The 69,694-nt window shown below is 38.9% G+C and overlaps 3 protein-coding genes and 3 long non-coding RNA genes across 7 annotated transcripts; all 6 read right to left on the bottom strand.

Moving 5' to 3' along the window:
* Window positions 1-25,580: 25,580 nt before the first annotated feature.
* LOC113097409 (uncharacterized) lies at window positions 25,581-29,100 on the bottom strand. 2 transcript variants are annotated; one of them, XR_003288844.1, is made up of 3 exons: window positions 26,795-29,100; window positions 26,133-26,662; window positions 25,581-26,055 (listed from the first exon to the last, which is right to left on the bottom strand). It is a non-coding gene; the product is annotated as an uncharacterized LOC113097409 (long non-coding RNA). The 2 variants fall into 2 exon arrangements; XR_003288845.1 differs by having other exon boundaries at window positions 26,133-26,657.
* A 405-nt stretch (window positions 29,101-29,505) lies between these two features.
* LOC113097408 (uncharacterized) lies at window positions 29,506-32,524 on the bottom strand. The gene is made up of 5 exons (XM_026262648.1): window positions 31,773-32,524; window positions 31,439-31,668; window positions 31,098-31,316; window positions 30,525-30,913; window positions 29,506-29,511 (listed from the first exon to the last, which is right to left on the bottom strand). The coding sequence occupies exons 1-5, from the start codon at window positions 31,934-31,936 to the stop codon at window positions 29,506-29,508; spliced, it is 1,008 nt and encodes a 335-aa protein (XP_026118433.1). The 5' UTR covers window positions 31,937-32,524.
* A 1,919-nt stretch (window positions 32,525-34,443) lies between these two features.
* On the bottom strand, window positions 34,444-41,835 carry LOC113097406 (uncharacterized). Its single transcript, XM_026262647.1, has 8 exons — window positions 41,796-41,835; window positions 40,823-40,959; window positions 39,831-39,967; window positions 37,144-37,237; window positions 36,721-37,059; window positions 36,250-36,433; window positions 36,038-36,165; window positions 34,444-35,886 (listed from the first exon to the last, which is right to left on the bottom strand). The coding sequence occupies exons 1-8, from the start codon at window positions 41,833-41,835 to the stop codon at window positions 35,569-35,571; spliced, it is 1,377 nt and encodes a 458-aa protein (XP_026118432.1). The 3' UTR covers window positions 34,444-35,568.
* A 6,707-nt stretch (window positions 41,836-48,542) lies between these two features.
* Window positions 48,543-49,942, bottom strand: LOC113097405 (putative nuclease HARBI1). The gene is made up of 3 exons (XM_026262646.1): window positions 49,804-49,942; window positions 49,411-49,734; window positions 48,543-49,316 (listed from the first exon to the last, which is right to left on the bottom strand). The coding sequence occupies exons 2-3, from the start codon at window positions 49,520-49,522 to the stop codon at window positions 48,946-48,948; spliced, it is 483 nt and encodes a 160-aa protein (XP_026118431.1). The 5' UTR covers window positions 49,523-49,734; window positions 49,804-49,942; the 3' UTR covers window positions 48,543-48,945.
* Window positions 49,943-50,118: 176 nt separating this feature from the next.
* On the bottom strand, window positions 50,119-50,698 carry LOC113097411 (uncharacterized). Its single transcript, XR_003288847.1, has 3 exons — window positions 50,561-50,698; window positions 50,446-50,481; window positions 50,119-50,346 (listed from the first exon to the last, which is right to left on the bottom strand). It is a non-coding gene; the product is annotated as an uncharacterized LOC113097411 (long non-coding RNA).
* LOC113097410 (uncharacterized) lies at window positions 50,692-51,157 on the bottom strand. The gene is made up of 4 exons (XR_003288846.1): window positions 51,102-51,157; window positions 50,933-51,019; window positions 50,804-50,845; window positions 50,692-50,735 (listed from the first exon to the last, which is right to left on the bottom strand). It is a non-coding gene; the product is annotated as an uncharacterized LOC113097410 (long non-coding RNA).
* Between the last annotated feature and the right edge of the window lie 18,537 nt (window positions 51,158-69,694).

Genomic DNA, 69,694 nt, shown 5'->3' with positions numbered 1-69,694 from the left:
TGTACGACGTTTGAGGAATATATCTTCCAGATAGTACCGCCGCTCCCTATATGCAGAATACGCAGTCTTCTAGGGCACCAACTCCCAGAGAGGCACCATCCCAGTAAAATAAAACATGCGCCATTCTCCCATCCGCGCTCGCGACCGCTCGGACATTTGCGGATGAATGTTCGTAATTGATGGATGGACATCTATGCCCGGGTAAAAGTCATCAGCAATCCGGCACAGAGAAAAGAAAAATAAAGTAAAAAACAAAACAAAAACAGGCATAAAGTTGGCTTGACATTGGACATTCGAGAGTCTCAAATTTAGGGACCGTCTCTTAAGTTACATGTGATATTGTTATACAATTTTCTAACGTCAGTAGCATTTGAAGAGAATGACTTACAGTCATAAAAACAACTGTAATTGTTCATCTAGGTGACAGCTATAATGCACCATTAAATTGAATGTTTGATATTTATTAAAAACAAACTGTAAGTCATATGTAAATTATGCTACTTTTTCACATGGACTCAAAAGCAAATTTGAAGCTCAATAGCATTTGAGGAGAAAGACTTGCAGTCATAAAACAATTTTAATGTGTTAATTTAGGTGTCAGCTACAATGTACACCTTATACATTTATATATATATTAAAATAAAGTGTTACTAAAGTTATATATATTGTTCTGTGTATGTGATTTCAAAGTCTAGACGGGTCGGATTAACCCTTTAACTGCCATATCCCTTAAAATTTGATTGCCAGAGGGTTACTGTAAATGCTTATGCCCGCTGGGCACAGTTTTCCCGATGCCACCGGGGGTGGCGTTGCACTGACGGCTTGAGCCCGCCATCGCTGCTTGCAGCTATATTTATTATTATTATTCTTCTTCTCCCGAATGAATCGCATTTTTGAGGGCTTTAACATGCTCAAAAAGTCATGAAACTTTGCACACGCGTCAAACCTGGTGAAAATTTTCGTCTGATATAGGATTCAGAAGAGGGTGTGGCAAAATGGCTCGACAGCGCCACCTATGCCAAGAAAATCAACAGCCTTCAAGCTATGTTTCACTTACATGCACGAAAATTGGCACACATATGTAACACACCAATACCTACAAAAAAGACTCTTGGAGCGAAATTCTAAACCCAACAGGAAGTCGGTTATTTTTAATATTATGAGCATATTTTGTGTAATTTTGGTCATTTCCATGTGTTGTATTTTAACGAACTCCTCCTAGAGATTTCTTCAAATCAACACCAAATTTGGTATGCCTAATCTAAAGGCCTTTGCGATGTTAAATTGCGAAGATCTTGAGTTTTCGTTGAAGGGCGTGTCCGTTGCGGCCTGGCGAATTTCGATGATTCGCCATGAAAAATGAAGTTGCTATAACTCACACATACAATGTCCAATCTGCCCCAAACTTCATATGTTTGATGAGACTCCGAACCTGAACAGATTGACATGCCCATATTCAGTTATAGTCATAGCGCCACCTATTGGCAACAGGAAGTGACATATTTTACACTGCGACGAACTACTCCTAGAAATTTTATTACATCAATGTATTTTTTGTGGTCAGTCTAATCTAAAGACCTGTGTGATGTTTAGTTGTGAAGATCTTGAGTTTTTGTTAAAAGGCATGTCCATGGCGCCGTGACGAAGTTCGATGTTTCGTCATGGGAATAAAAGATGTTATAACTCAGGCATAAAGTGTCCGATCTTCCCCAAACTTCACATGTGTGATAAGAGTCCTGGCCTGAACACATCTGAAGGCCAATATTCCATTGGGTGTGGCAAAATGGCTCGATAGCGCCACCTATAAACTTTCAACGGAGTGCATATACACATTCAATGGAGTGCGCCTCGAGCTATTTTTCACGTACATGTACAAAAATCGGTACACACATGTAACACACCAATACCTACAAAAAAGTATCTTGGTACGAAATCCGAATCCCATCAGGAAGTCGGTTATTTAGAATTTTCTTGGCAAAATTGGCGTTGTTTTTGCCATTTTCAGGGGTTGTACTTGAACAAACTACTCCTAGAGATATATTCAGATCAACACCAAACTTGGTCAGTTAAATCTAAAGGCCTTTGCGATGTTAAATTGTGAAGATTTTGAGGTTTCGTTAAAGGGCGTGTCCATGGCGGCCTGAGAAATTTTGATGTTTTGCCATGAAAAAAGGAAGTTGCTTTAACTCAGACATACAATGTCCAATCGGCCCCAAACTTCACATGTTAGATAAGACTTCTGCCCTTAACAGATCTACATGCCCATATTCAGTTATACTCATAGCGCCACCTGCTGGCAACAGGAAGTTACATGTTTTATGCTGCGACAAACTACTCCTAGAATTTTTTTTAGATTCATGTATTTTTTTGTGGTCAGTCTATGAGTTTAAATGCATGTTTCTCACCGTTCACCTATTTACTAAAGCCACTCGCTGCCGGTGAGCCCGTGTGCGAGGGCCCGTTCATCGCTGCTTGCAGCTTTAATTATTATTATTCTTCTTCTTCTTCTTCTTCTTCTTCTCCCGAATGAATCGCATTTTTGAGGGCTTTAACATGCTCAAAAAGTCATGAAACTTTGCACACGCGTCAAACCTGGTGAAAATTTTCGTCTGATATAGGATTCAGAAGAGGGTGTGGCAAAATGGCTCGACAGCGCCACCTATACCAAGAAAATCAACAGCCTTCCAGCTATGTTTCACGTACATGCACGAAAATTGGCACACATATGTAACACACCAATACCTACAAAAAAGACTCTTGGAGCGAAATTCTAAACCCAACAGGAAGTCGGTTATTTTTAATATTATGAGCATATTTTGTGTAATTTTGGTCATTTCCATGTGTTGTATTTTAACGAACTCCTCCTAGAGAGTTCTTCAAATCAACACCAAATTTGGTATGCCTAATCTAAAGGCTTTTGCGATGTTAAATTGCGAAGATCCTGACTTTTCGTTGAAGGGCGTGTCCGTGGCGGCCTGGCGAATTTCGATGATTCGCCATGAAAAATGAAGTTGCTATAAACTCACACATACAATGACCAATCTGCCCCAAACTTCACATGTTTGATGAGACTCCGAACCTGAACAGATTGACATGCCCATATTCAGTTATAGTCATAGCGCCACCTATTGGCAACAGGAAGTGACATATTTTACGCTGCGACGAACTACTCCTAGAAATTTTATGACATCAATGTCTTTTTTGTGGTCAGTCTAATCTAAAGGCCTGTGCGATGTTCAGTTGTGAAGATCTTGAGTTTTCGTTAAAAGGCTTGTTCATGGCGCCGCGACGAAGTTCGATGTCTCGCCATGCGAATAAAAGATGTTATAACTCAGGCATAAGATGTCCGATCTTCCCCAAACTTCACATGTGTGATAAGAGTCCTGGCCTGAACAGATCTTCAGGCCAATATTCCACCGGGTGTGGCAGAATGGCTCTATAGCGCCACCTATACACTTTCAACGGAGTGCGCCTCGAGCTATGTTTCACGTACATGTACAAAAATTGGTACACACATGTAACACTCCAATACCTACAAAAAAGTCTCTTGGTACGAAATCCGGATCCTAACAGGAAGTCGGTTATTTTGAATTTTCCCTTCAAAATTGCTGTTGTTTTTGCCATTTTCAGGGGTTGTACTTTAACGAACTCCTCCTAGAGATTTATTCAGATCAACACCAAACTTGGTCAGTGTAATCTAAAGCCCTTTGCGATAATAAATTGCGAAGGACTTGAGGTTGCGTTAAAGGGCGGGTCCATGGCGGCCTGACAAATTTCGATGTTTCGCCATGAAAAAGGAAGTTGCTGTAACTCAGACATGCAATGTCCAATCTGCCCCAAACTTCACATGTTGGATAAGACTCTTGACCTGAACAGATCTACATGCCAATATTCAGTTATAGTCATAGCGCCACCTATTGGCAACAGGAAGTTACATATTTTACACTGCGACAAACTACTCCTAGAAATTTTATGACATCAATGTCTTTTTTGTGGTCAGTCTAATCTAAAGACCTGTGTGATGTTTAGTTGTGAAGATCTTGAGTTTTTGTTAAAAGGTGTGTCCATGGCGCCGTGATGAAGTTCAATGTCTCGCCATGGGAATAAAAGATGTTATAACTCAGGCATAAAATGTCCGATCTTGCCCAAACTTCACTTGTGTGATAAGGGTCCTGGCCTGGACAGATCTGAAGGCCAATATTCCATCGAGTGTGGCAAAATGGCTCAATAGCGCCACCTATACACTTTCAACGGAGTGCGTATACACTTTAAACGGAGTGCGCCTTGAGCTATGTTTCACGTACATGTACAAAAATCGGTACACATATGTAACACACCAATATCTACGAAAAAGTCTCTTGGTACGAAGTCCGAATCCCAACAGGAAGTCAGTTATTTGGAATATTCTCTGCAAAATTAGTGTTGTTTTGGCCATTTTCAGGGGTTGTACTTTAACGAACTCCTCCTAGATATTTATTCAGATCAACACCAAACTTGGTCAGTGTAATCTAAAGCCTTTTGCGATCTTAAATTGCGAAGATCTTGAGGTTTCGTTAAAGGGCGTGTCCATGGCGGCCTGACAAATTTCATTGTTTCGCCATGAAATAGGATGTTGTTGTAACTCAGGCATAAAATGTCCAATCCTCCCCAAACCTCAGATGTTCGATAAAAGTCCTGCCCTGAACACATCTGAAGGCCAATATTCCATTATAATGATAGCGCCACCTGCTGGCAACAGGAAGATTGGCACATATATGGAATAAACATTGATATATTCTACTTATATTTATGAGTTTAAACGCATATTTCTCACCGTTCACCTATTAACTAAAGCCACTCGCTGCCGGTGAGCCCGGGTGCGAGGGCCCGTTCATCGCTGCTTGCAGCTTTAATTTATTATTATTATTCTTCTTCTTCTTCTTCTCCCGAATGAATCGCATTTTTGAGGGCTTTAACATGCTCAAAAAGTCATGAAACTTTGCACACGCGTCAAACCTGGTGAAAATTTTCGTCTGATATAGGATTCAGAAGAGGGTGTGGCAAAATGGCTCGACAGCGCCACCTATACCAAGAAAATCAACAGCCTTCCAGCTATGTTTCACGTGCATGCACGAAAATTGGCACACATATGTAACACACCAATACCTACAAAAAAGACTCTTGGAGCGAAATTCTAAACCCTACAGGAAGTCGGTTATTTTTAATATTATGAGCATATTTTGTGTAATTTTGGTCATTTCCATGTGTTGTATTTTAACGAACTCCTCCTAGAGAGTTCTTCAAATCAACACCAAATTTGGTATGCCTAATCTAAAGGCCTTTGCGATGTTAAATTGCGAAGATCCTGACTTTTCGTTGAAGGGCGTGTCCGTGGCGGCCTGGCGAATTTCGATGATTCGCCATGAAAAATGAAGTTGCTATAACTCACACATACAATGACCAATCTGCCCCAAACTTCACATGTTTGATGAGACTCCGAACTTGAACAGATTGACATGCCCATATTCAGTTATAGTCATAGCGCCACCTATTGGCAACAGGAAGTGACATATTTTACGCTGCGACGAACTACTCCTAGAAATTTTATGACATCAATGTCTTTTTTGTGGTCAGTCTAATCTAAAGGCCTGTGCGATGTTCAGTTGTGAAGATCTTGAGTTTTCGTTAAAAGGCTTGTTCATGGCGCCGCGACGAAGTTCGATGTATCGCCATGCGAATAAAAGATGTTATAACTCAGGCATAAGATGTCCGATCTTCCCCAAACTTCACATGTGTGATAAGAGTCCTGGCCTGAACAGATCTTCAGGCCAATATTCCACCGGGTGTGGCAGAATGGCTCTATAGCGCCACCTATACACTTTCAACGGAGTGCACCTCGAGCTATGTTTCACGTACATGTACAAAAATTGGTACACACATGTAACACTCCAATACCTACAAAAAAGTCTCTTGGTACGAAATCCGGATCCCAACAGGAAGTCGGTTATTTTGAATTTTCCCTTCAAAATTGCTGTTGTTTTTGCCATTTTCAGGGGTTGTACTTTAACGAACTCCTCCTAGAGATTTATTCAGATCAACACCAAACTTGGTCAGTGTAATCTAAAGCCCTTTGCGATAATAAATTGCGAAGGACTTGAGGTTTCGTTAAAGGGCGGGTCCATGGCGGCCTGACAAATTTCGATGTTTCGCCATGAAAAAGGAAGTTGCTGTAACTCAGACATACAATGTCCAATCTGCCCCAAACTTCACATGTTGGATAAGACTCTTGACCTGAACAGATCTACATGCCAATATTCAGTTATAGTCATAGCGCCACCTATTGGCAACAGGAAGTTACATATTTTACACTGCGACATACTACTCCTAGAAATTTTATGACATCAATGTCTTTTTTGTGGTCAGTCTAATCTTAAGACCTGTGTGATGTTTAGTTGTGAAGATCTTGAGTTTTTGTTAAAAGGTGTGTCCATGGCGCCGTGATGAAGTTCAATGTCTCGCCATGGGAATAAAAGATGTTATAACTCAGGCATAAAATGTCCGATCTTGCCCAAACTTCACTTGTGTGATAAGGGTCCTGGCCTGGACAGATCTGAAGGCCAATATTCCATCGAGTTTGGCAAAATGGCTCAATAGCGCCACCTATACACTTTCAACGGAGTGCGTATACACTTTAAACGGAGTGCGCCTTGAGCTATGTTTCACGTACATGTACAAAAATCGGTACACATATGTAACACACCAATATCTATGAAAAAGTCTCTTGGTACGAAGTCCGAATCCCAACAGGAAGTCAGTTATTTGGAATATTCTCTGCAAAATTAGTGTTGTTTTGGCCATTTTCAGGGGTTGTACTTTAACGAACTCCTCCTAGATATTTATTCAGATCAACACCAAACTTGGTCAGTGTAATCTAAAGCCTTTTGCGATCTTAAATTGCGAAGATCTTGAGGTTTTGTTAAAGGGCGTGTCCATGGCGGCCTGACAAATTTCATTGTTTCGCCATGAAATAGGATGTTGTTGTAACTCAGGCATAAAATGTCCAATCCTCCCCAAACCTCACATGTTCGATAAAAGTCCTGCCCTGAACACATCTGAAGGCCAATATTCCATTATAATGATAGCGCCACCTGCTGGCAACAGGAAGATTGGCACATATATGGAATAAACATTGATATATTCTACTTATATTTATGAGTTTAAACGCATATTTCTCACCGTTCACCTATTAACTAAAGCCACTCGCTGCCGGTGAGCCCGGGTGCGAGGGCCCGTTCATCGCTGCTTGCAGCTTTAATTTACTTTTAGATTCATCTTTGAGAATTTGATGTTTTATATTGATATGATTTGATGTGTTTCAATTGGATATGTAATTGGCAAAATACATATCTACCTGACTGTAAATAAATTGTTACATTTTGATTCTATTCTGTCTTACTCTATAATTATTGACTAGTAGATTACGTTGTATCCTTGTTAGCAACATGAGCACCCGAATGAATGAGTTAATATAAAAATAGAGTTAACTAGAATAATCAAATGTCAGAAGAATATTAATTAAAAAGGCATACAACCAATTTGCATTTCAACCTAAATTCGAGGTCATACTAAAATGGAGTCAGATTAAATAATAAAATGGAGTCAGATTTGAGTTTAACCTAAAATGAATAACTCTACGCGCTGAAAGACAGAACACGCAGGAAACCTTCATCCAGCACCGGATACCTTCCTTGGGCCGAGTGTCTGGACCTTACAAAGTGGTGACCAGCCTCCGTGATCTCCCTACTTAGGCGAGTGACGTCTTTCCAGCGCGAAATTCAGATTGATTCTCACAGAGAATATGAGGTTTGAGCTCCTTCTTCCCTGTCTACAACTGCTGTGGTAAGTTCGTTCCTTTTTCCTATTAGAAGTGTTGAGGGAAAGTTTTTTGCACCTCACATATAGACACATTTTTAGAACGGGTCGACATACCCATTGTTAGACCGGAGACCGTAGAAATCCGGTGGGGGGAGAATTAACTGGGGAAACATGGCTTTTCAGGGACAATACAGCGACAGTGTAGATCAGGAGATCATGGAAATTCAAGCCCTGCAAATAAAAGACACTCTTCTTCGTTTAAACGATAAAGGATTCAACCTTAAATGGAAGAACAATGAAATAATATCCTGGTTTTTGGCAGAGGGCAAAAAATTGACGTCTAAAGCGAAATATAAAAAAATCCCGACTGCCATCATCTACCTTCTTCGCAAAAATGACCTAGAGACAATAGCTGAAAACGAACGCGCGATAACAAGCATAAAAGAAATTGAAAAGGCACGCTCTGAAGAATTGCAAAAGTTAAGAGCACAGGTCGAGGCATTTACTTTCGAAAGACAAGGTTGGGCAAGACAGAGTGAGATGATGACTAGAAAAATCGAAGAACTTCAAAACAAACTCCAAAACGGCAACAATTACATATCAGCTCTTGAAGACTGCTGTGATAATGCAGGCTTCCCAGTGGCTGCAGTTAAGCAAGCGGCACTGGATGAAACCTTTGATTATGATAGAAACAGCGATAGTGATGATGATGATGTTGCCGCATTAGATTCTCAGAGAAACCGAGATCCCGTTCAGAGACACAGAGAACAAAATCAGCGAAGTCCGATTAAAACCAGAGCAAAATCCAGCGAAAAACCCTCCAAATCAGTTAAAATTGCTGTACTCAAAACCATAACAAATACAAATGATGAAATAACCACGATTAGCCGCCCATTAACATGCGAAGAGTGTACAACACACAAACAGATCGTGGGAATGATGCCCAGAAGAGGGCCATTCCAACCCTATTGGGAAACACTGATGCTACAAGCCACAGTGTATAAATTGGAAACTAGGGATGTATGGCAAATCGCACTCTTAACCATTCCTGAAGAGCTCCGATCTAAATTAACCCCTCAAATGAAATCTGGAGACATAATCAAGCGAAACAATAACGAAACTGACGAAAGTATCTTTGAACGATTAAAACAGGCATTGCTAGATATAAGGGGTCCAACGAGCGCGGATTGGAGCAGGATACTACAAATTAAGCAGGAAAGCAATGAACCGTTTGAAACATTCGCTGAACGTCTGTGGACGACATACAAAGAATATTCCGGTCTAGAAAATGCAAGCCGTGATCACGAACCATTGTTACAACTCATAAAGAACAATGCTGGCACTCCAGTCCAAAATGCATTGTTAAACGGAGCAGATTCAGCCGAAAACACATTCAGAGCGATTGTAGATTGGGGTTCAAGGATAGAAAACAGAAGGAAATCAAAGCCCCACAGTATTGCATCTGCACATTGGATGACAGAAGGGAATTATTCTAAAAGCAGTGGGACTGAAAAGCATGTCCACTTCTTGGAGGAGGTGACTTGCTGTGATGAATCTAGAACTTTTAGTTCAGAGGAAGCCTGTGCCACTGCTCAAGATAGTGTGCCGATTTCAGTTCTTAAGGAGATGCAGCACCATAATAGCGCAGAGTCGTGGACCAGAGCGCAAGGTGTAAAGAAAGCATTAGAGATTCATGAAAATCCTCAAACTTCAGGAGAACACAGCAAACAAACCTGTGGCAAAGATAGCAGGTTTTGTTCTTCCTGTCAGAAAATAGGCCATACAGAGGAAAAATGCTGGTCACTGGGAAGGGGTAGACCTCCACCTTATTTTCTGAAAAGTAAGATATCACTTTCTAAAGGAAAAGATCAGGGGTTGACATGTAACAAGTCTACCTCTGGTAACACTATTAGTGAGTTGACTGCATTGATTATGCAAGGCCTTCAGCTACTGACTTCACTTACTAGTGGGTTAGCAGTTTAATAGCAATGAGTTTAATATGGAAACATCCAAATTTCAATAATCCTGCTTGCATTTTCAAATTTATAATTGTGCTGAACATTGTGAGCATAGAAAACACATTATGGTTGTTGGTGCTACTAAATGTACACATAGCTTAGTTTAGTTTATTCTTAAAAAAACACATGACTGCTTTACTGTAAGTGTGTAAACACTTAGGTTTAAGGTTGTAGATGCTACATGCATTCTAGACCATGTGTCTTGTGTAAAATTGGAATAACTTTAATACTGGAATTGCATCGCAATTTCAAGTTGCATGTGTGTCTGTGTTGAATTTGTTTGTCTCCTGAGTGGTACACTCTGCTATTTTCTGTATAGCTGCAGTTAAACCATGTAGAGGAGCATAGAATAGCCATGTGGCCACAGTGTGACATGTGAGAACTTAAACCGTGTGGCAGATTGATTTGCTTCACAGTGCCAAAAGGGAGGAAGTGTGATTTCATTTCAATAGTGTGGCACAAGCGATAGCAAACCAAGTCATCCTTCACTGAGGAGCACCAACTAAAAATTTGATCTGATCAGAGAGAATGGCTAACATTATTTGGAAATGGAAACTCTGATTTTGTTACTAATCTTGCAATAATAAAAACATTTTATGGAAGTATTTTGAGCCAGATCTCACCTCACACTCGCTCTTAGAGGCTATTACCTGTTACAGCAACAGGACCAAATTTACATAACAATTGTAAAACTTCCTTTCCTTTGTTTGGAGCATGACAGCATTTACACAAAGCCACAGTCATATACAGCCACAAAACACCATTTGATCTTTTAATCTTTTAAATTGACTTGAAAAATAATGAGAGGGGGGTGTAAAATACAAGAAGTTTTTATGTGCCACAGAGATCTGCATGTGTGAACAACACCATAAAACAACAATTGTCAAACAGACAACACCAAAACAGGTGAACACATTTCTGCCCACAGATCTGACTGTAATGAGAGCAACAGCAACTAAAGCCATGGACACTGGTCCATTGGAATTCATGATGACATGGGTGATAAAAACACCAATTAATCTAGAAAATGTCCCCAGTAGAACTGGGATCTCTAATGCTCATGACACAGCAGACTGTGAGGGCTAGACTGCAAGAGCAGCATCAGGTGTTACACACTCAGACTGCACTGAAACAGGAGCAGTGATTCACATCTGACCAACCGAACTCCGTTTCATGTGACATCTGGATTAAAACTGCAGTACATGAGGATGAATGTAGTTAAAATAATTCCACATGCCACATGAAACTGATGACAAGTTCAAAATTAACTGTGGTTATCTTTGTATCTGTTTCTGTCTCAGGTTGACCACTGCAATTCTTTGGAGGACAGATACCAGGAGGGTGTCTTGTCCCCTCTGCACCAAGCCAGGACAACAGAATTGTTACATAACCTGAAATGTGGGAGATGAATGTGAAGACACTTGAAGGGGCCATTCACACCTCACAGGAGAACATCACCACACAAATATCTACATGGCCTCCCGGATTAGAACCGGAACTAAATTTTTGCAACACAGATTGCTATAGATTAGACTCCATTCATCTCCCAGACATGACCATAGCACACACATTTCACCCATTGCATCATCACCTCATCTAGACTATCCAGTCTGTACACTACAATCAGAAGACAATGATGGCTTAGATCACAAACGTGGTACTCCACTAAAGATCTATTGTCCATCATCACACTGACAGAACCACATAGCCTCACACACACAGGACAATAGAATTAATTACATTCCCAAAAGATACAACATATCTACTATCTGCAACTGTCTAAAAAAACTCATGGAACAACACTGTAACACACATTTGCACAACAAGTCACAGATTGATGGTGCAAAATTTTTGAACACAGAGGCAAACAAGCCTTTACAATTTAAAATATTGAATCTTTCTGATTGTTATTAGGATGGTTGACAAGCCAGAGGGCCCCTGGTTTCCCAACACATCACTAATGACAATAAGCATTATTAAAATGATCAAATATGAAGTGCCTGCACTCTCTATCAATCAATCATAAAATTTTAAACTTTACCAAACCATCAACTGTGACTTAACCTTTATATCAGATACCCATTCTCTCTCTCTCTCTCACACACACACACACACACACACACACACACACACACATGTTACAAGGAATTTAGGATTTACATTGTAGAAAAATGTTTTAATCGAGTTTCTAAGTCACTTCTTAAAAACCTTACATCTTCTAAAGTGACTTTCAATAGAAAATTCCTGAATTAACAGTGTGATTATTGTATATACCTTCATAATTGTGATTGAATGTTCTTATTTTCATTATATGACTTGTTTATTGTTTGCATACCTCTAAATTAATGCTCAAATTATACTGACCTCTTGCTGCATTTCCTTTGAGACATTCATACCAAAATGTATGTTTACATGGGACCACTTTTAACATCAGATGTACCACTTGCACTAGCTGACATGAATTCATCAGGTTTCTTTTTTGTTTTATTGCTCTTATGTTAACTTATGACTTTTCTTTCTTACTCCATGGGTGATGACATTAGGCTGATCAGAATTCAGTCATTGAATGGCCACTAAGATGGCCACACAAATCAGTGTGTAAGCAAGGAGAACACCTTCACCTACTGAAGTCTGCTTAAAAAAAACTACACCGCTGGAGGTGAGAGGATTCACGAAGATGGGTCAGACTACCGTCCTAGAGAAGATGCCATAAGGAGCAGAGGTTTCTCCACAAAGGAATGACACGTAAACTGAACAAGTCGTAAAGGCTCAGATTGACCCACTGAACTGTGCTCACATGCTGAGCTCAACCACAGGTAGAAACCCTGGAGACATTCATCCACCTGCCAAACTCAAGCGACACACACATGCTGAGACAGAGTGTTCTGCAGATGAATACAGCCCTCAGAAGGTTTCTAAAGCTGCTTACATCACAAAGACAATTTTGAGATAACATCTCGAAGATAAACAATCATCTAACGGTGACCCCATTGGATTCATCTGAATGTGACCCATTGGGGGTCAAACGGAGGAACTGTAAGGACGAAAGAACCTGAGATACTTTGATTTCCTGAGAAACAGACAATACAAACATACACGGGCATCTTCGAGACACCCCACAGAGTGGAGGAGCAGGAGACCTCCTTCCCTTCTGGCCATTTGTTTCATTTTAAATCCCTTCACCCATTCTTCCTTCTACTCAGTCTGCTCAAAATGATTACATGAAAATGTCAATGCAAGTGAACTAACATTCATGTCTAGTATCATTGGAAATGTCTCAGTGCAACTGGTACAATGGTCTCACTCTCACAAAAGTAGATTAGAAGATAATACAGATCTGAAGAGTCAAGAGATATCTTGATTACTGTGATGGGAGTGTCCTTTCCTGGGGCCCTCCATGTAAATTACCCCCTGTTCCCATTGAGTTGTAACACCACCCAGGCTTGGGACCTGAGGTAATGCAAATTCCAATTGTTAGTTTCTGTCTTCATCTCGGGGGATGTTTGTCTTGGTCTGAGGTATTTAAAGGATTGCAGCAAAAGGATCAGGGCGATTTCTGTAGCCAGAAAGCCCGTAATGTGTTGTGTGTCTCTTCACTTCATACTATGTATTTTCTAAGGTCAGGTATGCATATTTTACTTTTAGATTCATCTTTGAGAATTTGATGTTTTATATTGATATGATTTGATGTGTTTCAATTGGATATGTAATTGGCAAAATACATATCTACCTGACTGTAAATAAATTGTTACATTTTGATTCTATTCTGTCTTACTCTATAATTATTGACTAGTAGATTACGTTGTATCCTTGTTAGCAACATGAGCACCCGAATGAATGAGTTAATATAAAAATAGAGTTAACTAGAATAATCAAATGTCAGAAGAATATTAATTAAAAAGGCATACAACCAATTTGCATTTCAACCTAAATTCGAGGTCATACTAAAATGGAGTCAGATTAAATAATAAAATGGAGTCAGATTTGAGTTTAACCTAAAATGAATAACTCTACGCGCTGAAAGACAGAACACGCAGGAAACCTTCATCCAGCACCGGATACCTTCCTTGGGCCGAGTGCCTGGACCTTACATTGACTTGTCCATGGTAAAACCTTAATGGTATTACAGTAAAAACATTATAAAGTTATAGCACCCCCCCCCCCCAACACACACACACACACACAGCTGCGTATAAAGAGACATACTCACTAAGACTTGCAGTCATTTCTAGTTCTTCTACCTGGACTTCCTCACTCACTGGGTTCACGGAAGCTGCAGAAGCAAATATTTTGGGTTATCTATTCTATCATCCTCTTGAAGTATCATACATTTTAGTTTGTAATAGTGCCCCCAAAAATCCACCATACGTCTGTCAAATAGGGTTAACATAACACCATATTTCCGCCCACTGACATTTTGTTAATAATCATTATTATTTAACCATGATAACAGTGAAGTACACAACAAACCTGATGCATGTGTTGGTGATTTTTGACGTTTGTGACGTCGCTTTGTGACCACTTGATTTGTGGCTGCTCTCTTTCTCCTTTTTTTTTTTTTTTTTTTTGGAGGAACGGAAGGGTTTCCCATTGCAGCCTACATGACAATAACAGCAACATCTTCAGATACAATATCAAGATTGTAAAGCTATACTTTTCATTGGATTACTCAAAAAACAGCAATAGCAAATTTCATACAACTGTGAGTAAGCTAATAACAATTGGTCTCACCTGGGCCTCAAGGAGTAGCGCATGACTGATTTCTGCAGCCATGTGGCCCCTGACCTCAACGGGATCCGCAAGTAGCATCGGATTTCTGGACATGGCTGGACAATTGACACACAACACAGATACACAAAATACAGTGTGTGTGTGTGAGTGAATGAGGGTGAGTGTGTGTGTGTGTGAGAGAGAGTGAGAGAGAGAAAGAATCAGTTAGAGAGAGAGAGAGAGAGAGAGAGAGAGAACGAGACAAGAGAGAGTGAGAGAGAATGGCTCTTAAAAGTGCCTTTGTGTTTTTTTAAAGCTATCTTTGAAATAATCTGTAACAAAGACAAAAAACCCATTAGAATGATTTTTAGAATGAACATTTATACATTTATCAACAAAAATCTGTTAATAGTGAATTTTTTTTTTATAGTGGTTACTAGTTATATATTATCAAAACAATGCAGGGAATATAGATCCACTTAGCACCATGAATCTAATCGTCCGACCAAACCAACATATCGCTCAATAAGCATTCTTGTTTAAAGTTAAAGTATACTTTATTATCCCCGATTTGTACAATTGGTTTGGTAAAAGTGGAGCACATTGAAGACACATAGGCAAATAAAGCCCCACCCCACCCCACACCCCCCACACAAAACCATTTAGGAATTAATAGTTCATTTAAAAAAAGCAATACAAGAAAAACAGTTACAATAGTGGACAATCCAATTCATTAGCTACCTTTTGTGTTTCATTAAAAAGTCTAATAGCAGATGGGACAAATGACACGCTAAACCTTTTCGAGTTTGCGAATGAGACTAATATTATATTTAAAAAAAAAAAAAGAAAAAAAAAATTGAAACATGGCTTGACACCCTTTCAGAACCTCCGATTTAAAGTTTCTTAAAGACGCGCGCAATCAGAGCTACAGCTCCAGATAACATTAGACAACTCTGATACAACGTTACATAATTGCAAGAGCATAACAGACTCAAACTAATTTTCATGATGCAACCAACACTAATGTAAAGAAATAGTTAGGTAATGAGCAACTTCGTTTGGTGCTTCGAAGAAATGAACGATACAAATTATACAGCCAGAGATACATACCGACCTGTACAATGTGATACTCGCAATGATTACAAAAAGGCGCAATTCTGAGGTGTAACCTGCAGAGGATATGACGTCTCGCCGCGATGGCAACATTATCTTCCTAATATTATTGTAATTTTTTTTTTTATCTCTGGATTTGTTGGCAAGGTGTTGTTTGGGGCGGCATATAAAATTATTTTGAGTTTTGGTACGCCTATTCAGGTGAAGAAATTTATTTTGACAAAGGGAGACATGATATCAGTTTAATAATAACATTTAATATTGTAACCCAAGTGCTGTAAACTAGGCTTACTTGTTGTATTCATTTTGTGATGAGGTAGATAATGTGCACAGTTAGGCCTATTAAACTAAAAATACTTAAATAAATTTTCATTGGACACTTGGATTCAGACACCATTCTGGCTGGGTTTTCTGATACATAAGTCCTCAAATCATTCCACAGCTATTAATAGCATGTCCCTGGCCCATTCCGTTCCCTCATGGTAAAAATTCCACTATTGTCTATTAAAACTTCGTCACATCATATTGACCACGGTTTGCTTTTGAACTGCCCACACAGTTTCTGAACATGTTTCATTCATACAACATGAATACATGTTTGGTTAGTTGTGAGGGGTCTCAAAGTGAAAAATGAGCATCCAATCATGTTTGTTTTACTTTATGATGATATGTGTAAGTGAGATTTGCTTTACCAATTAAAATTTTCTTTACATGGTAAGTCCAACAAGTCATGAAACACACCCTCTGTGGAAGAAAAGATATACTTTATTCTCTAATTCAACAAAGGTTAAAGAAATCTCTCTTTGACAGGGATCCACTCACATTTAGAAAACGTGACATAATTCAATACATGGGGGTATTGAGGTAGCAGCTGACTGAGCAGTGTTCAGGATGCCTATTGCAGAGGGGATGAATTCGTATACGTTATATCGTCAACCTGACGGTAGTAGCTGGAAGGAGTGATGGAGGGGGTGAGAGGGGTCCTCTGTGATTAGGTTGGCTTTCCTGATCACTATACAGTTCTGATAGAGGGAGTTTGGAGGAGTCAGATAGTATAGCAATCTGATTTACTATGCAGGAGAGTCTTGTTTTGTGTTTGATGATGAGTTGGTTGTGTAAGGGGGTAATATTGAAGGTGATAACTGATGAGGGAGTTGTAAACCAAAGCTCGTCCTTCCTGAACTGAAAACTTCTGAGATTCCTGAGCAGGTGAAGTCGTTGCGACAGGTACCTGCACCTGTTCCACTGGCTGACCTTTGATACTGAGTGGCTGGAAAGGGGATGATGTCTTGTCTCTGCATCCACAGCATAGCTCCTAGTCTTTGTAATGTTGAGCTTCAAGGAGAGCTTAACAAATGGCCAGATCAAAATGGCCGTAGGTGCCATAACATATCTTTGCATTAAATTACTAAAACTCCATGAAAACCAACCTGGGAGGCTACTTGACACATACACACACACTTCACTTTGAATTATCAACTCCAGGACTCAGTCTAGACTTAGTCTAGAGGAGTACAAAGCAGGGACTGGATGGGGTCATGTGCTATGGTCTTTGCGGTAATGGCAGTGTCAACAAGGGATGGTAAATTGGGAGTGGGGAGGGCAATTATTTTTTGAGCACATTTATTTTTTTGTGAGCTTTTTTCTATTGTTATTGACTAACCTTGTGAGGATTGGAGTGATGTGCTCTCTTTATTAGCCTGACGTTGTCATACTCAAAATTCTACTCAGATTATGAGTCTGATACTGCTCCATTGGGATGTGAATATGGGGTTTGTTTCAACTGATACAGGGGGTGAATCCTGTAGGAATTCAGACCCAAACCATCCTTCTTCTCCCCAATTGTCTCAACATTCTTTTCTAGTGTTAAAGCTATGGCACTCTCAATATATTCCACAACAGACGCGAGGCCGAAATCTAATGTCTAGATTCTAGCGTTTCTGTTAGGGAGTTCTTTGATGATTGAAATACTTTGTAATTAACTTCATTTACAAAGACATCGTACCATACTGAAAGGTAATATTTTGTAATTTTTAGCTCTGCACAAAACCGTTCAATAGTTTTTGTGTTCTGAACTGCTCTGGTTCACGCATAGTTGCTCCACAATGGAGCAATGCCAGACCAAACTTCCCGACCTCAAATGTTGTGGGTGGGGCTAAGTTTGGCTTGCTCCCAGCCTACTCTTCAATTGGATTGAATTCATTGCAGTTGTCTGATGGACTTCTTTGGGAGGCCAGTGAGCACAGTGGCCTAGGCGTAGTCAAGCTTGGAGGATAATAACATGGATGAGCTTTCGAGCTTCACAACAGGGAGCATCACTCATCTTATGTGTCTAGATAATATCACCTTTACACAATGGCTGAGGCAGCCTAATTTGTGATGCAATAGTGTCATAAAAGGGGGTTAGACATGAACTCTTTTGTCAGCCATCTGATGTGTGCCACCATCTCTCCCCTGCACACAAATCACCTTGCAGTTTTTTTTCGATTGCTAAACAACAGTGAGCACAACTGGAATCACGTGTGCAAAACTCTAAATACAGTCTGCACAGCAGCAGTTCATGTGGACCAAACTCTGGTTTGTTTTTCATTGCTTGAACAGTTTTCAAAACTCTACACACTTATCCCATGACTTTAACCACAACCTGCACAACACTGTGGATTTACAGCATTTTGTTCAAATGCTAACACACTGCTGTCAAAACTGTGAACCACACAAAACAGAAGAGATTTCAATCACTGCTGATTGCAATTTCAGGATTAGCCCTGAAAATTATTTGTTCAAATTACAGTATGTACTTTTAGTTTCTACCTTTTTTCCTCTTTACTGTAATTCTGTAAATTACTACAGACTATTGAAGCAAACTGCTAATTTTCATTTACCTTTGTTGTGTTCTAAAGATTAAAAAATCATGTGAAAGAATGTCACTATTTTCTTTGAATAAAATATTACTTTGTGTGAAGTCATTGAAATTGTTCAAAGAGTAAAGATGAAAAGTGAGTATTTTCTGTATTGGTGTTTGATGCAAGTGTTTTTCCTCTCAGTGTGTTCGGAGTGACAGTGTGTGTTCTCTCAGTGAGGGTTGTGTGTAATGTTTGGCTGCACTGAGCCTGTTTTGAGCCATGTGTTAAGAGTTGTGTTGCTTGGAATGAGTTTTGCAAGTTTATTTATGTGAAAACATATGGCACTATTTCATTGATCACTCGACAGTCTATTTCTCATTCAATTTTTAGTCTTATAAACTACAAATGGTAATATTTCCTTGGTCACTTACCAGTCTATTTCTCATTCAACTTCTAGTCTAATATTCAGTTTAACTGGTGATGATCGGCCTGAATACATTTGAAATAGAAGTGTATTTATGTGAAAACATCCTAATTTCAAGTTTTTCAAAATATACTAAAATATGTTTTTATTAAACATTTTATGTATATAAACACTATATATTTATTATATATTTATTACATATACTTTTTTATTTATACACACAATATATGAATGTTTACATTATTTTTATTACATGTAATATATATTTGTGTGTGTGTGTGAGTGTGTGTGTGTAATGACACCTTAATTCAGTTTCAAATATTTATTGAACTTTTTGTTTTGCAGACAAAAGTCAAAATCAAAACTGCCTTAAAGTTCTGTACAAAAAAAAAATATATATAAAAAGTATAATAGGAAACATGCATTATATAAGAAAAATAAAATAAATAAACATGTTCAGAAAGATTCAGAGAAAACTGACATTAATCTTAACTATAACTATTTACAAAAAAAAAAGAAAAAAAAAGAAAAGAAAAATTGGAACAGGCTATCAACACAAATAAAAAGATAACCTTACTTTTTATCTTAGAAATAAAAGGAGTAGAACAATTAGCATAAAATATAAAAACAAACAATTTAAATAGCTAAATAAATTATTTACTGGGATTTTTTTTTTATCTCTCCAGTCTCTTTTTTGCCCGCTGCACCAGCTTTTTAGACGCTATTTCCTGTGGTGATTTAAGTGGGGAGATCTTCACCATCAGTCTACGTCTTAGGACCATCTTCATTAATGTGCTTCTTTCCTTATAGAAATAATAAGAAAGGCAAAGTTTTAGTGAACATGTCTACTTGTCACAAACAGTTAAACTAATTCATGGGAAATTGTACTTACTGAAGCAGATTTCCCAGACTTCTGGCCTTCTTCGGCATCGGGAGGGCTGTTGGAGAGCATTGGGCTGGTGGATGAGGACATTTCCTCAGCTGGCATCTTGTGGGGTTTTGTCACCTTTCTTTTCTTGGCACCTTGCTGCCTTGGACTATCAGCTTCCTCAGCTTCCTCACCCACCACAGCTGTATCAAAGAGGCGACGGTGTTCTGCTGCCTGCTTTGCATTAAGGTTGAGGGCATAAAACCAGCTGTGTCAGCTGTGGTGGTGGTGTGGCACATGAACTGTGCCACTTTGTGCCTATCTTCCGGGCAGTGAGTGTTCTTTGCCTTTTTGGAGAGAGAACAGCAAAGAGTTAAAATAAAACACACCAGAAACTCATAAAGCAGGAACAAGTACAGGAATTCTTACATGGGTGGCGATGGCAGTCCTCACATCAGTAAATGTGGGTGTGCCTGGTAACCCCATGCTCGCCCACGCATCCTAAAAATACTTGTTCAAGTCTTTGCAGGAGGTGGCCTTTGAGGTAAAGAAGAAGTAGTTTGCAACTCGTCCCCCTACCAAGTTGGACCGGAGAGAAAGGAATTCCTCAAGCCACCCATACTCCTCCTGGTCCAGGGCCAGCTGGGCCGCGCCAAAGGCCTGGCTGGTCTTGTGGGCTGATATCTTTAGAAACAGTGAGAAGTGGCATAAGCTGAGTTTTATTTTAAAGAAAACCATGTGGACAATGAGAGACAGAGAGAGAGAGAGAGAATCACTCACATTTATGACAAAGTGGCCTTCGGTAGCTGTTGCACGGGCATCCTCCACCTCTTTCATTGTTAAATTTTGGAACACCTCTCCACGGTGACCATAAATGCTGGCCCAGTAAGCGGTGAGGTGTCCATAAAAAGACCATTGGTCCTTTTTCTCAGGAGTAGTCTTCAGACGATCTGCACAGAAAAAAAAGAGATGCATAAAGGATCACATTGATTATCAAATAATGAGAGGAGAGAGGATTGAAAAACTTACCCAGAATCTCAGGAATCATTTTTTTGGCAGATTCCCGGCAAGCTCGCAGTGTGGCTTTAGGGATCAGACGGGCCTCCTTGGCTTGTTTTACAGCCAGCTCGTGGACTGCCACGTTGCGCTTTACTGGGCGCATCAAGTTCTGGATTTCCCTCCTAATCTCAATGAAAGCCACACGGGAGAGCCGGCATGTGGGCGGCGGGGTCTCATTAAGACATTTGAGGAACTGTGCCACATTTTTTAAGTAATGGTGCACAGTTGGCTCTCCAATGTTGCATTTCCTTAAAAAAGACAGCCAGGACCGGACCTTGGCCCTGTTGTCCAGAAACATCAAGCTGGCTAGATTGGTCTGGCCAGCTGACATATATGAAATAAAAACTTTTATCCTAAAAATCTTTGAGGACACATTATTTACTAATTTCGGATTGGGGTTGACACCCTCCCAGTGGGCCCGGGACTCCTCAATGAGCTGATCTGCAAAAAGAAAGCACAAGAGAAGGACCAGGTGAGTCAGGTCCATAGCACAGAGGTAAACACTAACAAACATTATTATTATATTAAATTAAATTAAAAATATAATAAATTATATATTTATATATATATATATATATATATATATATAATTATAACTATATATATATAAAACTATAATTTTCTAGTCTAATAAACTACAAATGGTACTATTTCCTTGGTTCACTTACCAGTCTATTTCTAATTCAACTTCTAGTCTAATAATCTAGAAATAGGAGATTTATTAATGAAAGTTATTGTATGGCGTTACCAAAGTGACAAGTGTCATACTCACTTAGGGCTGGCACGTGGTCCGGAAATGGGTATGGCGCATCGGAGGAGCGTGCATCCTTTGAAGGCCCGGCGACCTCCTCCTCGGGTCCTGTGGCCGGCTCTGCCTCAGGCCTGGTGGCTGGCTCTTCATCTAGTCTGTCAAACTGTGGCTCTGAGCACTCCTCCTCCCCAGGGCTGTTGAGGGCCAATAACAGACTTTGCTCCCAGAAGCAATGGATAGGAGAAGCTTGCGCTCCTTCACATTCCGCACCTTGTGCAAGACACGAAGGTGTTGGCTTAGCTGATTATGGCCACGAAAGCACAAGGGACAGTTGTCCAAAGCCATATCTGCTTTTGTTAAAACACTAAAGATCTGGTTAGCAAGAGGATGAATGCCAGGGACACTGCCCATGCATTTGTTACTTGGTCACTCACCAGTCTATTTCTCATTCCACTTTTAGTCTAACAAACTATATATTACCTTGGTCCCTTACCAGTATATTTCCCATTCATTTTCTAGTCTAATAAACTACACATAGGACTATTTCCTTGTTTCACTTACTAGCTAATTTTTCATTCCATATCTAGCCTCATGAACTACAATTTTTACTATTTCCTTGGTTCACCAATAAATAAATGTTTTTTTTATTATATGTAATATATATTTATGATACGTTTCACTTTAAATATATATGCATTATATTATATGCGTGTGTGTTAGTACAGAGTAAGTACAATTTACTAATATGTTAAGTAATGAAACATATAGACCAATTTTCAAATATTTATCCTGGGGTCCCCTGCTTCGCTGAGATATTAGCAAGAAAGTATAACGATCCACCTCCCTCGTACCTACTCATCAAAGCCGCAAGACCCCTGGGAGCCGCATATACGGGCCAAGCTGTAACTCCACCAAAACGGGATTTTGGTTAATTTCACCACAAGTGGTGCATGTTCACCAAAATGTCACAAATTTGCCAAGCTGTAACTCCCCCAAAACGACCCCATGTCCTTATGACTTAGGAATTTGAACCGTTATAACTCAGGAACCGGACCATCCAGGAACTCGGATACATACGGTAGGGCCCTCGACCCTCTAGGGATCTCCCGAGTTTTAGCCCCGGGGTCCACCGCTTCGCGGAGATATTATCAAGAAAATAAGTATAATCCATGCCGGCCAGGGGGCACCCTCCCCATCTAGAGAAGGCAGCTTGAAGGGGGTGGAAGTCGGAAAAAAAATTAGGATGAAATTTAGAGAAAACACTTGTACTGTACTCAGGGCACTCAGAGGAATCAATTTTTGTACGTTTTATCCCATAATACTATAGAAATATGCATAGGTTAATTTCACCATAAGTGGTGCATGTTCTCCAAAATGTCAAAAACTTACTCTATAAATAACATAGCAAAATTCAAGCTAAGTTAAAAAACAGCAACAAACAAACAAAAACAGCATTTGCCTCACAGGTTATTTTCTCCAAACAGCAGAGCAGAATCAGAAAGAAACATGACATAACACTCAGTGTTGTAAAGAGGGCCTGGTCAGCTGCCAACTCGGGGCTGGAAACACTGAGATAATTCTGACTTGTGCAGCTATTAAACAATCTGGCTAGATACGGACACATCCAAAGCAGTCACATAAACATTCTGAAACAAAAATCATGCTGCACTCTTAGAAATAAAGGCTCCAAAAAGGTGTTTTCACAGATAGAAAACCTTACAATGAATATTTCCCAAATAAACTTTTTTTTCTTATGTGGGAAAAACATTTTAATAGTTAAAAAAATAAATCATTATAAAGAACCTTTTGTTGAAAGGTTCCATGGATGTTAAAGATTGTTCATGGAGCCACTGGTGCCTTTAAAGAACCTTTATTTATATATTTTTTAAGAATGTAGTATGATTTCTAATATTGTGTAGAAACACCCTCAGGCACACACTCTCCGAAAGAGACAGGGCAGCAGTGCTGTAATTGGGAACATTTATCTAAATGACACCCTCACTAGGACTGCTGGGACCAAGCTGAAGATTCAGAACACCGCTGATAAATTTTATTTCTATTCTCTCTCTTTCACTTTCTCAGTACTTTTCTTATTCCTGTATTAGATATAAATATGACATGAAGCACAAGATTTCAGTGGAAATTCTAGCAACAAAACATGAATATTTCTATCTATCTATATATATAGATAGATAGATAGATAGATAGATATATCTAAAGATACATTGTATGTGAAGGAATATGTAATTGTAAGTACTAATTAATTTTAATGACCCACTCTGACTTTGAATCATTACAAAATCAAATCAGTAACTAGGAAATTACATGATATATTGATCCATGGTCAGTATTTGACAGGTTGGTTACAGATCTATTAGATTACAGAGATATTGGTCAATAAAGCAGACATATTTAAAGCCTGCTTCAGCATAAACTTATAGTTACACAAACCAATATATTTTACATGAGCATGAAAATATACAAACACTTGTGTTGTAATATATATTTTTTATATATTTTTTTTTACATATTGTCCTCTAAGCTTATATACATGTAACAAATCAATTCATATTGCATCCAATAAAATGAACGATTTATAAAAATAAAAAAGGGTTGACCCCACTGATATGACTGGATTGCTCATCGCGTTCTAAACTTTAAAAAGGTATATGTGTATACAATGCATAAATCTTTTTTCAGAATGAGCACTTTGTTGTTTGTTATATATATATGTTGAGGTCATGTCTGTCTGATGGTTATGTTCATGTTGTTTATCATGTTCACTACTGTAATGAATGTAGCTTTTTACAAAGTAGGTGATTTCCCACATTTAAAATCTGTTGTTCCGGCCGTCCATATTTGTTTCTCAACAACATGTCAGAAGCTGATTCATTTGGAAAACACCTTTCACCTATAAATATTTAAGCCTGATTGAATAATGCTGCATTGCAATAGCCAATGGGCGTTTAATCACATGAATGCTGTAACTCCCCCAAAACGGGGCCAAACTTCACCAAACTCGGGTCAGAGTAAAACCTCCAGAAGGCCTACCGAACGCCGCGTGTCCCCCATCCATGACATCCCGGGGGCGGAGTTATGGCCCCCCACATTTTTGATGGTCAAATGGAAGGAAGACACCTAGCGATTTGAAACTGGGTGACTTGATAGCCCACGAAGGGCTCTCTCTGAAGCCACCTCCTCCAAGTCGATAGACCCCCGGGGGCCAGAGAAACGGACCCCCAAATGTAAAAATTACAAAAATATGACCGGCCATAACTCACTCAAAAAGAGGGGAAAAAACACAAAACTCTGGGCAATATTAGAACTTGGTTCTCTCTATCTGACGACACTGACCCCGGGGGTCCGAGTTACGGAGTTCCTGGGTGGTCGCATACGGTAGGCCCCTCGACCCTCTTGGGATCCCGCAAATTATAGCCCCGGGCCCGCCCGCTTCGCGGAGATATTAGCAAAAGAGTAGCATCCACCCCCTCACACCTACTCATCCATGCCGGCCAGGGTGCACCCTCCCCGGCTAGAGAAGGCAGCTCGAGGGGGGTGGAAGTCGGGTCATTTTTTGGATGAAATTTAGTGAAAACACTTGTACTGTACTCAGGGCACTCAGAGGAATCATTTTTTGTAAGTTTTATCCCATAATACTGTAGAATTTGTATATAAAAGTTGGATTTTCGTTAATGTCACCACATGTTCACCAAAATGACAAATAAAACTTTTCTTGGTTCACTTAACAGCTAATATTTCATTCCATTTCTAGTCTCATAAACTACAAATGTTACTATTTCCTTGATTATTTTCCCGTGTTTAAATTATTTTTTATTGTATACAATATATATTTACAATATTTTTCACATTTTATATATTGTAAAAGTAATATTTAATATTATGTTAAGTAATGAAACACCTTGACTAAATTTCAAATATTTATTGAATTTTTTTCCATTTTAAAGTCAAAGTCAAAATATATTTTGATAGCACTTTTAAAAGCAAGAGAGTTGCGTTGAAGTGCTGTACAACAAAGCACAATATGTAAAAAGCACAATAGGAAGCATGCATTATATGAAAAAAAGTAAAATATAAAAACATAAATAAACAATGAAACAGACTCAGAACAAACTGACATCAAAACCTTAAAGTGACATTAATTAAATGCCAGAGAAAACAAATAAGTTTTAAGATCAGACTTTAGAAGAGAACATTTTAAAATACAAAATCAAAACTTTTTGAAAATTGTAATAACTATTTACAAAAAATATATAATATAATAAAAATGAAACAGGCTATCAAAACAAGTAAAACAATAACCTTTTTTAGAAATTAAAATAATTCTCTTCAAATGCTATTAAAATTGTTAGTCTGCAAGTCCTCTGTGGGATAAGCATCCAGAAATCCGAGATCGTCTGTAAAACAAACCATCAGATCAGTCTACCATCAAACGGCAATTTTATAAGAAATATGATTATAATTTCATCCTCACTAATCAACTCCTCCATTTCTCCGTTCTGTTCAGGTGTTTCAGATGCTGCACTGGATGAAGCCAGTGGGGCAGACTCCTCAGCTGGTTGGGACCACACCTCCTGTAGTGCGGTGCCCAACACCTGAGAGAGAGCGTCCCCCACCTCCTGTGTTGGTGCAGCCACCCCTCGCTGGGTTGGATGTTGCCCTGATGGCGCGGTACACATTTGAAATTGTTCAGTCCACATCGCTTGGGGTGGGTAAGGCTCCACCAACAATCAAGGTTGGCCCCAGACCTGAGTGGGTGTGGGCCAGAACTGAAAAAGTCCCACAGGGGCCTCCGGCGGTTCTGGTTAGGGCTCTGGTCCATCCGGACGAGGGCCTTCTGCTCCAGAGGGTGGGGCTTCAGCATCTGTTGCAGACGGTTGGGCTACAGGCTCCTCCTCCTCCTCATCTAACTGTGTAGCCAGAGGGACCTCAGGGTTTGTACGGTGCAGGGCCTTCAGCTCCTGCACTGCCACCCTCCAGCTCAGGGTGTTGAGGGCCTCTATCCTTTTGGCCTTCTGCAAAAAGATGTTTAAGGTTAAAATACTTACACATGTAAAGCTATTTCTTATTTAATATTGTTCATTTAAATCATAACTGTTCAAAACTTGCAGGCAAGTCTTTGTGTGCTCTACGCACATGCCGGGCAGTATGGATGCACTTCTTGGAACATATTGGGCACACCTCATTTTTTAGAGGAAGCCTGGAATGGGACAGTTTTAACAAAATGGCACGTTCCTTCAAATTGAATACAAAATGAAAAGTTCACAGGTGCTGCCGGAGGTTTGAATAGTCGCTGTGGCAGATTGGACAAGTAATCATCTTGAATTATCTAGAAAACATAGGAAGATGTTGGTTTGAAGCCATAGAACTGTACAATTTGCATAAAGATTTCACTGTACAAATTGACTAGCTCTAGTGTATCTGCATGTATTAAGACAATTTCAATAAAACTGTATAAAAATATAGAAAAAAATGTTTTTTTAACTAATCTGATACACAATTGTTCATTAGATCTATCAAATAATTACAGACCCACTCATTCCCTCTTTAGAAGAAAAAATGTCAGTGACCAACCCAGGCACTTGGTTACTATAGCAATCTTGACACCAGATGAACTTTTATTAACTCAAAGTATCTAAAGAGAACATTCTCCTACATAGTTCTCTCTAAAATCAACATGAAGATCTCATAATGAATGAGAATGAATGAACATGGCAAAGTAACCTTATTTCATGGTATAACAATAACACAAAAAACATGCTCTCCTTACACAGGCATCTTACCATCTCTTTTAACAAGGCATAAGTCAGACAGACAAAATGTACTTACTTTCTAGAAGCTATTTCAAATGGAGACAACTTCAAGTAGCAGGTCACAAACAGAAACAGTGATGATCTTCAGAAGATACTCAAAAACAACTGTAAGGCTTTCAGGCCAAACAGGTTTCTTAACCTGACCTGACCCAGGTCAACCACCAATCAGGACACATCATCCAACAGCACAATTCACAGGTGCTAATGGTCCATTATGATGTAGTCATGGGAGAACATTTTTATATTTGTGTATGCATGTGTGTGTGTGTGTGGATGGGTACATAACAAATATAAGGCTTCAAATATTGAAACATTCTATTGTGAACCCTCTTCTTTCAACTAACAAATATTATATGTGTATAATAAACATGACGTGATAGAATACATAAACAGGCCATCTGAAACTTATTTGACATGGCTCACATAGGCTGTCAATTCAAAAAGTTACTTTTTGTGGTAATAATTCTTTAATAAATGCATTCAGTTCAGTTTCATGTCATAATACTGCAGAATATGCATAAAAATAAATGTTCACAGAAGCAGTATGAAGGTCCTGTTGAATGAATTAGAAATGAACATTTATTTATTTGAAAACATCCCGATATTAATTAGGCAAACATTTTGAAGCGGATTTCCTTCAGCACCACAAATGACACACCAACTCCGAGCACTTTGGTGAATCAGGTTCTGCAGTTTAATAATAAAAGACACAGGATCATCAAACACACATCCTCTCACCAACAGTTCTCTTCTCTTCAGTCACATGTAGAACTGCTTGTTATGAATAACATGTAAGTTATTCATCTCTTACACAAATATACATAAACAAAAATTATACAACAAAAAAATGAATTTAACATATACACACTCATTTACATTAACACTACACTTAACATGAGACATCTTCATTATAATACTCAATAAAAGACAATATTTAACCAGTTATGTGATCGTATAGTGATTTGTTGTTAACATATCTGCAGTTTAATAATAAAAGACACAGGATCATCAAACACACATCCTCTCACCAACAGTTCTCTCTGAGTGATGTGAGACAAATAGATTAATCCCTGTCCTCCATTAACACAATGACTGCAAATTCAGGGTCTCATTTGGTTAAATATATACACATTTTATGACTTAAATAAAAATCACACATTAAACTAAAATCAAATAGGCAACATAACATTTATACAGACTCGATTCACCAAAATTTTGTATTTTAAAATTATATTAAAAGAAAAAAACCCCGCACTTTCAATTAGCACGCGGACGGCAACACTAAACAAACACATTAAAACCGTTTGTCTCTTAAACTTGATAAATGTATCTCACTTTTCATAGAAAGTCAAACATCTTCACTCAATCCATCTTTTTAACACTTTTTACACTTATATTTTTAACCATTTTATCGTTTTTATAAATCGACATGCAGAGATGCAAAGAAACACAACTTACTCTCTTCAGTCACATGTAGAACTGAGAGAGTCAGACGCGACAGCGCCACTAAGTGACGTCACTCAAACTTAAACAGTTTACTTTTTGCAAAGTACATTTTTCCCTGTGCCATATAAAAAATAAAGAATGAAAATTAGATGGATTCATGTAAAATACATGAAATACAAAAAGAATTAAATTCCTTTTAAATTAAATCTCTTTCAAAATAAAAGACACTAAAGTTTGCTGGAACACAAAACTCAGAACATTACAATTTCATACTCTAAAGGCCTTCTATCTCCGAGTCGATAGATCCCAGGGGGCCGGAGATACTGACAACTAAAGGTAAAAAGTCCCCAAATTTGACAAGCTATAATATATGCAGTTTATTAAATATTCATTCAATGGGAATACATGGCAAGTGAGATATGTGATGATTTACCATTTATGAAATAGCCATCCCCACTTGCAGTTTATAATAGCCATTCAATTTTATTTAACTTGTTTTAATTAAATATGTGCTATATTGTAAATGACAACACCTGCACTGTACTCAGAACACTTAGAGGTATCCATTCATGTCATTTTTTTTTGTTATTAATTCTGTAGAATGTACATAAGAAAGAGCATTGGATTTTGCTTAATTTACCCGAATAGGGTGCCTGTCCACTCTTCCTGGTGCTTCTGTGTTGAGGTAAATAAAGAGTATTTCTCATAAATAGGGTTAATGTTATTTATGAAAACACCTGTACTGTACCCAGCACACTCAGAGGAGACCATTATTGTCAGTTACATATTGTTCGGGTTTAATAGACTTGTTAACAATTATTCCACTAATCTATTAGAGCCGTCCTATTGAGTACATTGCAGGTCGGTGAATTGACCTTTTACATTCTATTGTATGGTTCAGTTTTAATATAGTGGTGGATAAACATCACAATAGCCTATCATAGCCTTCCCATTAAATACATTGCAAGTGGGTCCATTTGCAGCTCAGTAAATAGTCTTCCAATATGAATAGTGTAATGCAAGATCCACATCTGTCCTGGCCCTCAGTATCTTCACAAAATCAGGAGTACACAAAGGAAATGCAAATATGCCTGGCCACTTCTTTTGTCCTTCTTAATGGCTAAACCCCAAAGCTACAAGGGTCTATCTCCCTTTAGCTTTAAGAGGTGTATTTATGCATTATGTTATTGGTGAAATGAACCAAAATGCTAGTGCAAGATAGGCGTTTGAGTATTGAGACAGTAAAGAATAAAAATAACCATGTTGGCTGTGGAGTGAACTTATTTTTAATGTTTAAAATCAAGTAATGTCCTCACATAACCTCAAGTTTAGAAGATATTGACACTTAAATTTTGCTTTGTAACAAAAAACGAGTTCCTGGGTTTGCGAGTTTGCTTTAAATGTAAAGTTTAAATTATGTTAATTGTTGAATCATAAAATTAACACAAAGAACTCATTAATGAGAATGAATAAACTTGGGATATGTATCTTTATTTTACAGTCACACAATAAAACACAATTTACATATGTATAAAATAAGAGCAGGTCCATTTCACATGTAGACAGAAGTGAGTGTGGCCACAGTTTGATGGTATATTTTGCCAAACTTTGGACCTGGACTGGCTGGATGAGTAGGCCCTCTCCTCTGAAAGACAAATTTGAGCTGTGTGTCCACACTGATGTCCTGCAGTGCCTTGAAGAGGACAACATCTTTTTCCTCTCCATTCATCTTCAACACAGTGAAGGGGCTTCAGGTTGGGCATCTTGGAAGAATGATTGATCCTCCTGCCAAATGTGTCTGCGTCTGGGTGGCATTCGCAAGGGAATGTCTGAGCATCAATGCACAGTTCTCTTTGGCCAGCTTTAAAGAAGAAGAGGTACCCAGCCTCATCATGAATGTCCTGCATCATGGCTCTACCTGCAGCAGCCGTTATTACCTTTCCGTGGTAATCGCAAACTATGTCGCCTTTAGAAAACCGCTGGGTTGCAACCACACCTGTGACCAAGAGAACATACAATTTTGAGTGAAATCAAAATGGCAAGTAATTAACTTTGCTTCATCTCATAGTTGCTAAAACATACAATTAATTGATTGTATTTTCTGCCTTACAAGAATAAAAAATAAAAAATAAAAAAGATTTGCAGACAAAAATTATTTACCAAGTCAAGGATTTACTAACCTAGACCTAGCTGGGGACCAAAGTCCTTAATGGCAATGCCTTTCCAGGTCTGCTGAGAGACACATTTGATTATTGTTTCATCTGTCTCAATTAATAGCTTTGGAGCTGGTTTCCACAACCGCTCAATCTCTTTAGGCTTCGGGTAGTTGCTCTTCCACCCCTCCTGCACAATCAGCTTTGACACCCTTGCAGCTGAAGGCTTGCGGTGTGTGAAGTGTGCTGAAAGAGAGAATGACACAACCTACATTACTTAGTGCGAGTCACTCTTCACATTAAATGAATGGTCTGATTTGAATGGTGTATTGACTGTCAGTGCAGTATTCATGGATTTGGCTACTTACACAGCAGATATTCCTCTCTCTTGGCATACTGGGAGTTTCTCCACTTGTCAAAAAAGATGCGGTCTCCAGGAAACCCTTCGCTGATCCGCTGTTTTTTTTTTTTTGGTGGCTGACTGTCCAGAGAGACAGGAAATCTGCCCACAAAAGCAGAGAAGTCTTTAGTTGGAGCGCTGCACTCCTTGCTGGTTGTGGGAGAGTTTGGTCCAGAGGTCTCATCGTCTGATGTACAGCTGCAAAAGAAAGGAAAATTAGGTTAAAAAATTAACTTACAAAATCAGTACTACATAATCATGTGTACAAGTCATCTGTGACCCTTCTGCATGAAGAGACCTACCCTGTCATGGTGTCCAGCAGCACAGCTGTGTCCACAACAAACTGAGGCTCTAGATTTCTTTGTTGTTGGACCAAACCCAGAGCTCTGTGCCAGATAGTGATTAATGGCCTCCTTTTGTTGTACTGGGAGCATTTGTGCAGCGGCCTCTGCAGCCTTCCGTGCATCACGACTATTTGATGTGGGTAGCTTATACCTGCAGAAAGAAATTAAATGTTATTTATGATAATCACTGTGACTGATAAGATATAGGAGGCCTATGTGGGCCAATACATTTCATGGAGCCGATGCATGTGTGACCGGGGAATTTGATTGACCACCAGAAACACTTTTAGCGGGTTCACTTACTTTGTAGTTTATTCATTTAGTATTTTCAAAAGAATTATATGTTCTGAAATGTTTAACAAGAGTGTACAAGAAACCGTTCCGGCTCACTGCTTCCACAAAATAGACCGGAAACAAAGAAAAAGAGTTAAATATCTATTTTTGAAAATAGACGAAACAACAACAAAAAAACAGAGAAGGATACAAAGAGCTGGGAATAAAATGTAAATCTCACAGCTCTATATTTCTCAGTGTATAATTATTCCTAATGTTCTACAGATTGTTTCACAGTCCAACTGCTATAAGCAGAAACAAACTCTTAACCATCGCAAACACGGCCCAACAAAAATACAAAATAATGAAATACTAAAGGAATTCCACAACAACAAAATGTTGTGAGACGCTACAGAGAAACTACCACACTAAAATCACATGCGGTATTACACGGTACTGCGAGGCACTCTTGATCTTCCGCCACATGCAGTGCCCAGGAGCTGTGGAAGGATTGACGGTAAATTAATCTATTTTGGCAAGATATCAGATTAGATTGGAGTAGATTCAACTTTATTGTTATTATGCAGAGTACAAGTACAGAGCTAATGAAATGCAGTTAGCATAAATAGGAGTGCAATGTAGGGATTCTATGTACATTATGAACAGAGTAATGTAGGATTATAAACACATTATGAACAGCAGCAACGTGAGAACAGTGGTAATATACAGTTGGATGAGTGTGCAAAAGTATTGTTAACCCATGCATTCTATGCAAAATAACAGTAATGCAATGATATTTTTATAGAAATAGTGTACTGTGCTTTGTACAGTAACAACTTTACACATATGCTGTAATAGTTTGACATGGATGCATTAGTAAATGTGATTATTTCAATATTTCCCAGGATGCAGAGTGGGTGGACAGGAAGCAGGGTTGTAATTGGCATCAGCAGACAACAAAAAATTTCAATGAAGCAGATTGCAACATTTGCCTTGACACGTAGAGAGGAAGCTGTAAGTCCAATCTTTACATATCTTATTAGACCAATCTTCTGACTACAGTATGATACAATACATGTGCTGTTTTAATGTGATGCATAATTTAGTTTTTCCAGTATTTGAATAATTTTTTTTTACTTTAAATTAAAATCTTAAACTTTCACTGTCTATAACAGTCTGTTTTATTTCCACAGTGGTTTCAGTTGTACTTTAAGCAGATAAGGCCTGAAAAAATTCGGCCTGAAAATGTCTGCAACAAATTTTTCCTGTCATCGACTGGCGAGGCTGTTCCAAATGCCTCAGAAGACATGTGTAACCGAGTGGTAAAAAGTATAGTAATTTATTTCTCCCTTTGCATCGTTAAACTTATTTTATTTTTATTTTCTGTTTTCTTTAAATTACCAAGTCAGAAGAAACAGTTAATATCTGCATTTTTCCTTGAGTCGTCAGTAGGTGGTGCTGTTTGCATTATGCATGGGACATGCGCATGTGCTGTTTTCAGACCTTTTTGGGTGATGTGCAGGGAGCAACGTTGGGGAGATGTGCACTCTCTGTAATCAGTGACATATTTAAGACCATCCAAGGGTAAATTATAGTATTTCTTTCTAATCTTCCTCTTAAATATAATTTCTGGATATATATTTTGTTGTGTGGTTTCTAAGGATGTCATGTCAATAAAGTTGTATTGTGTACGATGGTATGACGTCACACCATGCAGTGTAGGCCTGTTCAACTGTGGCTTTACACATGTTTTACATTGTGCAAATGTTCCATGTGTTGATGTTTTATCTGATTATTTACAGTACAGCATTTTGTTGAGGATTTCAACCCTCATAAAGTGAATGTGAAGGGGTAAAATAGGAACTCATCATGTTGTGAGTGTTATCTTTTTATTTTTCACAAATTATATGTAAGTGGGTAATATTTCCATGTTCTTATTATGCTTTGTTTCTTTTGTATAGTATTCCCACTGCCGTATTGTACACAGTAAAATAAGCAGTGTCAATTTAACACTTAAAGTGTTAATTTTAACACTACTAAAGATCATATATGGTCCCAATCTGTCCAGAGTTAAATGTACACTGTTTGTAGTGTTGAATTTACAGTGTTAAAATTGCACCTTATAGTGCTGAAAAATAACACTGAGAGTGTAGATTGTTACACTTACTATTGTTATTAAAGTTTTACACTGGGGTCATTTAACACCTTTTGATGTTGTTGTTATTCCTATGGATTAGTCAAAGTGTTATCAAGAAAGTATTCCTTTTAGTGCAAAATTTATTTTTACTTTGTTCTATGGTGTCAATGTACATTATCAAATCTAAAATCAAGAGTCTTCAGACAGATATAACAACTAATTTTTATTTAAAAACTGGGCAAAGTGGCTACTTTAAAACAACATTCAACAGTTGGGTCAAATTCATGAGGGGTTGCACAGAAATACAAAATGGATAAAACAAACTCATTAACTTCACAGAGACATGAACAAGTGACAGCTAAATTTGAATAAGATTACAGTAGGGTACAACAAAACAAAAGAAATTATCAGACCCATAGGACATCTGCACATCAAAAGGTTTGTAATAAGTGAGTTCACTGACAGTAAACACTTTCAGAGATGCGCTGGGTCTGTGATCAATTCTGTAGGCAAAAAGATGTTCATCAAAACAAACAGTTTTGAGCTGCGATGTAACCAGTAACACGCATTCATTTCTGACAATAATATCCCTGATTTTATTAAAACACTGGCAAATCAAGGTCTACCTGACCACAAATAACTAAGGTAGAACGATATTCAGTCCCATTATACTTCACCCATTTCACTGAGAGAACATTTGTTTCTGTAGGAATGTTCAACTTAGATGCAATCTGAACACTTTCATTCAAGTCACTGACACACACATTCTTTCCTGGTCCAAGTACAATTCTGTCATGGTTAAAGGCTTCCCAGTTATATGCCATGAAATTCTGATGTTTTTTGGCAAGCATCTTAGTTATGTTCTTGAAACATTTTGGTTGAGTCTTGAAGAAACTGTGTTTGGACTCGTATCGCATTGACCACATGTGAACAATAGGCCCAATATTTCGTATACACCGAGGGTAGTGACACATTAAATGATGTTTAGGCAGCAGATTCTTTCCTGGGAATAAGCACTTGAACAGCCTGTGATGCTCAGTAATTAAGTGTTTCAAATAAACAGTAAGTCCTTCAGTTAAAATGGGAGAAAATACAATGTTCACTATTTGTAGTAAAAGTAGTAGTAATTGCCAGTATTTATCGTCTTGGGGCACAATGTCACCAAATATCAGCGGCACATTTCGAAGTAGACACCAACACTGTATTGCATATATGCCCAAATCATTGCTCTCGTCATCCAGTTTTACAGAAGGAGGCCGATTTCTCCTCTCCATGTACAAGAACATTTGTGTTTTTCAGACAACAAAAACAAACAAAACAAATCATTTTTCCCAGCAATCAAATCTAACGCAGGAATCTAGCTCTGAGTTCAGCAACTCTTGGGCACTCTTTGACTTTGCCAATGTCAATCTGAAAAACTGTTGTTTGTACAAAGGTGTACATGTTGTGCAGGACTTTGCTGTAAGATGCACCAAACACAAAGTGTGCTTTGAAAAGTTCATCAAAGGCACTGAGACCACTCACTGATTTGCACGGTATGGCTTTCTTGTCGAGAATGATGTAGTATACATGAATGCTGTTCTTCTTTGGACCCATGGCAAGCAGGTATGGCTGTGTGCTTTCTTCAATTGAGTCCAGGTGCTCTTGTATGTTAGTACCGGCCTAAAGATAAAAAAAAATAAAAAAATAAAAAATATTAATTAAATCAGCTCTCCAATTGACTCTCTCTACATTAATTTTTCACAATACAAATAGCCCAACAGACACTGATTTTCGGCAGACTACAGGAAATGACAGTAAAGACCAAATTTACCTTTTTGAAGATGACGAGGTGTTTTTCTGCTTGAGATGCGGACATCTTTCCAGGTCTCTTTCTGCCTTGTGGTGAAGGTGGGATCAAATGAAGTAAAAGAAGAATAGAAGCAATGTCACTGTTCCATCCTGAAAAAATAAAATAAATGACATCAGAAAAAAAAATACATGGAGAAGTCTAAACAATCTTATACTGAACTCTGACAGTCTAAACTGCATCCCCCATTTCATTCTCCTTCACAGTCATTTCGGCACAGTCAATCAAGTCCTGAAGAGCTTGGGAGGAGTTAAGACTTTTGCTTTGCTGAATAACTTTGTGCATGAATGTAGTTGGCCACCTTTCTAAAAGCTTAGAAGTCGTCTTTTCACCAAAGAGCAAAACAAAATCCTGTTCAATCTGCAAAAACATCATAAACATTCATTAATACAAACACAATAAAAATGTTTCAAACAACTTTACAGCTCAAATAACGTGTTTTAACAGAAGAATTCATAAAGCTCAAAAATGTGTGACTATGCACATACATTGTAGTTTTATATTTCTTTGTAAATGGTAATGAACTAAATTCCACAAATGTTGTCAATTGAGCTGAACTTGCATTATACCTATAATATTTGTTTTACCCCAACCCAATGACCGGGTTAAAGAAATTCTCTTATCACCACATAGACATGTTCTCTCACCAGGCCTTGAACATCCAAGAAGCGTGGAAATTCCGTCAACACAACAGTGCTTCTGTTTGGGTCTTGAATCATCTTGTGACGGTACTGAAATGTCTCCTTCATTTTGATCTTGATGGTGTCCACTTCTGAGGTGTGTTTCATTAGAGAAACTGCTTCTCTACACTGTTCTTCAGTGAGAATAACATCTGTGCTGGATGCAGCCTCTCTTTCCGAAGTTGGGCCACCACTGAAAGACTGTGAGGAACGTCTACAGTTCTCTGATGACGCACTGTTCCTCTGAATGTTCTTTATTTTCCAAGTCAGGTAACCTTGTCCACTTTGAGGGTCATAATAATGTTCCTTTAAAAACAAACACATCTTAATAAATACAAAGGTGACCAACTACCCCATAACTAGATTTTCACAAAAATTATTTGCACTTACATATCCATTCTTTGTGTAGGGATCACAAAGATATGGAAACAGGGCAACGATTCCTTGGGCATACATTTCCCTAATATTTCTGGGTGGAGATGTGCTGTCAAAATAAAACAATGAAATTTAAGTATGTCTGCAAGTATGTCTGTTAATTAGTGACCCTAGTATTCTGCTATGGTATTGAGAATTGAGAAATTTTTAAATAAATCAGTCATATAAAGTTTTGGTCAACTGGCCCACTCATAATCGTGTTAAGTAATATTGAGATTACAATATTGGGCAAAATAATTGTGATGATTTTTGCCATAATCAAGCCGCCCTAGTTAATGTTCAGTTTCTTACACAGACTGATTTTTCAACTTCATAAGACCTCAGTGTATCATCATGAGCCATGGGTATTAATTTAGTGTAACCTGATATGATTTTTTTGACTCTCAAAGGAATGCTAAGCATTGACTTGCATTATCTAAACCTCCAAGGACCACAGTATCTGCTAAAAATATTCTTTATTGTTTTTCTATATATAAAAAAAAAAAAAAACACCTACATCTTGGCATGAATATAAGGATGTAGGGCTGTTTTTTTTTTTTTTTTTTTACTTATCCAATTTAAAAAATCTGCATTTGAATTTTAGGTGTGCGTCAGGCAGCCTTATCAGTGGCGCACGCGATGTAACGACGAAGTGTCATTGCATTTTAATGCTTTTGTTAGCCTATCCAGTTGAACCCACTAGATGCGGTGCTGCTACGTTGTTCATTCAAAATATTGCGGAAAAAGAGAACAATCGATGCTGGGAAGATGTTATGTATGTCAAAACTGAAGCCGTTCACACAAAACATTTATCGCATTTTCTAGAGGGACATATATCAATGTTGCACTCGCCTCTCACACAAGATAGCCGCATGTAAAGCTATGTCAAATATATGCAAGTTCAACTTTTAAAAAACATGTCTCAAGACTATATAGCAGTTTTCCCCACCCCACTGCATATCAAGTTTTTACACGAAGAAAGTATTCTTTTTGATTGGTTTTTGGTCCTTTGTATTAAACTATACATACATGCATGATGCTGTTTTGTTTCTAATTGTTTAAGCAAGCTTATTAATTATATATGGTTTATAAACATTTTAAACATTATGCAATTTTTTCAAAGATAGTCCTTTTATTTTATTATGCTTTGAAGAAATGATAGGCATAATATTTTGCTCGATGCGCCTTCTTGTGGCCTCAGGAGAGAAGCCAAAAGCTTTTTTTCCCATAACTGAAATTATGCCTTTTAAATTCTAACATAATTAGAATATTGATAATATTTAAGTAAAAATTTTTAATTTAGTTTTTCAGCCATTTTGAAAGCTCAATAAGGATGAGTAAATTCACTTTCATTTGGTGTAAACTTTCACTTTAATTGATCAAATGTAGTAATTTGAATTATTGTTTTATTGCTCTAAATGTGACTTGGATTACTCAAGGGTTAGCTCACCCAAAAATTAAAATTCTATCATTAATTACTCACCTTCATGCCATTCCAAACCCACAAGACCATTGTTCATCTTCGAAACACAAAGTAAGATATTTTTTATGAATTCCAAGAGCTTTCTGACCCTGCATAGACAGCAAGGGTCCTACCACAGTCAAGGCCCAGAAATGTAGTAAAGATATTGTTAAAATGGTCCATGTAACATCAGTGGTTTAACCGTAATTTTATGAAGCTATGAAATACTTTTTGTGCACAAAGAAAACAAAAATAATGACTTTATTTATGCCTTAACAATGTCCTTACTAGGTTTCAGTGTCTGGGAAAATTTAAGTTGCATTGCTCTCTATGCAGGGTCAGAAAGCTCTCGGATTTAATTCAAAAATATCTTAATTTGTGTTCCGAAGATGAACAAAGGTCTTAAGGGTTTTGAACGACATGAGGGTGAGTAACTAATGACCGAATTTAAATTTTTGGGTGAAATAACCCTTTAAGAAGCTGACAGATCAGGGCCCGTATTCACAAAACATTTAATCTTACCACTAAGAGTTCACCTAAACTGCAGTAAAAGTTTTTAGCTAATAGTTTTCTCTTAAAACCTATTAGGACAAACTTTTAATTAGGAATACAGAGAAGTCTTAAGCTCAGAGAAAGGGCGGGGTTGACCTTGTTGCTGTGGATGTCAGCATGCTTACTAACTATGCACACAGTGATTGGCTGATAGTCTCTGTCAGAGAACATGATGCCATATTCAAATAAAGATTTAAAAATAAAAATGTTAATTGCCACATTCAAATAAAGATTTTAAAATGCAAGTGTCATATGTTCAGCTAACGGCCTCTTAAACAAGTAGTGAATATGCATATAAACAGCCTTTTAATAAACAGAGTAGAATAATCATGGCTGATAGTAATACATGCAAATGTAAAAGAAAACCAAACTGGACACAAGCAGAGCTGTTACTTCTTGCCCAGCAGGTTAATGAAAACAAGGATATAATCATAAAATATGATAAAATGCTTTGTGAAATACTCTTAGAGCAAAAATTTAGGAGTCCTAAATTTAGGACTGACACACCCATTCTTTTTAAGATTTTCTTCTAAATTGGTGAGTTATGAGCTACATTAAGCCTTAATATGTTTTGTGAATATGGGCCCAGATCTTCTAAAATTGTCATTTGTGTTCTGTGGGAGAATCTTTTGGGACGGCATCAGATTACCTGTGTTTTTCAGTCATATCTGCAGTAGGAATCTTGATCATCTTTCTCCTGGTGCTGTCAGTCAAGCTTTTGGTTTTGTTGTATTCCCTGATGATTGCGTCTCCACCAGGTTTAGTCTGCAGGATTTTTTGGACCAACTGCAAAGTGTTACGTAATACAATCATTAACAAACCATATCCCTCTCAAGAACCATTCTGAAATAATCCATGTGACTCCAGGAACGTGACAGGAATGTATTTTGTGTGCAAAAACAAACAAATGACTTTATTAAATTTCTTCACTCCTAAATCAATCCGTAAACAGTGTGCTTCCAGGATGGGGTTCTTCTGTGCTTCAGGTTCTGTCCTGCTTTAGGCTCTTTTAAATAGATGTTAGTTTACCATTTCAACGTGGACTTTTTACAGATTGATGATGAAATTGTTGAATGAAGTCATTATTTTTGTTTTTTTAGCTCAAAAAAATAAAAATAAAAATCCCATTCCCATAACCATAAATTTAAGGTTGAACCACTGGAGACCCATGAATTATTTCAAGGATGTTTTTACTATATTTCTAGGCCTTGAACATTGCAGCTGCATCAGTTGTCAATAGAGGGAAAGATTTCCTTACTAATATATTAATTTGTGTTCCAAAACTGAATGAGAGTCTTACGTGTTTGGAACAACACGAGGGTGAGTAATTTATGACAGAATTTTCATTTTTGGGTGAACTAACCCTTTAATACCCTGCAAGTTATGTGTTCTTTAAAGCAGCAAAACATTCACCATGAAATCAAAAGCAGTCACAAAAGACATATATAATTGACAAGATTTAAACAGCAATGTGTCTTGGCTTACTAGTTGTGACTATCATCCAAGTCATGTTGATGCCAGGTGTGAAAAGGGCCAGAGATTGTGTAGTCAGTTGTCACACAGTTACATTTCTTGTTTTTCATAGTCAGGTTTAAAATTTGTACTGTAGAATAATATACAATGCAAAAATCACAGACTCACAATTCTGGCTTCGTCTTCAACCCTCTGTTGCTTTCTTGAAGGACTTCCATCACTTAGAAGACTGGTGTCATCAGATTCATAGTTTGCATTCTGCAATGAGCTTTCTTCACTTGTCACAGAAGGGACCTGGGCCAAATCTATTGAAAAATAATTTTCATCAAATGACTGTTAAAATAAAGCTCTTTCTGATTCTGAAAACAACCACAAAATTTAGGTGATAGCCCTGCTGTCTTGCCGCCGTTATGACAAAATTACATACACAATATTAAGTGCGAAGGACATGCAGAGCACAAAGGGCATTATACAATTCACACGTTAGTATTGGAAGACTGAAAAGTGTTTTTATATACGCTCTATTTTAAGTTTTTATTTAATTTATTTGGTGACATAAGGCAACCCGCCTGCATGGTTATGACAATTTTTTATTCCGTTTAACAAGTCCTCACCTCAATGCATCGGCTGCATTTTTTTAATGGTGGAATTAGGAGCCGTTTCTCAATATGCATTCTTGTCTGTACTTGCATTCTTGTGGACTTGTGAAATGTCATCAGTTGTTGCCCAAGTACTGTTATAATTCAAAGTTCACATCTAGCCAAGTACAGTTCAAATCCCCGGATGTGTTATTGTTCTTGGGATGTTTCCCCTTTTATCAAGGATGCATCAAAATGTGACTTGTGTGAACTTGAGGGAGCAGGTAACCCACAATGCATTTTGCAACAACCAGCGAGCGTTAATGGCAGAGGACAAAACCCGCATAATTTTCAAAACATTACTATTATTGTTTCATGAAATGTACATTTAAGGGTTTTTCAGGCGGGAACGTAGGCTAGTTGTTTAAAACTCAAATCTGCAGTTTATTTATAAAGATGGTGCATATTTGAAAATTTGCTTCGCCTATTTCCAGGTGATCACCGGGCACTCAGTGCTCATATATACCGCCGAGTGCAGTCTCACCTCAGCTTGTCCTTCTGACCTTTGCCACTAGCTTGGATGTGTCTGTAGTAGTTAAACATGAAATATCATTTGTTTTAGCTGTATCTAACAGACAATCTTCATAAATCTATTATTTGTTCCTGGTCATATCGTTTGGGCGGAACACAAATTTTAGTTTATATTAACTTTTATATTACAGCGCTGATGTAGCATACATTTGCCTGAATTGTTTGCTTTTGTCTTTATTTCCTATTATATAAGCCTCTTATATTTCATACTTATACTTTTATACATATTTAATGGCTATTATTTTTTCATTAAAACTGACATAACCAAAAGAGGCATCGTAGTCATACATTAATACATACAGTAAAGATAATCAGAGTGTGTGTATATATATATTTTAGCTCATATATTTTATATTTTATATGTGGTTGTGTTTTATATTTCATTTTGTTATAAGTATACATACAGTGAGTGAAGATAATCTAAATATATCTGCCTTACCTGAACTACATTTTTGTGGCTATTATTGTTTAAATGAAAACGAAGAAGCAGTGGTGTTTGATATCATATTTCATCTTATTGTAAATACAGTAAGGATAAACGGAGTAGCTAAGGCGAGCTGAGTGACGTTATCAAGTACGCAGCTGTTCCTTTTACAGGCCTTGCGTCCTCCCGTTCTAAGGAGTTTGCACTCCCGAGTCGATCTTGCCAAGTCCGAACTTTGCGTTCTTGGTATTGAGAAACGGCCAGGGTGTGACTCGATAAATGCGTAAACCGTCGCATTAACGCGTTTTCAGTAATGTACATTCATTAGCAAAAGGAGTTTCACACTTATTGGTTTAGCAATAAAAACGGGTTTAAACGTTACTTGTCGTTTGATATTTGCCAATTTAGGGACGTTTCTAAAATTACACACAACGTTTCTAACTTAAATAGCCTTTGAAGATAACGACTTAAACTCATAAAACCAACTTTAAAACTGTTCATATAGGTGTCAAATTTGATGCGCATCTTTTATATTTTTAATATTTAGAAAAAGTATGGTCAAATCGTGTGTAAAGGGCCATTTGTTTTAATACTGAAAGGGCTCAAACAACATTATTTAAAGCTCAATAGCCTTTACAGTCACACACACACACACAAAGATAAATTACCGTGTGACGAGTTTTCGAATCGAAGAATAAAAACGCCTAAATTTGGCTGCTTTATAACCTCCTCGAAAACATCCTCATCAACTTCTGTGTTAGACGAATCGTAGAGCCTGGTCTCTGCGCGTTTGGAGGCGGGCATTCCGAATTTCACAAAGGCTGTGAACAAACCAAAACGAGTTTCAGTTTAAAATTAAAAATTCTTAAAGTCAATAGCAGCTACAAACACAACTCATTTTACAAGTAAATTAACAAGTTAACGTTACCTTCATCCAGAAAATCAGAGAGTTTCAGGTCGGCGCCAGAAACTTTAACAAACTTTTGTTCATGGTTGAACTTCACTTTAATGAGCATCCTTAATCCTAAAAGAAACATCAGCAGAACAGTTATTTCTAAACGTATTCGACATAATGTGTATTTTTTTATTTAAATAATGTTAACACAAGAAAAACGCAGAAACAGACTTGCCTTCTCCTTTGCGTGCAGACAAAATGGCGTAATTGCCCCACAAGGCAGTCGTCGAGGGTGGAGTCAAGACAATTTGGCGCGTCTTTTTGCACTTTTAGTGTAAAAATAAAATCACATAATGTTGCACCCTGCAACTACAAAGACAGGGTGTACTCATCAACACTGTAGATTGTTAATTCAACTTTTTGGGAGTTATTAACATTAAACACTGCATTTTTTACACTGGTAATTTTACTGTGTAGCGGTAAAGTGTCTTGTCAGCATTTGATACTGCACTGCCCTTCTGTAGGTTTCCACAGATCCTGATGAAATCTGCCTTTGCAGCTTTCAAAATATCTGGGTAAACATTTTTATGGCTGGGAGTGGACACAGCAGTGGAATCTGCAGTTTCTAGGTCCAGTTCGGGCTCATCAGGCTGGTTCTGGATGAAGAAACCTCGACTGAGAAGCTCCTTCACCATGCTGAGGCGAGAGTGTCTTTCAGGCAGGATCTCACATAGCTGGTGATAATCCCAGGTTCTGCCTGTGCACACCCACTCAGTGTTGGATGCCTTGGCCTTCTGCAGTGCTATTTTTCATACAAACCCTGGCCAAGTGAACAGAAAGCTTATCCTGAGGCTTGTAGCACCGCAAGCAGTGCACAATTCTGCGATCAGCAGACCTTCAAGAAATAGACAAAATGTTTCAACAAAAACACACAGTAAAAAAGAAAAAGAAAAACACACACAGTGGATGACTCTGTGTCTCAGAATATGTTTGCTCTTTTTCCAGAGGCACTGTGTCCTCACACAGAAAGTTGTGAATCCCACACCCCATTTCACAGCTACCAGTGTGGGCAAACAAAGCCTGAAAACAAGTCTGGAAAAATACTGAAGCACTGGCATGGAGTCATCCACTGTTCATCTATTTCTTACAGTCACACAATAACAGACAAAACCCATACTCTACTTACACAAAACTCTAACCATCTATTTTAACAGGCATAATGCAGACAGACTAAATATACTTACTTTTTAGAAGCCATTTCAAACGAAGAAAGAAGCAAGTAGCAGGTCACAAACCGCAACTGTAGGTGGTTTTCAGAAAATACTGAAAAACAACTGTAAGTCTTTCAGGCCAAACAGGTTTCTTAACCTGACCTGACCCAGGTCAACAACCATTTAGGACACAGCATGGACAGTGTTTCTCTACTGGACAGTGTTTCTCTACTTCCTGTTGACCTTCTGTAGCTAATCATATCTCCGTGTAGCTGTTTTTATTTTATATTTTTCTCTATAATCTTTCTTACTATCACTGTCTGTTTGTTTGTTTGTTTTTTTTAAGTTGTAAAATATAACTTAATTCACACCATATTTCTGATATTATCGATCAGATTAACTTTGATCGTTCACTCTTCCGTGACTGCAGTACACCTGCAAAGCGTTAGCACTCGTTAGCTTGTCATTAGCGTTTTCTTTTCTCCTCTCCTCTCTCTCGCTCCAGTTTTTCACAAGTTCATCAAACAACCGCAGTAAGAATATTTCATCAAGCATGGTGAGTAATGGCTTCTCCTGCTATTGTTATTTGCACCTCTTGCCACATGTACAGTTTATCTATCTCTGTCGCTGATGAGGGATTCACATGTGATAAATGCAGGGAAATAGTTAGGCTGACAGAGAAGATTTCAGAATTAGAGACACGCATCCAAACTTTAATTGAGGACAGTAAGAATGTTAGGGCTCTAGATACGGCTTTGGATGCGTCTAGCTCAGGGATTCCTGTACATTGTCCGGTTCCAGCAACAGAGCCCCTGCAGCAGGGCAACTGGGTGACGGTGAGGCAGCGTAGTCGTGGGTCAAAACACCGCTCTTCTGTTCCGATCAAAACATTAAACAGGTTCTCCCCACTCAGTGATGCACCGACTGAGAAACCTGATGAAAGTGCTCTAGTTATTGGTGATTCTATTGTACGGAACGTGAATATAGAGACACCAGCCACCATAGACAAATGTTTACCGGGAGCCAGAGCGCCTGACATCTTGGCAAATTTAAAAGAGCTGGCTAATGCTAAACGTAAATACAGTAAGATTGTTATTCATGCCGGCGCTAATGATGTTCGACTTCGCCAGTCGGAGATCACTAAAAATAACATTAAAGAGGTGTGTGAACTTGCAAGCACGATGTCAGACACTGTAATATGCTCTGGTCCCCTCCCTGCTTACCGTGGTGATGAGATGCATAGCAGATTGTCATCACTCAATGGCTGGATGTCTAAGTGGTGCCCACAGAATAACATAGGTTTCATAGACAATTAGACGAGCTTTTGGGGCAGACCTGACCTGTTGAAAAGAGATGGTCTTCATTCCTCCTGGGGTGGCGCCACTCTTCTGTCTAGAAATATGGCAAATAGTCTTAGTGTTTATACTTGAGTAACTGGGGCCCAGGTCAGGAAGCAGACAGACTGGCTAAACCGACCGTCTGCTAGCTGCCTCGCGTCACAGAGGTCAGTTAATTCTCAGCACATAGAGACTCTTTCACCTAGATATCACACTATAGAGACTGTGTCTGTTCCACGAACTAGAAAATACAAAAAACGTCCAAACCAAGTTAAGGCTAACAATTTAATTGAGGTTCAACAAATAAAAAACAAATGCAATATGGATAAACAAATGATAAAGATTGGCTTATTGAATATCAGATCCATTTCTACGAAAACACTTTTTGTAAATAATATGATAACTGATCATAATATAGATGTGCTCTGCTTGACAGAAACCTGGCTAAAACCTGATGATTACATTATTTTAAATGAGTCCACCCCCCAAGATTATTGTTATAAACACGAGCCGCGTCTAAAAGGCAAAGGGGGAGGAGTTGCTTCAATTTATAACAACGTTTTCAGGATTTCTCAGAGGGCAGGCTTCAAGTATAACTCATTTGAAGTAATGGTGCTTCATATAACATTATCCAGAGAAACCAATGTTAATGATAAATCCCCTGTTATGTTTGTACTGACTACTGTATACAGGCCACCAGGGCACCATACAGACTTTTATTAAAGAGTTTGGTGATTTTACATCCGAGTTAGTTCTGGCTGCAGATAAAGTTTTAATAGTTGGTGATTTTAATATCCATGTCGATAATGAAAAAGATGCATTGGGATCAGCATTTATAGACATTCTGAACTCTATTGGGGTTAGACAACACGTTTCAGGACCTACTCATTGTCGAAATCATACTCTAGATTTAATACTGTCACATGGAATTGATGTTGATAGTGTTGAAATTATTCAGCCAAGTGATGATATCTCAGATCATTATTTAGTTCTGTGTAAACTTCATATAGCCAAAATTGTAAATTCTACTTCTTGTTACAAGTATCGAAGAACCATCACTTCTACCACAAAAGACAGCTTTTTAAGTTATCTTCCTGATGTATCCGAATTCCTTAGCATATCCAAAACCTCAGAACAACTTGATGATGTAACAGAAACTATGGACTCTCTCTTTTCTAGCACTTTAAATACAGTTGCTCCTTTACGCTTAAGGAAGGTTAAGGAAAACAGTTTGACACCATGGTATAATGAGCATACTCGCACCCTAAAGAGAGCAGCCCGAAAAATGGAGCGCAGCTGGAGGAAAACAAAACTAGAGGTATTTCGTATTGCTTGGCGGGAAAGTAGCATATCCTATAGAAAAGCATTAAAAACTGCTAGATCTGATTACTTTTCTTCTCTTTTAGAAGAAAACAAACATAACCCCCAGGTATTTATTCAATACAGTGGCTAAATAAACGAAAAATAAAGCCATTTCCCAACACCACAACAGTAATGACTTTATGAACTACTTTACTTCTAAAATCAATACTATTAGAGATAAAATTGCAACCATTCAGCCGTCAGCTACAGTTTCACATCAGACAGTGCACTATAGACCCCCTGAGGAACAGTTCCACTCATTCTCTACTATAGGAGAGGAAGAATTGTATAAACTTGTTAAATCATCTAAACCAACAACATGTATGTTAGACCCTATACCATCTAAGCTCCTAAAAGAGGTGCTTCCAGAAGTCATAGGTCCTCTTCTGACTATTATCAATTCCTCATTGTCATTAGGATATGTCCCCAAAACCTTCAAACTGGCTGTTATTAAGCCTCTCATAAAAAAACCACAACTTGACCCCAGAGAACTTGTTAATTATAGACCAATCTCGAATCTCCCTTTTCTGTCCAAGATACTAGAAAAGGTGGTATCCTCACAATTATATTCCTTCTTAGAGAAAAATGGTATATGTGAGGATTTCCAGTCAGGATTTAGACCGTATCATAGTACTGAGACTGCTCTACTTAGAGTTACAAATGATCTGCTCTTATCATCTGATCGTGGGTGTATTTCTCTATTAGTTTTATTGGATCTTAGTGCTGCGTTTGACACAATTGACCACAACATTCTTTTGCATAGACTTGGGGCCTGTTGCACAAGAGTAGGATAAGGGATTAAGCCAGGATATCTTGGTGATCCTGGCTCAATTGATCCCTAATCCGGTTGCACTAAAGCTGGATAGGGGGCAGGAGGATATGTTATGGTATAAATTACCATGTAGATTTATTCTGTGGAGCTAGCCTGCTCCAGACCAGGCTAAATTCCAGGATCTATTTAATCTCATCCCTAATGTCAGTCAGCAGTCGCCACAAATGGAAACCAATAGTTATTTCACTGCTCACTATACATTATCACATATAACTAGACCCACTGTCATTATTTAAACGTTTGTGATCATTAATTTCAATCATTTTGGATAAATAATGATTTTTAGATGATGTTGCTATCATTAGATAATTTACAGTTTCCCATAGACTATAAGGCTATATATAAAATGATAGAATATTAGGGCCACAGAGGGAAAAAAAGACAAGTCATAATATTGTAACTAGTTGTTTTAAAGGAGGACAGTTGTTAAAATGACAGATGTGGGGCATTTCGTGAAATTGTACTTCAGTATGGTTTCATAAACAAAGACATGCTGATGTGCCAGAATATGAAGTATCACCTTGTCATAACTATCAAAACTGTAAAAAGAATATGTTGCTTTTCTGCAGAAAAAAACAGCCTCATAAATGTATGACTTTATCCTTTTTCCTCAGTGGGGCCCTAGTACTCTGTCATATAAACAAATACACATTCCATATGAATATAAAAACACAATGTGTAACATTATGTTCCTTTATTGAATAAGGACAAAACAAAGCAGGTAAACTATCAGCTCCTTTCGAAACTGAAGTCACAGTGACTCTACAAGATGGAAAGCACAGAATCAAAGCATATTATACAAAATGATACATACACATTCAAAGGTCTGTATATAACACACCCTGCATGTCTGCACACTAAAATAAATGCAGGACAAATCCATACACATCAACTGAACAGACAAATGAATGGATGCAGTAGCCTCCCTGCAGCCTTGCATTACACACAGTATACCGCACAAACATCATAAGAGGCCAAATTCGTAAAAAAAACCAACCCAAAAAAACCCTATTTCCTCTGCCACAGCAGGACATTTTTTACCTAAATTGAAAGCACACATACTAACTAAAATAATTCAACACATATTGGTCCCTCAGCAGCCGACCACTGTCGTCATCAGGGAAGATTGCCGGATTGTCCCAGTCCATGGCTGGTGGCACTCTGGGGGCCCTCTCCTTCCTCAGGCAGGCTACATTGTGGAGGACAGCACAAGCCACAGTAATATCACATGCCCTAACAGGGTTGACCCTTAATTTGTGAAGGCAGTGAAAGCGTGCCTTCAGGAGGCCAAAGGTCATTTCAACTCTGGCCCTGGTCCTGGCATGGGCATGGTTGTAGGCCTGCTGTGCTTCCTGGGGGTCTGTGAAAGGTGTCAGGAGAAAAGGCTGGCAGCCATACCCCCTGTCTCCCAGCAACACACCAGAGAATTCACCTGTCAACACAAAATCTCATCATTACTACCTCATAAACACAGTGATATTCTTGACACAGCCATGATGGTTATAAATAGGGGTTGTGTGGCTTACCTTGTGATAGGCACTGATAGATTTCAGAGGCCCGAAAGATTCTGGAGTCATGGACTGAGCTAGGCCATTTTGCCACAACATTGCTGATCACACAGTCAGCATTGCAGACCATCTGAAATCATAAGATGAGGAATATTACACCAATCAATGCACATCATTGGCAATGCAGAGTGTTCGTCAATGGACAATATCAAAAAGTTATGTTCACCTGAACATTAATGCTGTGAAAGGATTTCCTATTCACAAAATCGGCCTAATGGGCACCTGAGGGGGCTTTTATCCTTATGTGTGTGCAGTCCACTGCACCAATGACATTGGGGAAACCTGTCACACAAAGTAATGAGTATCCTACTATGTGTTAACAGTTGTCCTGTAATTTGTAGATCCTCTTACCTGCAATCCTATAGAACTCCTCTTTCATGTCACAGAGTCTTCTGTGGCCAGGGAAGGAGATGAAGACATCTGCTAATGCTTTGATAGCCAGACACACACTCCTTATTGTGCGGCAAATTGTGGCCTTGTTCAGCTGTTCCGCATCCCCCACTGAGTACAGGAAGGCTCCACTAGCAAAAAAGCGCAAGGCCACACAAACCATTTGCTCCACACTCCGTGCAGTGCGGTGCTTAATCCTGGGACCCAGTAGTCTGCATAGATACCTGATGCCATCAGCAGAAAACCTGTATCTTTCATATAGATGGTCATCAGGGAAGGCCAGTGGGTCCAACCAGTCCCTGAAGACCCTTTCTCGCCTGAAGGCTCTCCTCAGCACAAGTGCTTCTTCATCCACCACATCTCGCAAGAATGGGCATGCCATTGTCAGAGCAGAAAGGAACACACAATTTTGGGCCTTCATATAGGCTAGTGGCCACACCTGGTGCTGGGGGGGTGGGCAAAAGAGGCCGGTGCCTTATAACGATGACTTGGTTGTACTGATTGCTGTGAACATAAAAAATACCTTTAGAAAGATGCCACCGTCCTGTGTGCTCACAATAAGAGCTCATATGTCATGGCTCACTTGACTTTACGAGAATATACCTAATTTTTATTTTGAGCTGTGTCATCTTCTTGGAGCTGGGGGAGGAAAGAAAAATAATGATTAATACATTTGTGTTACAGTTAGCATACAGTGTACATTGAAGGCATATCTCACCTCCCTCTCAAGTTTTTTTATTTCAAGGTCCAGTTTCCTAATTGTCCTCTTTTTTTATTTCGGACTCCAGTGCAAGATTTTCTATCTTTTTCTTCTTGTACTGAATGTCTATGTCTGCCAGTTCTATTTGGTGCCGGAGGTGGTTGCCATACAACTTTCTGATAGCTTGTGAGCTCTGTGAACACAATACAATTAGCGCAGCTGGAATTTGGCAGGATGTGGTGTCCTTTTATTAATACGCACTATGTTGCCAGGCTGGTTTTCCCACTGTATAGCATCTGGGTCCTGTAAAAGAAATTAGACTTTTTGATTTTGATGAGGACTCCTCACCATTGTAGAGTAAATAGTACTTTCACAGTCTTAACATGATACCTCATGCCTTCTGGAATCCAGAGAGATGGTCTCCTCCTCATCATCATCTCCATCATGTGCTGTTGCTGCTGCACTGGGGCTTTCACCCTATCACATTTAATCGGATTCATATTGAAGCTAGTAGACAAGACATGCCAGGCCTACAGTATGCCTTTGATGGAGTACTCACTGGATCAGCATCGTCCGGTGCTTGTGCTGGTGGCTCTAACAGGAACACAGTGCTGCCAGACACTCCAAGGCAATAGGTAAACCAAAGTCAGACAGTCCAAATTGATTCAATATGAATGTGGTTGTATTCCATGTAGAGATGGAAGGACATACCTTGAATAAAGCGGGTGGCATCTTGGGAGGAACCTATGCTCGTCTCTTTCCCCCCAGGGATCCCCTCTAAGACGGGCCTGCCTTTATTTAGCTCCAAGGCCATGTCCTCTGCTGGGGTAAGGTCAGCCTTTGGTGACCCACCACCCGTGCCTCGTCTGTGGGTATTCTTTTTCACTGCTAAAACAGTACAGACAATGTGTTAGCAGGCACCTTCTGGGTACAATATATGCTTGTGCTTTGTTAAATATTAGTCAGGGACCATACCATTCTGCAGAATGTTCTTGTATTTGATTTTGACCTGCTGCCATGTCCGTTTTGGCCCGTTCATGTTTAATCTACATCACACACACACACACATTCTTTATCACAAGAACATTTAATGGAGTCACACTGACAAAAATGACTTGGTATTTTTGTATTGTTTTCAGTAAAAATATTTTAAAAAAACAATAAAGATGTATTTTCTTGATTTTCTAAATGACCTAGCAAAATAAGTATAGGTTTAGACCAAAAATATAAACTTCAAGTAAATGTGTGCTTAAAACAAGCAAAACATTTAAATATCTGTCAATATAATAAGAAAAATTCTCTTGAAATAAGTTTACTTTTTCCATAAACACTTACTTTTAGAAAAGTTCTCGTTTCACTGGCAGAGTTTTTTGCTTATTTTCCTAGGTTATTTTGCTCTAGAAAATATTTAAGATATTTTTTTTTTACTGAAAACAAGACTAAAATACTAAGTAAGAAAGACATTTTTGCAGTGCAGTGAGCAACCGACCTTGGGTCCTTTGAAAGGCGCTATATAAATTAAAGTGATTATTATTATAGCTCATCTATGTATTCAAGAAAATTTTATTTATATAGCACTTTTCACAATTGTTTCATTCTGTCAAAGCTGCTTTACATTAATAAAAGCAGGGGAAACACAAAAAAAAAACGGTGGACAACATAATAAGCAGAGTACAATGGCTAAGATTAAACCGTACTGAGCGTAGTAACGTAAAATAATAATGTAAGGCTTTAATAATAATATATCATAGCTTTATACAGTGTGATGGAGTTACGTTACACAATTTCACTCATATATGCAGTGCATTTCAATAAAAAATGTAACCGTTTCATAATTACAGTACAACTGCGTTTTTGGAGATGTGAATTAAATATTTGATTTGTAATTGTGATGTTTCAGCGGAGTGGTGAGTGTGTAATTGTGCACTACTTACGCATTCAGGCGGTCTGCAATACTTTGCCATGCTTTTTCTCTTTGCTTTATCACTGTGGCGGTGTTGCCTTTCTTCTTAATTATATCTTTTACCTCCTCGTTTGCCTCCATGAGGATTTGTGCTTCTGACGGGGAAAAGTACGCGGCTCTAGTTGCCATGGTAAATCAGTTAATCCGTGATCTGTGGCAGGGTCTATTTGAGTGAGCCGTGAGCGCGCACCTATCCAGGATTGGTTTCACCTGGCTTAATGAATCTGTGTCTGCTCATCCTGGCTTGGTCTTGGTGCAACCAATTAAGCCTGGACGCACATGTTTTGGCTTTATTGAGCTCAGCTGAGTCATTTATTCCGGATGTCTTAATTCTACTTTTGTGCAACAGGCCCCAGAACACTTTGTTGGTATCAGTGGAAGTGCATTAGCATGGTTTAAATCATACTTATGTGACCGCCATCAGTTTGTAGCAGTAAATGAAGATGTATCATATCGACCACAAGTGCAGTATGGAGTACCTCAAGGCTCAGTACTAGGGCCGCTACTCTTCACGCTTTATATGTTACTCTTGGGAGATGTCATCAGGAAACATGGTGTTAGCTTTCACTGTTATGCTGATGATACTCAGCTCTATATTTCCTCGCAGCCCGGTGAAACACACCAATTTGAAAAACTAATGGAATGCATAGTCGATATAAAAAATTGGATGACGAGTAATTTCTTACTTCTAAATTCAGAAAAAACAGAGGTGTTAATCATAGGGCCTAAAAACTCTGCTTGTAATAACCTAGAACACTGTCTAAGACTTGATGGTTGCTCTGTCAATTCTTCGTCATCAGTTAGGAACCTAGGTGTGCTACTTGATCACAATCTTTCCTTAGAAAGCCACGTTTCTAGCATTTGTAAAACTGCATTTTTCCATCTCAAAAATATATCTAAATTACGGCCTATGCACTCAATGTCAAATGCAGAAATGTTAATCCATGCATTTATGACCTCAAGGTTAGATTATTGTAATGCTTTATTGGGTGGTTGTTCTGCACGCTTGTTAAACAAACTACAGCTAGTCCAAAATGCAGCAGCAAGAGTTCTTACTAGAACCAGGAAGTATGACCATATTAGCCCGGTCCTGTCCACACTGCACTGGCTCCCTATCAAACATCGTATAGATTTTAAAATATTGCTTATTACTTATAAAGCCCTGAATGGTTTAGCAGCTCAGTATTTGAATGAGCTCCTTTTACATTATACTCCTCTACGTCCGCTACGTTCTCAAAACTCAGGCAATTTGATAATACCTAGAATATCAAAATTAACTGCGGGCGGCAGATCCTTTTCCTATTTGGCGCCTAAACTCTGGAATAACCTACCTAACATTGTTCGGGAGGCAGACACACTTTTGCAGTTGAAATCTAGATTAAAGACCCATCTCTTTAACCTGGCATACACATAACATACTAATATGCTTTTAATATCCAAATCCGTTAAAGGATTTTTAGGCTGCATTAATTAGGTAAACTGGAACCGGAAACACTTCACATAACACCGTACTTTCCACATCATTAGAAGAATGGCATCTACGCTAATATTTGTCTGTTTCTCATTTGTTTCGAGGTCACCGTGGCCACGAGATCCAGTCTGTATCCAGACCAGAGGGTCACTGCAGTCACCAGGATCCAGTACGTATCCAGACCAGATGGTGGATCAGCACCTAGAAAGGACCTCTACATCCCTGAAAGACAGTGGAGACCAGGACAACTAGAGCCCCAGATACAGATCCCCTGTAAAGACCTTGTCTCAGAGGACCACCAGGACAAGACCACAGGAAACAGATGATTCTTCTGCACAATCTGACTTTGCTGCAGTCTGGAATTGAACTACTGGTTTCTTCTGGTCAGAGGAGAACTGACCCCCCAACTGAGCCTGGTTTCTCCCAAGGTTTTTTTCTCCATTCTGTCACCGATGGAGTTTCGGTTCCTTGCCGCTGTCACCTCTGGCTTGCTTAGTTGGGGTCACTTCATCTACAGCGATATCATTGACTTGATTGCAAATAAATGCACAGACACTATTTAAACTGAACAGAGATGACGTCACTGAATTCAATGATGAACTGCCTTTAACTGTCGTTTTGCATTATTGAGACACTGTTTTCCAAATGAATGTTGTTCAGTGCTTTGACGCAATGTATTTTGTTTAAAGCACTATATAAATAAAGGTGACTGATTGATTGACAGCATGCCACAGCACAATACACAGGTGCTAATGGCCCATTATGATGTAACCATGGGAGAAAACTGTTATATTTGTGTATGTATGTTTTGTGTGTGTGTGTGTATGTGTGTGTGTTAATAAAATTAAAATGAAAAGACTTAAAATATTGCAACACACAATCGTGAAAACATACCAATACCAATTTATTCAGCAAGCATTTCATACTCGACAGGCCCTCTATCTCTGAGTCTATAGACCCCCGGGGGTCGGAGATACAGAACCGCAAACACAAAAGTTCCATAAGTTTGACCGGCTATAAATCACACAAAACGGAAGCAAACTCTACCAAACTCGGGTCAAAAATAGATTTATGCACCCTCTATTCCATGACACTGGCCCCATGTCCTTATGACCCCGGGGGTCCGAGTTACGGCCCCCCCAAAATGTGGAATTTGAACTGTTATAACTCAGGAACCGGACCACCCAGGAACTCGGGTGGTTGCATACGGTAGGCCCCCCCACCCTCTAGGGATCCCCCGAGTTTTAGCCCTGGGGTCCACCGCTTCGATACCGGAGATATTAGCAAAAGAATAGTACCATGCACCCTCCCCGGCTAGAGAACGCAGCTCGAGGGGGGTGGAAGTCGGAACAAAAATTTTAGGATGAAATTTAGAGAAAACACTTGTGGCAAGTGTGATATGTGTTAATTTGTAGTTTATTATATTGCCATTTCATATTGTTTAATTTGATTTAATAAAATATGTGCAATATAGTTAACGAAAACACCTGTACTGTACTCAGCACACTCAGAGGAATCTATTCATGTAAGTTTTATTCCATAATACTGTAGCATTCGCATAAAAATGAACATTACATTTTGATTAATTTGCACCACAAATGGTGCAAGTCTTGCAGTATATTAAATAGCAATATTTTTTTACTGTCAGTCTATTTCTCAATACACTTCTAGTCTAATGAACTACACATGGGGCTATATCATTGGTCACTTAACATTTTCTTTATTTGAAATCTTCCTAATTCCAATTTATCCATAATGTATTGTAAAATACGTTTTATAAAACAAGAGTGCACACTTTGCATTCTATTTCTCATTCCACTTTTAGTCTAAACAACATCAAATGGGACTATTTCCTTTTTTCACTGACCAGTCTATTTCTCATTCCACTTATAGCTTAATAAACTACATATGACACTATTTCATGGATCACTTGCCAGTCTATTTCTCATTCAAAATTTTTATTCTAATAAACTACAAAAAGTACTATTTCCTTGGTCACTTACCAGTCTATTTCTCATTCCTTTTATAGTTTAATGAACAACAAATGTGACTATTTCAGTCTATTTCTCATTCAATTTCAAGTATAATAATTAGTTTAACTGGTGTTGATCAGCCTGAATACATTTGAAATGGAAGTTTATTTATGTAAAAACATATGGCACTATTTTATGGATCACTTGCCAGTCTATTTCTCATTCATTTTATAGTCTAATAAACTAGATATGGCACTAATTCATGGATCACTTGACAGTCTATTTCTCATTAAATTTTTAGTCTTATAAACTACAAATGGTAATATTTCCTTGGTCACTTACCAGTCTATTTCTTATTCCACTTACAGCTTAATAAACTACATATGACATTATTTCCTTGATCACTTGCCAGTCTATTTCTTGTTTAAAACTTTTAGTCTAATAAACTACAAAAAGTACTATTTCTTTGGTCACTTACCAGTCTATTTCTCATTCATTTTCTAGTCTAATATACAATACATTTCACTATTTCAGTCTATTTCTCATTCAACTTCTAGTCTAACAATAAGTTTAACTGGTGAAGATGATCGGCCTGAATACATTTGAAATAGAAGTTTATTTATGTGAAAACATCCTAATTTCAAGTTATTCAAAATATAGTAAAATATACGTTTTTATTAAACTTTTTATGAATAGAAATACTATATATTTATTATGTATTTATTACATATACTTTTTTTATTTACACACACAATATATACATATGTTTAAATTATTTTTATTACATGTAATATATATTTGTGTGTGTGTAAAGTAATGACACCTTAATTCAGTTTCAAATATTTATTGAACTTTTTGTTTTGCAAACATTGTAAAGTTAAAATCAAAAATGCCTCAAAGGTCTGTACAAAAAAACACAATATATAAAAAGTATAATAGGAAACATGCATTATATAAGAAAAATAAAATAAATAAATAAACATGTTCAGAAAGATTCAGAGCAAACTGACATTAATCTTAACTTTAACTATTTACAAGAAAAGAAAAAAGAAATGGAACAGGCTATCAAAACAAATAAAAATATGACCTTACTTTTTTATCTTAATAATAAAAGGAGTATAACAATTATCATAAAATATTAAAACCAACAATTTAAATAGCTAAAAAAATGATCTACAGGGATTTTTTAAAAATCTCTCCAGTCTCTTTTTTGCCCGCTGCACCAGCTTTTTAGACGCTATTTCCTGTGGTGATTTAAGTGGGGAGATCTTCACCATCAGTCTACGTCTTAGGACCATCTTCATTGATGTGCTTCTTTCCTTATTGAAATAATAAGAAAGGCAAAGTTTTAGTGAACATGTCTACTTGTCACAAACAGTTAAACTAATCCATGGGAAATTGTACTTACTGAAGCAGATTTCCCAGACTTCTGGCCTTCTTCGGCATCGGGAGGGCTGTTGGAGAGCATTGGGCTGGTGGATGGGGACTTTTCCTCAGCTGGCATCTTGTGGGGTTTTGTCACCTTTCTTTTCTTGGCACCTTGTTGCCTTGGACTATCAGCTTCCTCACCCACCACAGCTGTATCAAAGAGGCGACGGTGTTCTGCTGCCTGCTTTGCATTAAGGTTGAGGGCAGTGATTGTTCTTTGCCTTTTTGGAGAGAGAACAGCATAGGCAAAGAGTTAGAAAAAAAACACACCAGAAACTCATAAAGCAGGAACAAGTACAGGAATTCTTACATGGGTGGCGATGGCAGTCCTCACATCAGTAAATGTGGGTGTGCCTGGTAACCCCATGCTCACCCACGCATCCTAAAAATACTTGTTCAAGTCTTTGCAGGAGGTGGCCTTTGAGGTAAAGAAGAAGTAGTTTGCAACTCGTCCCCCTACCAAGTTGGACCGGAGAGAAAGGAATTCCTCAAACCACCCATACTCCTCCTGGTCCAGGGCCAGCTGGGCAGCACCAAAGGCCTGGCTGGTCGTGTGGGCTGATATCTTTAGAAACAGTGAGAAGTGGCATAAGCTGAGTTTTATTTTAAAGAAAACCATGTGGATAATGAGAGACAGAGAGAGAGAGAGAGAGAATCACTCACATTTATGACAAAGTGGCCTTCGGTAGCTGTTGCACGGGCATCCTCCACCTCTTTCATTGTTAAATTTTGGAACACCTCTCCACGGTGACCATAAATGCTGGCCCAGTAAGCGGTGAGGTGTCCATAAAAAGACCATTGGTCCTTTTTCTCAGGAGTAGTCTTCAGACGATCTGCACAGAAAAAAAAGAGATGCATAAAGGATCACATTGATTATCAAATAATGAGAGGAGAGAGGATTGAAAAACTTACCCAGAATCTCAGGAATCATTTTTTTTGGCAGATTCCCGGCAAGCTCGCAGTGTTGCTTTAGGGATCAGACGGGCCTCCTTGGCTTGTTTTACAGCCAGCTCGTGGACTGCCACGTTGCGCTTTACTGGGCGCGTCAAGTTCTGGATTTCCCTCCTAATCTCAATGAAAGCCACACGGGAGAGCCGGCATGTGGGCGGCGGGGTCTCATTAAGATATTTGAGGAACTGTGTCACATTTTTTAGGTAGTGGTGCACAGTTGGCTCTGCATGTTGCATTTCCTTAAAACAGACAGCCAGGACCGGACCTTTGCCCTGTTGTCCAAAAACATCAAGCTGGCTAGATTGGTCTGGCCAGCTGACATATATGAAATAAAAACTTTTATCCTAAAAATCGTTGAGGACACATTATTTACAAGTTTCGGAGTGGGGTTGAGGCCCGGGACTCCTCAATGAGCTGATCTGCAAAAATAAAGCACAAGAGAAGGACCAGGTGAGTCAGGTCGATAGCACAGAGGTAAACACTAACAAACATTATTATTATATATATAATTATGTTACTTAAATTTTCTAGTCTAATAAACTACAAATGATACTATTTCCTTGGTCACTTATCAGTCTATTTCTCATTTCTCTTGAAGTCTAACAAACTATAAATGGGGCTATTTCCTTGGTTCACTTACCAGTCTATTTCTCAGTCAACTTCTAGTCTAATAATCTACAAATAGGAGATTTATTAATGAAAGTTATTGTATGGTGTTACCAAAGTGACAAGTGTCATACTCACTTAGGGCTGGCACATGGTCCGGAAAGGGGTATGGCGCATCGGAGGAGCGGGCATCCTTTGAAGGCCCGGCGACCTCCTCCTCGGGTCCTGTGGCCGGCTCTGCCTCAGGCCTGGTGGCTGGCTCTTCATCTAGTCTGTCAAACTGTGGCTCTGAGCACTCCTCCTCCCCAGGGCTGTTGAGGGCCAATAACAGACTTTGTGTTGCCCGTGCAACCTGCCTAGAGGGGGTGACCGCTGACCGCTTCCTCAGCTGCCGGTACCGCCGTTAGACATCACTGAGGGTGCTGGTCAGGGTGTCAACTTGCTTATTTAGGTCAGCCACCTGGTCCTGCAGGTTCTTAATCTTTGCCTTACAGTGAGGCTTGTCACAATCCTCCTCCTCCTCCTCCTCCTCCTCTTGGACTGGAGGACTGTCCAGGACATCCTGGTCCTCGTCAAGATCCAAGGTTGAAACCATTGGTTCCTCCGGGTTGGAGGCCCTCAAGCTCGCAAGATCTTCCAGTATTTTTTTCCTTTTGCAAGCCTGCATGTATTCACACCGAGCCACCTTGGTCAGCTCAGTGTGGTTTTTAAGGTGGCGGTCCATGCGGGTAGTTGACTTCCTGCACCCTGGGACAGGGCAGACGCCTTTCCGCACATTAACTCTCCCAGAAGCAATGGATAGGAGAAGCTTGCGCTCCTTCACATTCCGCACCTTGTGCAAGACACGAAGGTCTTTATGTCCTTATGACCCCGGGGGTCCTAGTTACGGACCCCCAAACTTTGGGTTTTGAACCGTTATAACTCAGGAACCAGACCACCCAGGAACTCGTGGGTGGTTGCATACGGTAGGCCCCTCGACCCTCTAGGGATCCCCCGAGTTTTAGCCCCGGGGTCCATTAGCAAAAAAATGAGTACCATCCACCTTCTTCGCACCTACTCATTTATGCCGGCCAGGGCTAGTGAAGGCAGCTCGAGGGGGGTGGAAGTCGGGAAAAATTCTTTTTGGATGAAATTTAGTGAAAACACTTGTACTGTACTCAGGGCACTCAGAGGAATCTCACATTTTTGTGAGTTTTATCCCATAATACTGTAGAAATATGCATATAAATTTTTTTTGGATTTTGGTAAATTTCACCATAAGTGGTGCATGTTCTCCAAAATGTCAAAAACTTTGCCAAGCTGTAACTCCCCTAAAACGGGGCCAAATTTCACCAAACTCGGGTCAGAATAAGACCTCCAGAAGGCCTACCGAAGACCGCTGATGTGGGGGGCCATAACTCCGCCCCCCGGGGTGTTATGGATGATCCATATTTTTGATGGTCAAATGGAAGGAAGAGACTGGGTGACTTGATAGCCCTCAAAGGGCCCTCTCTGAAGCCACCTCACCCAAGTCGATAGACCCCCAGGGGCCAGAGTTACAGGCCCCCCAAATGCAAAAAGTCCCAAATTTGACCAGCCATAACTCACTCAAAAAGAGGGGAAAAAACACCAAACTCTGGTCAAAATTAGACCAAGATTAGACCTCTATCCGACGACACTGGCCCCAAGTCCCTGATCCACCGGGAGGCAGAGATACGGGGCCCCAAAATTGGTGTCCATCCAATATGAATAACTGGCAAGTGGGATATGTGTCCACCTGAGGTTTAACAAATGGCAACTCTATTAAATTTGATTTAATTAAATATATGCAATATTGTTGATCAAAACACCTGCAGTGTACTCTCAGACATCTCAGCAGAGTCCATTAATGTAGGATCTATACAGCCACAGAAGCTGCTGAAACAGTTCTACTCCACCATCATCGAATCCATCCTCTGTACTTCAGTAACTGTCTGGTTCAGCTCAGCTTCTAAATCTGACCTCAGAAGACTACAGAGGGTAGTCCGGACTGCTGAGCGAATCATCGGTACAACCCTCCCTTATATTCAAGAACTGTACTTATCCAGAGTGAGAAAAAGGGCTGTCAAAATCACTCTGGACCCCTCACATCCAGCAGACTCCCTCTTTGAACTGTTGCCATCTGGTCAACGCTACAGAGCACTGAGCACTCAAAAGGGTCAAAAGGTCACAGAATGGACCCCACGTCCACCAAACCGGTACGCGTTTCGATGGGATGTGGGACGTCCACACTTTGGAGACGATAGGTCGTGGGGCCCCCAGATTTGAGATTCTGGCAACTCAGGGGCCCCTCAACCAGGGCCCGAAACACGAAACACGTAGCCCATGGAAAAAAAAGTGCATTGCGCTTGGTCCTCACGCTTTTGACAGCAAGTTTTAGGGGCCCTCAAGAGCCAACGTTCCAAATTTGGGGCCCCTAGGACGTTTAAAAAAAAAATCCCACCTGCCATTTACTTGAATGTTTTCGGCCTAGCGGTTTCATGGACATGGCTCGCTGGGGTATTATGGGATAAAACTTACAAAAATGGATTCCTCTGACTTTGCAGAGTACAGCTGATGAGACTTCAACCACGAAATCACTAAAATTTATCTGTCCAAGGAACCATTATGGAGGGCGCGCTGAATAAATGGCAAATGGGAGTTGTTTTTTTTTGAAAAATGTCCATTTACAATTTATTCAGCGGGACCTCCGTAATGCTCCCGTGGACATTCATTTTTATGCAAATTCTACAGTATTATGTGATGAAACTTATGTGAATTGACTCTGCTGAACGTGCACAGAAGTGGTGTCTCCATTAGCAATTAGAGCTGTAGTCAAGTCCAGCTTTGTCGAGTCCAAGTCAAGTCCAAGTCCAGGACTAGTCGAGACCGAGTCCAAGTCAAGTCCAAGTCCAAAAGTTTCAAGTCCAAGTCCAAGACCGAGTCCAAATGAAAGAAAAAAGGGTCCTCTTCAAGACCACATACTTAACTACTGATAATGTTTGTGATACGAGAGAAAGCATATATCCTATTCTAAGAAAATCATTTTACATTATTATTTGTAATGATCAAAAAGCATGTGCAAAGTAACAACTCTGTAGGACAGGGGTCTCCAAACTACATCCTGGATGGCCAATGTCCTGAAAAGTTTAGCTCCAACTGGCCTTAAAACACCTGGAAGATTAGTGTGTCTAGTAAGAGCTTGATTAGGTTCAAGTGTGTATAATTAGGGTTAAAGCTAACAGGGTCGTTAAACAAGATCCCGGGCCCTATGCATAGGCAGTCCTGATGGGCCCCCATGGCCCCCACCCATGAAAATATCCAGGTAAAATAAAATATATTTCAGATTCATACTTTTCAAGGGCCCTCTCTTCCTTTGGGGCCTTGCTAATGAGTACTGGTTTTACCCCCAGTCCGACCCTGGGAGCTAAACTTGGATAAACAAACAAGGTTTGGAATATAATTTGGAAATAATTTTTATATACTTTATTTTTTGTTGACATTATATCTGTGGTCAAAAATGTATATGACTATGCCTAATTGGCACAGTGCACAGACACACGCAAAGCTCGGGATATGACAAATGCGTGCAGCAAGGCTAGAATGGATACGTTAGGGTCTACTGGGCATGAGCACATAAATACAGCGAAATTTTTGTCATACTGTACTAGTGCTTGCATAGACTAGTCGAGCTCTGTCGGAAACAATCGACTACTCCAGCATGCATTAACCATAATGCATACAAAGTGTTTGCAAGTACGACGTGAATTTTATAATTACAATATTGCGTGGAGCTGTTACTATATGACCTTATCTATGTTGCATGTAAAAATAAAATATGTAATGTAATAATTATGGTTGTGCCTGAAGCCGAATACCTTATTCGGAATGGCACGGATAATGGTTTAAAAAACGAATAACGGACAGGAAATAATTCTGCCTGAATACTCGGCTGAAGCTGACACAGTCTGGTGTTTGCTAGCTAACAGGTGAGCCAGGGCATCAGCGCCAGAAGTGAATGAATGTAAACTTTATGCGTGAAAAGAGCGCAAATCAAACATCGCATTGTTGTCGCCTCTCTGTGCATCTCTCAGAAATCAGAGCGTTGCAAGAGTAATTTTACCTATAATAATACATCATAGCTACACGTTATATTATTTTTATATATTTAAAAGGCAAATATTGAAAGCTTAGGCTACCATATGATACGAATGAATGGAATAAGCACAGCGCGCTCACCAATCAAACAGCAGCGCTGCGCGTCTCAGTCTCTCAAAAACCAAATCAGTTCTCTCTCAAGAGTAGGTTAATAATCAGCTTCGATACGGATACATTGTCTACTTGTCCTACATGTTTGCATATTTACCTTTTGCTGGTTTGCGCGGAACACACACATCTGTTTAGTGAAGTTCATTAACATTAAGACTCTTATTTACATATGTAATTGTTGCATAAGGCTATACATTAATATGCGTTTATTGATTAAAAAAAAGGCTTTCTAGGTGTAGACGTAAATAAAACACAATCTAACAGGTAGAAAATTAAATTAGAAACATCTAAACTTTTCAGGTCGCAGTAAGTGCACCACTGGTCATGCACATCCTTTCCCGGAACAATACTGAAAGCTAAGGCAAGATGGAGAAACAGATGATCATAGTTGTACAAGGATAGCCATTTTTTAAATGAATCTATTAGCAGAGCTACTGCAAGTGATTTTAAGTGCTGGAATTCCATTTATTCGTTGCTGAAACTTCTGCGTCATCATGGAGAGCGGGTCATGGTTGCCCAGCAACAGCAGACGCCACTGGAGCGCGAGCTTAGATTACAGAGTGCTTTGGAAATAAGGAGAGCGGCGCGCCTAGCGTTTTCCACACGTTTTCAGTCGCGACATCATGCAAATGTGGTTTTGTTTTGAAGGAGAAATTTTTTCTTTTATTTTTTTGCTGGACTCGGTCGAGACCAACTAGAAGACTTGGCGAGTCTAATGGCCAAGTCCGAGACAAGTCCGAGTGCAAATTCAACGAGTCCGAGACAAGTCCGAGACGACAGAAAAATGTCTTGAGTCCGGACTCGAGTCCAAGACCAGACTCGAGTACTACAGCCCTAATAGCAATATTGCACACATTTAAAATAAATCGTTAAATACAGTTTCTATTTAATAAACTGCAGGTGGACACTTATGCCGTCAAATAAATTGATGGTGGATATGCACCATATGTGGTGAAATTAACCAAAATCCAATTTTTTTTAAGGGAAGTCGGCAAGTCAGATCCGTAACCAGGGCCGTTTGAAGGAATTTGGGGGCCCCAAGCAAAATGGACATAGAGGCCCCCCGACCCCCGCACGCACGCAAAGCCTACAGGAACCACAGCATAGCCATACAGTTTAAGTTCACCCACACTTTAAATAAATAAAAAAGGTTTACAGTGCAAATACTGCTTGAAAAAAATAGTTTGGTGGGAATTCAATAGTGATTTGCACTGTTTTTGTTTTCTAATAATATGACAGCACACACTTGTCAGTTTAAACTCTGGGCTGTGCAGGATATCAGATATAATTATAGAGCTTGTGGTACCTTGGCTATATAGAGGAAACATCAGCACTGAGAAGTGATGCATCTGTTGATGTTGAGGATGAAGTTGATGGTGTAGCTGGGAAAATAATTGAAAAAGAAATTCTGAAATTACCTGTGAAGTACGTTTTACCATTTCACTGTTAGCATATTGAAAGAGGTCACTATTAACAGCTCAGGGGTGCGTTTCCCAAAACCATAGTGGATGAGTTAGATGGTAGACACTTTGTAATAACAATCATTAATAGATGGTAAATTGCTAGTTAATTAATCTTTAATCTTTGTCATTTAACTGTTCGCAAGCAGTATTTTTACTTATCATAAAGTTTACCGAAAAATTTAAGATATGTTAACATTTCCATATTTTGATATTAGAAGGGAAGGGATGCAGGCAGCTGCTTTCACTACCAATGCTTAAAAACATCCCAAGCTAATGTTTGATGCACAGAATTTATTGTGTGGTTTTCCTAACCCCCATTTGGTAAATAGATTATCACGGTGGAATAGTATAGCATGCTATTTGCTATGCCACTTTCATCTAGGGCTGTAGCTATCAAATTTGTTATTAATCGAGTATTCTACCAAAAATTCCATCGAGTAATCGGATAAAATGTGTTTTTGCTTATTAATATTAATTATGCAAGAGAAAATAACACTCCTGGGTCTCTTAAAATGAACAACTAAGTTTCCTTTTTTAGAAAATTTATATTTTTTATTTTTAAATGCATAGAATGCAATGCATACATCAAAAATAAACATTTAATTATTACCCATTTTTTCTCTGTCTGTACTTATGACAATAAAGTTGACAGATGAATTACGTGCATTTAAGTGCCATTCAGTTGTGGTTTTAAATAAAGCATTTTCTGAGATGCACATTTAAACACAAAACATTAATTTAATTTATATTTTAATTATTGAAAATTAAGCAAACTTAGCTTTTGGTAAACAATGGGGATTTACTATTAAAAATAAAACATGGAAGAAATTTTGTGTGATTAAACCTTAAAAAAAAGTTTGATTTTTTTTTAGTAGTAGGCTATATGTGTAATGATTAGACAGAGAGGTTCAGATCCATGTGCAGAACTTTTAACGAGAATGGTCAGACAGGCAATGATCAGCAACAGCGTCAGGTATATAGGGATAACCAGAATCGAAAACAGGAACAAGCAGATGTCGGGGGCAGGCAGCAGAGAATCAGAGTCGGTATAAACAATCCAAAGGTCAGGTACAGAGAGATCAAACACAAGGAAAACGCTCAGAAATGACAGACACAGCAAATCAAGACTTCGTAGTGAGTGTGCTGCTTATATGTGTGTGTAAATGAGCTGCAGGTGTCGCAGGGTGATTGTGATGCAGTGACTATGGGTAATGTAGTTTGGGTGTGGTGCAACAGTATGAAAGGAGCTAGAGTCCAAGTGATATCTGGTGGTTGATGGGTGGAAAGGTCCTGAGTGGAGTGCCCTCTACTGAAGCTCATGGGCACTCCATCTAATGATCGTGACAATATGTACATTCTGGTGAACAATAGTAATACATCTCTGGCAAATATTTGTCCAGAACAGGACTTTTATTTAGACGGGTTGACGTACCTTTACAGTTCTGTGTTTGTGATGTGAAGCTAGTTTTACTCAGATCCAACGGTCAAATGCTCATGAAGTGACTGTCAGAGCAGTTCTGGAGATGTTGTTCATGTGTTCTCGTCTTATTTAGTGACGCTGAAATTACCGCGAGCCTCACGTGCGCTTCAGTGTGTGTTAATAAAGGAAGTCGCGCTTCTGCTCCATTCATTAACAGAGACACGCAGAACATGAAGGATTCATATTTAAACAGACTGTTATGGCTGAATATTTACAGATATTAGTCCATCACGTGATCATGTGGTTGGCTGGCTGCTATCAGCGACTACTGAGAGGGGCCCCCTTGAGGGGGATCCCGATAACAGTGTCATTACACGTTACTGCATTTACGATCAAAGAGGTGCTCACACAGTGTCGTTGCATTTTATTTTTTACCAGTCGTTGTCTTGGGGCCCCAGGCCAGCTCGGGGCCCCAAGCAATTGCTTGGTTTGCCTGCCTTGTTGTGACGGGCCTGTCCGTAACTTCGGGATAAGTAGCTTAAGATTTGGCTCATTTACAACGATTTTGGTGAGAATAGGTCCACAACTAAGTTCTGAATGACCTCGACAAGGCCTACTTGACCTCTCAACGCAGAACACTGCGGTTGGGCTAGACTCAAACTGCACAACACGAGCTTTCCAACGATGTGATACACATTATGATTGAATATTGTTTTAATGAACAATAAATAAATCCGTAAAGGCATCTGAACCAAAACAGCTGCCGCTCTGCCACGGCCCTCATACAGGCTCCACTTTAAATCTCCTCTTTCACTGTCTGTACAAGACACAGCTAATTCATGCACATATTTGTAAACTGCAAATGTTAAGCTTTACTTTGATACTAAATAAGTGAAAATAGCTTATGATTTGGCTCATGTACAACCATTTTGGTGAGAATAGGTCCACCACTAAGCTCTGAATGACCTCGACAAGGCCTACTTGACCCCCGATCTCTCGGCCTGCGAACAACGCACACCACTGAGGTTGGGCTAGACTCAAACTGCACAACACGAGCTTTCCAACAATGTCATACACATTCTGATTGAATATTGTTTTAATGAACAATAAATAAATCCGTAGAGTCATCTGAACCAAAACAGCTGCCACTCTGCAAAGGCCCTCATACAGGCTCCACTTTAAATCTCCTCTTTCACTGTCTGTACAAGACACAGCTAATTCATGCACATATTTGTAAACTGCAAAATGTTAAGCTTCAATTTGATACTAAATAAGTGAAAATAGCTTAAGATTTGGCTCATTTACAACCATTTTGGTGAGAACAGGTCCACCACTAAGCTCTCCATGACCTCGACAAGGCCTACTTGACCTTTGATCTCTCGGCCTGCGAACAACGCACACCACTGAGGTTGGGCTAGACTCAAACTGCACAACACAAGCTTTCCAACGATGTGAAACACATTCTGATTGAATATTGTTTTAATGAACAATAAATAAATCTGTAGAGTCATCTGAACCAAAACAGCTGCCGCTCTGCAAAGGCCCTCATACAGGCTCCACTTTAAATCTCCTCTTTCACTGTCTGTACAAGACACAGTAAAGTCATGCACATATTTGTAAACTGCAAATGTTCAGCTTTAATTTGATACTAAATATGTGAAAATAGCTTAAGATTTGGCTCATTTACAACCATTTTGGTGAGAACAGGTCCACCACTAAGCTCTCCATGACCTCGACAAGGCCTACTTGACCTTTGATCTCTCGGCCTGCGAACAACGCACACCACTGAGGTTGGGCTAGACTCAAACTGCACAACACAAGCTTTCCAACGATGTGAAACACATTCTGATTGAATATTGTTTTAATGAACAATAAATAAATCTGTAGAGTCATCTGAACCAAAACAGCTGCCGCTCTGCAAAGGCCCTCATACAGGCTCCACTTTAAATCTCCTCTTTCACTGTCTGTACAAGACACAGTAAAGTCATGCACATATTTGTAAACTGCAAATGTTCAGCTTTAATTTGATACTAAATATGTGAAAATAGCTTAAGATTTGGCTCATTTACAACCATTTTGGTGAGAACAGGTCCACCACTAAGCTCTCCATGACCTCGACAAGGCCTACTTGACTTTTGATCTCTCGGCCTGCGAACAACGCACACCACTGAGGTTGGGCTAGACTCAAACTGCACAACACGAGCTTTCCAACGATGTGAAACACATTCTGATTGAATATTGTTTTAATGAACAATAAATAAATGCGTAAAGGCATCTGAACCAAAACAGCTGCCGCTCTGCATAGGCCCTCATACAGGCTCCACTTTAAATCTCCTCTTTCACTTTCTGTACAAGACACAGTAAAGTCATGCACATATTTGTAAACTGCAAATGTTCAGCTTTAATTTGATACTAAATATGTGAAAATAGCTTAAGATTTGGCTAATTTACAACCATTTTGGTGAGAACAGGTCCACCACTAAGCTCTCAATGACCTCGACAAAGCCTACGTGACCTTTGATCTCTCGGCCTGCGAACAACGCACACCACTGAGGTTGGGCTAGACTCAAACTGCACAACAGGAGCTTTCCAACAATGTGATACACATTCTGATTGAATATTGTTTTAATGAACAATAAATAAATCCGTAAAGGCATCTGAACCAAAACAGCTGCCGCTCTGCCTAGGCCCTCATACAGGCTCCACTTTAAATCTACTCTTTCACTTTCTGTACAAGACACAGTAAATTCATGCACATTTTTGTAAACTGCAAATGTTCAGCTTTAATTTGATACTAAATATGTGAAAATAGCTGAAGATTTGGCTCATTTACAACCATTTTGGTGAGAATAGGTCCACCACTAAGCTCTGAATGACCTCAACAAGGCCAACTTGACCCCCGATCTCTCGGCCTGCGAACAACGCACACCACTGAGGTTGGGCTAGACTCAATCTGCACAACACGAGCTTTCCAACGATGTGATACACATTCTGATTGAATATTGTTTTAATGAACAATAAATAAATCTGTAGAGTCATCTGAACCAAAACAGCTGCCACTCTGCATAGGCCCTCATACAGGCTCCACTTTAAATCTCCTCTTTCACTTTCTGTACAAGACACAGCAAAGTCATGCACATATTTGTAAACTGCAAATGTTCAGCTTTAATTTGATACTAAATATGTAAAAATAGCTTAAGATTTGGCTCATTTACAACCATTTTGGTGAGAACAGGTCCATCACTAAGCTCTCCATGACCTCGGCAAGGCCTACTTGACCTTTGATCTCTCGGCCTGCGAACAACGCACACCACTGAGGTTGGGCTAGACTCAAACTGCACAACACAAGCTTTCCAACGATATGATACACATTCTGATTGAATATTGTTTTAATGAACAATAAATAAATCTGTAGAGTCATCTGAACCAAAACAGCTGCCACTCTGCATAGGCCCTCATACAGGCTCCACTTTAAATCTCCTCTTTCACTTTCTGTACAAGACACAGCAAAGTCATGCACATATTTGTAAACTGCAAATGTTCAGCTTTAATTTGATACTAAATATGTAAAAATAGCTTAAGATTTGGCTCATTTACAACCATTTTGGTGA

This window comes from Carassius auratus, unplaced genomic scaffold (assembly GCF_003368295.1).
Source record: "Carassius auratus strain Wakin unplaced genomic scaffold, ASM336829v1 scaf_tig00216259, whole genome shotgun sequence".
Lineage (NCBI taxonomy): Eukaryota > Metazoa > Chordata > Actinopteri > Cypriniformes > Cyprinidae > Carassius > Carassius auratus.
The sequence above is the reverse complement of the archived record's forward strand: the minus strand, read 5'-3'. Positions and strand labels throughout refer to the sequence as shown.

Bases quoted from the DNA above. Each gene is read 5' to 3' on its own strand.
- LOC113097408 (XM_026262648.1), bottom strand. From the start codon at position 31,936: ATGCACGGAAGGCTGCAGAGGCCGCTGCACAAATGCTCCCAGTACAAC. The intron at 31,669-31,772 runs GTAGGTCTCTTC...TTTCTTTTGCAG, and splicing joins CTGCTGGACACCATGACAGG to CTGTACATCAGACGATGAGA. The intron at 31,317-31,438 runs GTAAGTAGCCAA...TCTCTCTTTCAG, and splicing joins GAGAGAGGAATATCTGCTGT to CACACTTCACACACCGCAAG.
- LOC113097406 (XM_026262647.1), bottom strand. From the start codon at position 41,835: ATGTTTAACTACTACAGACACATCCAAGCTAGTGGCAAAG. The intron at 40,960-41,795 runs GTCAGAAGGACA...ATTTTTCAATAG, and splicing joins CATCCAAGCTAGTGGCAAAG to ATTTGGCCCAGGTCCCTTCT. The intron at 39,968-40,822 runs GTGAGTCTGTGA...AACACTTTGCAG, and splicing joins TTGAAGACGAAGCCAGAATT to TTGGTCCAAAAAATCCTGCA.
- LOC113097405 (XM_026262646.1), bottom strand. From the start codon at position 49,522: ATGGTCTGCAATGCTGACTGTGTGATCAGCAATGTTGTGGCAAAATGG. The intron at 49,317-49,410 runs GTAAGCCACACA...TTGTGTTGACAG, and splicing joins CTATCAGTGCCTATCACAAG to GTGAATTCTCTGGTGTGTTG.